Source organism: Pipistrellus hanaki (genome assembly GCF_964339955.1).
Source record: "Pipistrellus hanaki genome assembly, chromosome: 5".
Classification (NCBI taxonomy): domain Eukaryota; kingdom Metazoa; phylum Chordata; class Mammalia; order Chiroptera; family Vespertilionidae; genus Pipistrellus; species Pipistrellus hanaki.
In genome coordinates this window covers 41,384,382-41,456,470 of record NC_140507.1, presented here as the reverse complement: position 1 = coordinate 41,456,470, position 72,089 = coordinate 41,384,382, and positions in this window count along the sequence as shown.

The following is a 72,089-nucleotide window of genomic DNA, read 5'->3' as shown; positions in this document are numbered from 1 at the left end:
TCTTGAAGATGGTATCAGTTCTCTTGATCTGAAAACCGTGGGAGATGGTTTATGATTAAACGTCCTCCACATGTAAATACCGGTTAACATGAAGCCATACACATATGCTTCTTGCTTAACAAAAAGACCATAATGGAAACTGGAATAAGTGAGATTTACCAAACCCACTCTGGCCTTTTAAAGGCCACTATTAATAAAAATAATTCATAAAATTGAGAAACATTTAGTTAGTACTAAACTGCATGGCATGCCAGGATAACAGTGAACACAGAGACTGTGCCAAGAAGAGGAAGGCCATTGCATCTGTGGGGAAAGTGGTTTAGGTATCATGGTGCCCAGTGACTACTTTTCCCAACAGAATTTGAACAGCGAACACCAGAGCCTGTATTTGGACTCAGACATTTTGATGCCAAAGCTTAAGCTCCTCACCACTACATTCTAATGTGGTTTGAAGAAAGCTAATGTTAAACTAAGCAAATCACTGTGACTTTGTGAAGGAACTGGAAAAAAAAAATGGTAGCAAGGAATATCAAGACAGGAGGCTGAAGGAGAAGCAGATGCCTAGTAGTGGGTTATTTCTGTAAAGGAATGCCAGACATATCAACATATTTACTGTCCTTACTTTCAGGTTTAGAGACCATGTTTTTGAGCGTTTGTCCAATTCGTTTATCAGTCGTTTAATTAATTTAATTAAAACACTGAGTACTGGCTTCATGTCAAAGTTTTCTAGATGCAAGGGTAATCAATGAAGCAGACTTGGTCTCATAGAGTTGATGGCATAGAGAAGAAGATGAGTGTTGATTAGGCAATTGTCTCAGATGCTTTTGATAAATACCCCTCATTTGATAAAATACTAGTAAAACTTGTTTAAGCATTCATGAGAGAGACTTTAACATAGCAGGGAGCTGAAAGAAGAGCAGAGTCAGTAAGACAGAGATGTCAAGGAGGAAATCATCAGAAATGATACAGGATGTCTTTTGTATTCTAACCTCAGACAGTGAGCATTTACCAAAAAACTATTTGGGACATGACTTAATAGCTGAATTTTTTTTTAATCCTCACCTGAAGATATTTTTTTCCATAGAGAGAGTGGAGGCAAAGGTGGAGAAGGAGAGAAAACAAAAGAAAGAGAGAGAGAGAGAGAGAGAGAGAGAGAGAGAGAGAGAGAGAGAGAGAGAGAGAGAGAGATCAATGTGGAAGAGATACAGTGGTTGGTAGCCTCACACACTAGCCTAGACTGGGGTGGAAATGAGTCTGCAACTCAGGTATGTGCATATATTTAACTCAAGGGCTGATTCCATATCTAACTCAAGGGCTGCTAGATTGTTAATCTGTAATCCATGACAGTTTGCAACTTAAACGGAAGTATGAATGAATGTTATTATATAAAATGTATTAAGCCAAAAAGACAGTAGAAAAGCAAGAGTTAAAAGTAGTAGGAGGAAATAATTTAATAAGTCAATCAAAACTTGGGTTTAAAATAAGTTCCTTTTATACCTTTTGTTCCATCAAACAAAAGCGGCTGTTTAGGTCTCTAAAGTGAATTTGATCCATTTGCATTTATCTGCTTCTTAACATTCAAATTTATTATGCAAAGAATAAGCTTCTTCTTAAATCTGTAGATCACAGGTGTTCAAGAGATTTTGCCAGTTCCTCCACCTTCTTTGAATAAAGTTTCTCTAGCTTTAAAACATGAAAATGAAATCAGCAGCTTTGCCTAACTCCTAGACGTATAAGATAAATGGAACTACATAATTTTTGAAGGGAAGAATTCCTATGATTTAAATATAATACCTATCTTCTTGTTTTATATTTACTTCATAGCTAATGAAATGCCATAATTGTGAAAAATTGCCTGTTGGTCAGACAGCTGAGAACTGTGTTTATCATTATTACCCAACTACAGCACAGAAAAATGAGTTTTTGTGCATATTTGTTGTTCCCTTCCATTTTGAACCTAAATAAGTATTGCTTATGTAATTATCTAAGTATCTCTATAAATATATGACTTGTCCCCAAGTTGATTGCAAATTCTTATAGGACAAAGCACAAGTCCAAACACCCAGTAAATACACAATAACACCATTTTATTTTGAGGTTATATTTTATAAATAATTAACCAAAATAATTTATATAGGTAAATCCTATAATTGAGTAAAGCAATAAGTAAGTAGTGCTATGAATATTGCCTATATAATAGTTTTCAACCAATTTAGATAATAATCTAAATTCCCTTTATTCATTCTCATCAAAATGTTCATAAATATATAAATACAAGTGTATTTAGAAGTAAGTATAGATTGATTTCAGGGTAAACATGATTTTCTTTCTTATTTTGTGTCACCACTAAAATGATCAAGATGTTTACACTAAATTAGTGATCTAGTAAATGATAGTACTTACAACTGTTTTGTAATCAGAATTATATTTTGCAACCTTAGATTTCCTTGCTAATTAATGCACTATAAAATGAAACCTATATCATTAAAACCACATGGTGTACCTTTCTGTGTTAGACCTCAGTGTCAGTTATTGGTAATAAAATATGTATTTCTTTTACTTGATTTTTTTCTAATTTGAAAAGGCCATGCTTATTAAACCTAAGAGGAAAGAAGTAAAATGTTCAGTGATGTGCTTCTTGCTACAGGCTGTTAATCCTAATATATTTTTAATAGTTTCTATATGTAATTATGTTATAATTAATAGTAAACATATATTGAGTTATTAATACATACCAGACATTTGGCAGGTCAATTTACAGGCTTAATCTCATATATAATTTTGCTGACTCACTGAAGTTGATACAATTATTATTCCCATTTTACAGGTGTGGAAAATATGCATAGTGAGATTAAAAAAGTAAAAAAAGGATATTGAAAGGAAGAAGTGCAGAAATTGAGAGAAATGGAGATAGACACACAGAGAAAGAAAACCAGTAATTTTTAAACTTTTCTAGACAGACAACTTTCCCCCATGGCATCAGTACAAGTTCTGAAAATCCATTAAAGCAACTAAGATCAGTTTTTCCAATAAAGTGACAGCACAGCTTCTATTATCCGATCTGGTCACCAAAAACAAGCAAGGATTCTGGACTTTATTTTTAAAGAGTTACAATGCAATTTAAACTTTTCAACTAAAGCATGACCTGATTTTATTGGTGTTTTTAAAGTTCAGTAGAACAGTAGCACTGAAAATTATTATACAAGATTCCCATGTAAGTGGGAAATATTTGTATAATTTGTGAGAAATAAAATAATGTTTCTTTTGTGGCTCAGAAGTAATCCAGGATGAAACATATAGTGCTTACAGTAGCTATTTTTCTTTGTACACTGATGACTATTAATATTAAATATTTTCTTAATTTCTACATCATGGATTTGTATTGCAGTATAATCACTGAGTGTATTATTTATAAAAAATTAAGGAATCTTTTTTATATAACATATCTCATAAATATATTTATAAGATCTCATACCCTTTGTAAAAGTTAGTGTCCATGGTATGTTGACTTTATTCACAAATAAAGAAAACCTCAGAATCTCTAGACATCCACCCAGCTATTTCTAGATTCAGTTTTATTTACACTGACTTATGTAGCATGGCATATAATTAGTTCTTTGGGTTATCAAATAAAGCCTGACTGTATTTGATTATGATTAAAAAGACATTATTTATATTGTCATTATGAAGGTGGGTTAGGACCAAGGTGCATTTCAACTCCCTTGCACTGAGAAAACCTTAAAGAAAAATTGGTATGTAGCCTTCCCCAAGTCACTATAAATTATTTGCTCTGTTTGTTTAATGAAAACTTTGTGGTTTTAATTCTAAAATAAATTTGCTTAGAGGTTGTCCTAAGATACACACATCCATGTAATAATACATGCCCTAGGAGTTTTCACAGCAAACTCAAAGGCCATGCTTATGAACATTTTCCTCTTAAAATTTTATTAAAATAATTTGCATTTAAAATGCGTATGGTATATGTTGTATGGTTTCATCTACTTGTAACATTACACACAGTAAATATTTGTGGACGAGCAAAAGAAAGGGACATTGTGGGAGGTGTCCATGACAGATTTATTTTCCTCTAGGACCAAGGTTTTAATAAATGGCATCACTTTAGGCAGTATAATGTTTCACACAACCTCAGATGAAATGCTTGTTTATTGCTCTCTGCCACAGTGCTCTAGACCATTTGCCAAACCTTAAATTGCTCCTTTGGTTTTTATTTTTTTTTTTTCCTTTCAGTCTCTAACAAAATACTCCCAATTTCAAAGTAACTGAAGTTAGTTTTATTTTAGAAATGAGCTGAGGCACATGTGAAAATATGATTTGCACACACGTGTTTAGGGGAAAAAAAAATTCAACTACAGTTAGCCCAGAATTCTAATTTCAGTAGAATAGTCTATGCAAATTATAAAGATAAGACCAAAATTTGCCTTTTAATTTTCCACACAGTGTTTCACTAAGAAGTCACAAGATAGTGTAGGAGTCATAAAAGTATTTAATTTATATCTTAACATCTGCCTTTTTTTGGGCAATGAGGTCTACCTAGCACACATGCTAAGCATTACCCAATTGCTCATGCCAACTACATGGTGACAGAAGTACTGACATTAATCGCTTTAACCTAACTCAGCTATTCTAAAGGTCAGATGAAAACTAAATAAAGTATGTGAAGACTCTATGGAAGCAGTAAACTGCAAATGATTGTAATAAATTAGTTAAAATGTACCAGTAACTTAAAAAAAAAAAATGAGCTGTTAGAATTTTGAGGTATGGCTATTCTTGGGGGATGTCTGACTGACAGCTTAGGCCCGCTTTCTGTGGGGAGTGGGCCTAAGCCATCAGTTGGGTATCCTTAGCACTGCTGAGGAGGCGGAAGAGGCTCCTGACACCTCCACTGAGCTCGCAGCCATCAGCCCAGCCTGTGGCTGAGAAGAGCTCCCCTGGTGGAAGTGCACTGACTACCAGGGGGCAGCTACAGCATTGAGCGTCTCCCCGCTGGTTGTCCGTACGCATCATAGCGACCACTTATTCTGGTCATTCTGCCTTTAGGGTCAATTTTCATATTACTCTTTAATTATATAGGATGGGATATAATAATGAAAGTGACAAATGAACAAACAGTAAAAACAAACAAAAACAGACACAAACAACAGTATGGTGGTTACTAGAAGGAAGGGAGTTGGAGGAGGTAATAAAGGGTAAAGGGCGTCAGATATATGGTGACAGAGGATTCGACTTGGGTGGTGGGCACACAATGCAATATACAGATGATGTGTCATAGAATTGTACACTTCAAACCTTTGTGATTTTATTAATATTACCCAATACATTTAATAAACAAAGCATCTACAGTGAAGCTTGACAGACAATATGTAACAGTTAACATCACTAACAATAGACTGTCCAAAGTTATTGAAACTGTTGGGAAGATAGTAAGGACTAAAGACCTTGCAGGTGTTACACACAGAAGCAGGGAGCACTGCAGTCATCAGATCACTCTAGTTCCAACCACAGCAATCTCCCAAACAGCTGCAGGGCGCATAATGGTGACTGACTTTAAGGGGAAATGTTCTTAAATATATCCTTGAGTCACAAGCCTTCCCAAAGAAGGTTAGTAGGCAATTTTTGACCACATAGTTAAACCTTTATGGGTGATTCTACCTGAAATTGGGCTTCCGTCTAGCTGTATCTTGGAGCTCTTCAAACTTGTGTGCCTGAGATTTGCAAAAAGATGGCATTGCCATTTTCAGAAGAAGGAAAAAAATTATGCCAGCTGCTTTGGAATTGGTAAGGGATCTATTTGAAACAGAAACAAGGCCAGGAAATGACTGAGAGGGGAAAAAACATACAATGTACTTTAGGAGACATGCTTTTCATGCCACATAAATGGGCTTTTCTTTTCCCAGAGTTGTCTTTTTGAATTCCTTCTTGAAATAGCAGCGATACTGAATTCTGATGAAACAACACCTGTTTCAACCCCAGGGCAGGCTTTTGGGCAGTAATCCTTTTGGATACTGATTCATTCAAATCTGCTAAATAATTAGTGAGTTGATTTTCATTCCTGTGGGCAATGCTAACTGTTTCTGATTTGAATTGTATTAGATAATGCTAGAAATATAGTTTTTAACAAATGAGATCCACATTTAAAAATACAGTTTTCTTTTAAAGCAATTTTAAAGTAATACTTAATTTTATACTTTTTGTGTAATTAAACATTTAAAAATCCACATATAATGTATCAATTCCATTATATGATGCACAGTGTCAGCCTAACCATGGCAAAGATAAAAAATACAATCAAATTACCTTCTCAAATCTAGCAATGCATATTTTGTATCCTTTGAATCTTTCTCCACCCCTTCCCCTACCTCCCTCACTCTTCTTCTTCATCTCTTTCCTTCCTCCCTCCCCCTCCTCCCTTACTCACTGTACCTTCTGTCTCCTTCTGTCTCTCTCTCCCCTAAGATTGTGCTTGCTACATCTGTGTGTTCAGATACCCATATGTATCAAGTAATACTATTGATTTCCTCTTCTATTCTTGACAGAGCTACTGTATCCATACAACCTAATAGAAATTTGGTTAAGAAAAAAAAATATGTACACTATTAAAAGAGAAACATGCAAATTAATCACTCCACTACACCCATCATCCAATCAGGAGCAAGTATGCAAATTAACTCAGCAAAGAAGGCAGTGGCCACGGAGACAGAGTGAGTAGGAGGCCTAGGTTGCCCCCAGCAATGGAGGAAGCCAAGCTTCCTGCATACCCTGGTCGGCCCTGGCCTCTGGTCAAGGCTACAAAGTTTCAATCATAGAAGATAAATGAATCCCAGATAATTGCTTCCAGCCAACTCTGGCCTCCACTCAAGGAGGTGCTGAAAAAAAGAAAAAGAAAAAGAAAAAAAGCTCCTTACCCAGGCTGGCTACACCCCCATGGGGTGGGGATCCCTGCTGGGAGACTTGGTAAGCCTGCAAACCGCCATCAGCCCCCCACCCAGCTGGCCAGGCACTCCAGTGGGGTCCCCCACCCTGAAGGGGGTGTGGCCAGTCTGAAAATTGCCCTCAGTTCCTCACTGAGGCTGGCCAGGCACCCCATTGGGACCCCCCCATCCTGAAGGTGCTGTGGCCAGCCTGCAAACAGCCATCAGCTTCTCACACAGGCTGGCTACACCCCTGTGAGTTGAGAGTCACTACTGGGGGGCTTAAACAGCCTGAAAACAGCCCTCAGCCCATCACCCAGGCTGGCCATGCCCCCGAGTTGGGACCCTCACCTCATAGGCCATCAGTGGGGGTGATAAGGATGGGGGGGAGGAGGGGGGGTTTGTAATGAGCAGGCCTGCAGGGGTGTAGTTGGGGGTGAGCAGGCCAGTGGGGAGGGAAAGTGGGGGCAAGCAGGCCAGCAGGGGTGGCAGTTGGGGTTGAGCTGGCTGGCAGGGGAGTCAGTAGGGCGATGAGCACACTCATGCAGAGTCAGTTGGGAGTGATCAGGTTGGTGGGGGGGGAGGTATTTGGGGGTGAGCAGGCAGATGGCGGGGGGGGGGCAGTTTGGGGTGAGCAGGCCGGCAGGTAGAGTGGTTATGGGCAATCCGTCAGGCAGGCAGACAGGTAGGTGAGTGGTTAGGATTGCGAGAGAAATGTCCAACTGCTGGTTTAGGCCCAATCCCTGTAAACTGGCAATAGGACATCCTTTGAGGGGTCCCAGATTGGAGAGGGTGCAGGCCTGGCTGAGGGACAATCCCTGCCCCCATGCATGAATTTTGGGCACTGGGCCTCTAGTAAGACAATATTAGCACATTACAAGAGGTCATGGTATACAAATATAGGAACACAAGCAACGGATTCTATGCTACAATCAGCTAGAGAAGGTTCCAAATGGCCCAACAAAATCCTGAGCTACTAGTGAAGTTATCTTTAAAGACATTTTAGCTCAAAGTAAAATACCAAATGCTTTTGTTTTAAAGTCCAGTATTGCTTTTTCTCCTAATCTTTTAATCTTTCAAATATTTTTCTTTAAGTAGAGGACAGAAATATAATAATGAAACAAAGAAAATAGAAAAATATGGTCTATTTTTATATCATAGTTTATCTCAAAGAGACATCACGCACTTTTTGATTTATGATAGCTAAAAAATAAAATTACCCTAAATCTCAGGTTTTGTTTGATAGAAGAAAGCATAAATATATTGTTAAATCCACATCATTTTTTTTTCATTAAAATGTATTCCAAGCTTATGCCACAAATTTTTAAAATATAAAACAGAAACATTGTGTTTTTATAATAATAAAAAAGAAACAGAGATGTTTGATAGGGCACTTGAAAAGAAAGGTCGTTTTCTACTGGAAATAAAACTATAATAGTCTGTAGATAAAACATCTGGTAACAAGTTTGTCATAACAGTTTTTTCTATGACAACTGTTTGAAATTTATGAATCAAAACAATGCAGATTAATCTTTTATCTCATAACAATTTTTAATAAGCATTACTTTCACTGGTAGTTTAATAAAACTTAAATCAAAAGTAAAAATATTTCCCTGGAAACATCTCAGTCATTTTACTTAAAGTTATAATTTAATTAATCCAAAGGGATGGAGAAATAAATTCTGTCTGTTATAATTTTTAGAATTCTTAACCTTATTGATATAAGCATGCAAAAGAACTAAATGAATATATAAAAATGTTAAAGTCATTTACTGTTTTGTATTTGTGTGTGTTATGTTCCCAAATTGTTAATTAGAGTATAATCAGGGTTTATGGATGTTTAGAAATAGGCCAAGATGAGATGAACCAAATCCTAATAGGAATTATAAACATTAAGTAAGTGTTTACCTATGAGATGTACTTTAATAATTGTGGGCAAAGAATTTTGTTAAGTACAAGAAAAAAATAAACAATTTTCATAGATATCTAAAATTCAGTATAATATCTACAATACATAGTTAAATGATAGATACATAAAAAATTAAAGTAATTGTAATTTAATAATGGGTCCAACTTAAGATAAATTTTAGTAGTTACAAAACTATAAACCTTTATCTTTTATTTGTTCCTACTGTGGGATATTTTATAATATTCAATTTTAAATAATTCAAAACGAATACAAAATTATTGCATGGTTATGGGGTATAAATAATCTTATTCTGTTAGTTTGTTTTATTTAGAAAATCTATATAAACCAGGTGTGCAGTAACCACCTTGAATTTACATGTTTAAAAAATAAATATTCTCAATACATTGAATAGTTTAAAAGATTAAAAATAAGCGAATGTTTTCTAAGAGAGAAATAATCATAGTGCTATCTATGTTTTCATAAATCTATATAAATAGTAAGAATCAAATGTATTTAATTAATTGTTTGATTGGGATTATAAAATAAATTACTGAAATATTGTAAAAATTAATAACTTTTGATGGCTTTATTTTGACTGATATTATAGAGTATATTTACTAGCAACAATCAAATTTGCCATAAGCATTGTAGCTAATGACATTTTAATCTATTTTTACCATTGTTAAGTAAAGAATAGCAATCAATGGCCAGTGTGTTAGAAATTAATCCTCATTTTCTTGTTAAAGAAGAATATTAATCTAATTCATCAAATTATTATAATTTTCACTCATTTCCATATATAAATTTTAACTTATTTAACTTTCATTGGAAACTGTGACTTAATATGTGGAAATGCTTACAGTAAAAACAAATACAATTTCAAAATCTGAGTAAAAATAGTTGGCAGTTACATAAAATCTCTAACAACCACAGCACATGTGGATATGTACATATTTAATAATATAACGAATTCTATCTATATCTTGACCAATAGTTCCTACCATAGAAGCATCTTTTTAAAATGTATAGTCTATACTCAATAACCCAAAGGTGAGATATTTATTAAACTCTTCTATATTTTGTAAAAAGGAGAGAGTCAGAAACCCTATATTTTCTCCCTCTGGTGTCACTCATCAGTAAAAAACTTTAATGGTTTTTTTGTTTAGTCCTATTTAAGAATCTGGATTAAATCGTCAACTGATATGTACTCAGCCTTTTTTAAAAATATATTTTATTGATTTTTTACAGAGAGGAAGAGAGAGGGATAGATAGCTAGAAACATTGATGAGAGAGAATCATCGATCAGCTGCCTCTTGCACATCCCCTACTGGGGATGTGCCTGCAACCAAGGTACATGCCCTAGACCGGAATCGAACCCGGGACTCTTCAGTCCGCAAGCCAAAGCTCTATCCACTGAGCCAAACCGGTTTTGGCAAATTGCCAACTGATATGTAAAAAGATGCTCAACTTCTCTAGCTATTAGGGAAGTGCAAATCAAAACTGAAATGATGAGATACTACCCATATTAGAATGACCTATTCTAACAACTTCATACATACTTTGTGTTCATGTATATTCATATGATATATTATGAATAATATTCTGAGTACTATATATTATTTGTGCCATTGCATTTTCTCAACGTAATTGTTTGACATGTGTCCTTTATCTATATTAGCAGTGTATCTTACTTCTGAGCAGATTTAATGTTCTTTTTCTGAATATTAAATAAGAGCCGCAATTTAAAATATTTAGATATTATATTGTACTTCATAAGAACCAGTTCTACACTCTAGGAGTAAAAGTTGGCTATAATGAAATTCCTAAAACATTTTTATTTTAAAGTATTTAGGATAGGGAGGATTTATTAGTGCATACACCATATTCCCTCTCAAGTGCACTCTTGCAGTATATCAAGTTTCTAATTGTTAAGGGAGGCTAAAAAAGAAATAAGCCAACCGTTTTAAACGGGTATAAAATTCCATGTAGATATTGAGTTTAAATATGAATCTTTGATGTGTGTCTTCTTTTGATTTTTGTAATTAATTTTAGCTTTTGAGGTTATTTGACATTTAAGTCCGCAGAGTATAAAATTATGCATTAAGTTAAAGATAGACCCATATTTAGCACAAACAAGGTCAAAAGATCAGCAGGATTAGAGACAAATGTTAATTTCAATGTATAAACTCAACTTTATTGCCGCTATAAAACCAACCCTCACATTTGTTCCTAATCAAAGGCTTTAATCATCAGAAACTGTAAGATGTTTTGCAATTCTGCCTCTCATATGGGACAGCAAAACATTTCTTGTCATACAGTTTGAGCAAAAATCCCCAGAGGAATCTAAAATAGAAATATAGACAAACTATGGAGGTTTATTTTTGTTTTTTTTAATATTTTGTATTGATTTGAGAGAGAAAAAGGGAGGGGGAGAGAGAGAGAGAGACAGAGAGAGAGAGAGAGAGAGAGAGAGAGAGAGAGAGAGAGAGATCAAATATGAGGAAAAAACCATTGATTGGCTGCCTCTTGCACACCCCCACTGGTACCTAGTCCACAACCCAGGCATGTGCCCTTGACCAGAATTGAACCTGGAACCCTTCAGTCCACAGGCTTGGTGCTCTATCCACTGAGCCAAACTGGCCAGGGCCACTATGGAGTTTTGATGAAAACTTTACCTCCTTTTAAAGTGTTAGCATTAGGAACTGAGAAAAAGAAGTTAGAGCAATAGTTTTGAATCTATTCTTTTTTCTGCAGTAAGAGAAAAAAGAAGGTTCCAATGGGAAAGATCTTTTCCATTCATTCTGGGGTAATATGGTATCTTGATGTGTATTCAAAGTGAGCAACACAGTGCACAAATAGGTGTGGAATGAGACAACCTGAGGCCCTAGCCCCAGGCCCGTTTTCTATGGTGATCCTTCAGGTAACATTTTCTCATGAACTTTCATAGGCTGAGAAGTATTGAAAGACATTTATTCATTATCAATCCATTTGACTAGCTGCATTATTGAATTTTATTATCATACCTTTTATCTATCTAATTATCAGACAATTGGTTAAATTTGCAGTTTACTCTCACCATATTATTTAGGTCAAAGTATTTACATGTTCCAATATATGTCAAAATATTGGAGACTAAAAATGCAAGTCAGAAACTATATTACTTGGATTATCTTATTTAAACATCTAAATATCCATATAAAATGTGTTATATATATTTCTTATTTTTATTTTTGATATAAAAAAGGATATTTGCTCAAGGTAAGACAGCTTCAAAAAGTAGATAATTGGTGCTCTTGATTGTCAATGCCCTGAATTTTTGTAAGTGTGATCATTAATGCCCCATTGTACCCTTCCTGCACCCTTCATCTTCTGACTTCTCTGGCATCTCACTTCCTTTTTCTATAAATTTCATAAGCTTTCAAAAATACTTTCAGAAACACCATGAGTCAAGTAGTGTTACCCAGTGAGCCAATACTTTTATCATAAAAAAAAATCATTTCAAAATTAGCTTTTAGAAACAAAGATAACTATAATGGATTTCAATAAGGCCGGTATCTTGATTGAGATTGAGAAACTACAGAATGGCACACAAAGAAAGCCTCCAGGAACATGCTTCACTTAGCAGCTACATTTCCAATTTCCTTCTCAAGTATTTACATTCATGAATCTTGCAGAAAGTGATAACCCTGCTCAGGTTTTATTCATTAGTTACAATCAGTAAACAATGTTTTATGGTGTCATCAGCCACTTGAAATTTATCTAATAAAAGAGTAATATGCAGATTGATCATCACTACAACACATGATAGCTGCCCCCATGTGGTCAAAGATAGCTGCCCCCATGTGAACACAAGATGGCCATCACAAGATGGCTGGTAGAGGAGGGCAGTTGGGGGGGACCAAGGCCTGCAGGGGAGGGCAATTGGGGGTGACCAGATTGTCAGAGGAGGGCAGTTGGGGAGGACCAGCCTGTAGGGAAGGACAGTTAGGGGGGAACAAGACCAGTAAGGTTGGGCAGTTGGGGAGGCTAGCCCAGCAAGGGAGTGCAGTTGGGGGGGACCAGGCCTGCAGGAGAGGACATTTAGGGGTGACGAGAATGGCAGTGGAGGGCAGTTAGGGATGACCAGGCCAGCAGGGGAGTTCAAATAGGGGAGCAGTTAGGCGTTGATCAGGCTGGCAGTGGAGTGGTTAGGAAGTGATCAGGCTGGCAGGCAGAAGTGGTTAGGGGCAATCAGGCAGGAAGGTGAGATGTTGGGAGCCAGCAGTCCTGGATTGTGAGAGGGATGTCTGACTGACCATTTAAATGAGCACTTGGACATCCTTCAAGGGATCCCAGATTGGAGAGGGTGCAGGCTGGGTTGAGAAACACCCCCGCCCCCCTCCTGCATAAATTTTGTGCACTGGGCCTCTGGTTTTTTAATAAATGGAAAACTGTACAAATGGGCAAACAGATAAATATAAATATCACCAGATAAAGTAATATATTAAAGAATAATAATGGATAAATAATACAAGGAATGCTCAAGGCTGCCTAGCGAATTTAGCTGAATATGTTAGTAAATAGTGAACATATAATCACTTTTATGTGCTTAATAAGAAAAACACATTCTGTTAAGTAAGATTATGCTTTGACTTTTCTGCTGTTAGCTTTGTATAAAAATCATATTGGGGGGAAACTTTTCTTGTTTTTGGCACCAAAATGTGTATCTTCTTAATTTTAAAATTTGATTTGTTTAGAATTTTTATTTGTTATGTATGAAATTAGTTCTCTAATTAAAAGTTGCAGTGCTCCATAAGATTGTCTTTTTACTGAGACAATATTCTCTCTATATGATAGAGGGAGATTTATTGTTAAATTGTTTAGAATACACTTATTCATTATAAATTACAAATATTGACCAATATTTTTAACATTTTATTCAGAAATTAAATATTTACTACATTTAAATGTAGATCACCAAACTAGTTAAAAAAATGTATGTATCCATGACAAAACTGTAACTGCTAGAATTTAATTTTTAAAATTAAAAATCATTAACTTAAATCATATCTTCGTATCACTTATATAAGCAATAAAGCCTAGACCAGTGGTCAGCAAACTCATTAGTCAAAAATCAAGTATCAACAGTAGAACAATTGAAATTTATTTTGAGAGCCAAATTTTTTAAACTTAAACTTCTTCTAAAGCTACTTCTTCAAAGAGACTTGCCCAGGCCATGGTATTTTGTGGAAGAGCCATACTCAAGGGGCCAAAGAGCCGTATGTGGCTGGTGAGCCACAGTTTGCCAAACATGGGCCTAGACTATAAATTATAAACATGCAAAATGCAATACAAGTAATATTAAAAATATGCCACATTCAATACAAAATGAAATAGTAATAGTAATCTATCACTATCATTTTATGCATTATGTGATAAACATATTTTCTCATGCATATGAATAAATAATAGTTCCCCTCTCTGTTTCTTAGGGTTTAATTTTAAAAGGCCTAAAATATACATATTAGATTAAATACCATGCATTTTAGTACTTCTTCTATTTACTAAATGATATCACTTTACAATTTACTCTACTTGCCTTATTACATAAATCACAAAGCCCTACTTAAGTGCATTCCTCCCCAAAGCAGGAGAAATCCACTATTAAAATAAAATTATAATGTTTAGCATCTATTACTGAAGCATACAGCAATTGTGCTAAAGTGAAGCAATTTTATCTCAGTTTTGATATTATAAGGTTTTGTGTGTTTTCTCTCTCAATGTAATTTGTTGTTGATGCCTAGTCACCAAAGGCCACTGAGAACTAACTCACCTGTGGTCAAACGTTGTGAAGCTTCATTGAGCGTGGCTGTAGTCAAGGGGAATGCACGTCAGAGGAATAATGGAGGAGAATCTTGGGGAAAAGTAGAGATGATTCTGATACAATGTCTAAGGATGGTTTAAGGAAGCAGTGTCAGTTCTGGACTGGATGCTGCCAAAAAACAAACAATTTGGAAGTTGAGATCATGACATTTTGGGTTGGGGAAGGACAAAAGCTCACAACACATTTTTCACTGGTAAAGAAGCAGTTATGTCACCTTGGAAAAAGAATATGATTATTGTTGTGGTTGAAGAATGTCTTTCTCTTTGTTTCCTTCAGCCACAATCATAGAGTGGCCGGGCTGGTCATTTCTTATGGTCTCTGAAGACCATTTCTGTTCATTTGGGAATATCAAGGCCTCAGTTGCCAGATGCTAAGGCCATTGCTTCACCTTATTAGCACAGAATTACAAGAAAAATACTCCAAACCTGAGATTTTTTATTATAGACATGTTCTAAGTTGCTCTAATCAGCAGTTGAAACTGTCAAAACAATGCTCTTTTTTTGTGTGTGTATGAAAGTACAAAGAGTCCTCATTTTACATGGTAATTCAAATCTATAAAAATACTCATACAAGCTGCAACAGTACAAAGTGATCTTAATGATAAACGGGGAAATTAAAATTGTTCTGTGACTTTTAAAAATTAATTAAAATGTTAAAAACTCTTGCTGTCAGTTATACCTATATAGAGAAATGAAAAAAAAAAGTGAAACTAATATTAGTTTAGTGAACTCTAATTTAAAACATTAGAAACATTAAGAATTAAAATTTAAGTTATTAAGCCAGGACAGTATGCTCAGTGGTTGAGCATCAACCTATGAATCAGGGCACATGCCCAGGTTGAGGGCTTGATCCCCAGTGTGGGGTGTGCAGGAGGCAGCTGATCATTGATATTTCTCTCTCCCTTTCTCTTTCTCTTTGAAATAATTTTTTTAATTTAACTTATTAATTTCATTTTTTCTTAAAATTATAAAGAGTAGTTTCAAAAGTGCATTCATATTTATCTTCTCAGCATTAACATAGAGTGGGAATCTTTTCTATGTCATGGCAAATAGTCATACTTCTACGATTATATCCGTTTCCAACATTTTATCTTCTGTGTTTTCATGCTATGAAGTAACTCCAGGAGGTCATATTCATTATTTTCATCACAATTAGTTTCCTCAACAAGATTATGTTCACTAAGATCCTAAGGCTGCACATCCAGTGCATCAACTGCAGCAGAATCACATTCTCAGAGGTGGTGATTTATTCTATAATTCTGCTCACACTCCATTTATTTTGCCTCCAGTGCTACCAATTTTTGTTTCTTTACTGCGTGCTTATTTTTAGTGACCCATCATCCTCTCTTTGCATTTTCCATATCTATAAATGACACGTAGTTTAATCACTTGGAAGGCAAAAAGACAACCTGACTACATACATTTTACTATCTGTGTATGAACTAAAAGCTATGCGGTGACCAATCGCCAATAGACTGAAGTAACTGGCGTGATCATTCTCTGATGTCAGTGCATACCTGTCAGCAAATAGATCTATGTGGACTGAAGTTCCTATAGCAAAGTTTTTATTTTATGCAATTAGTGTTAGTTAATATAGCATGGCAACTAAATTTGAACCACGTAGTTGAGGTGTTTTGTTATAGTAACTGAAATGCAGGCATAAGAGCAACATGAAAAATGAAGACCATCTATATTAGATATTTCTAACCATCTAGAATTTGGTGCATTTTTCAATTATTTAAAAAATAATCTAACCAAAACCGGTTTTGCTCAGTGGTTAGAGCGTCAGTCTGTGGATTGAAAGGTCCCGGGTTCGATTCCTGTCAAGGGCATGTACCTTGGTTGTGGGCACATCCCCGGTAGGGGGTGTGCAGGAGGCAGCTGGTCGATGTTTCTCTCTCATCGACGTTTCTAGCTCTCTATCCCTCTCCCTTCTTCTCTGTGGAAAATCAATAAAATATAAAAAATAAATAAAAAAGCTATACTCAATGATTTCATATAATTATGATTATTTTATCAAAATGGGAAAACATTTAAAAATACCTTCTTGTGCACTACTATGAAAGATTGTATATGCTAAAAATTATATAACATAAAGTAAAATATCAAAAACTATGTTATTCCACATAATAAGACCTTATGATGTTTCTAGGGTCGATTATTTGAATGGCCTGATGTCAATATAAATAAATTCACATTTCTTCTACTTTTTCCATTTTACCATTATAGCTGCCATCTTTTTCCTTAGGTTCATACCTTTTGTATTACGTAGTTTCTTTAGGCTAAAGTAATAAATCATCAAAAATTGGGAAGTTCAAAACAACATAAACCTATTCTCTCACAGTTCCAGAGGCCAAAATCAAGGTGTCAGTTGGGCTGTTCTCCCTATGAGACTCTGGATAGAAACATCCATTGTTTGTTCCTAGCTTCTGGTGGTGACAGTTAATCCTCGAAGTCAGATCTCCCCCAGTCTTTGCCTCTGTCATCACATGTCATCCTCCCTGTGTCTCTGTCTCTTCTTTTCCTCCTATATGATATTTTTAAAAATATATTTTATTGATTTTTAACAGAGAGAAAGGGAGAGAGATAGAGAGCGAGAAACATTGACCAGCTGCCTCTTGCACACCCACTACCAGGGATGTGCCTGCAACCATGGTAAACGCCCTTAACTGGAATCAAACCTGGGACCTTTCAGTCCGCAGACCGATGCTCTATCCACTGAGCCAAACCAGCTTCGGCTCTTCCTATCTGATATTAATCATGCCTAGCCAGCATGGCTCAATGGTTGATCATTGTCCTATGAACCAGGAAATCGTGGTTTGATTCAGTCAGGGCACATGCCTGAGTTGAGGGCTCAATCTTGTGTAGGATTTGCAGGAAGCAGCCTATCAATGGTTTTCTCTCATCATTAATGTTTCTATCTCTCTCTTCCTCTCTCTTCCTCTCTGAAAGCAATAAAAATATATATTTTTTTAAATTTAAAGATAGTAATTATATTGGATTAACACCCACATTCAGTATAACCTCATTTTAACTTGTTTTATCAACAAAGACTCTGTGTCCAAATAAGATGATATTCATAGGCATGGGGCAATTGAGGCTTCAACATATTTTTTGGAGGGCACAGTTCAACCCATCACACTCCACATGATCACAAAGTACCTGGCAGCAATTTTGTTTATCCCATCCTCACACAACAGCTACCAGGAGAAGAGCCCAACACTTCCTGTGTGTCTTTCCTCTCAAATCAAAAAACATTTCCAGAAATCCCCCAAAATAATTTTTCCTTACCTCCTCTGCTAGAATGTCTTATATACTTTTGTCTGTTTGTGACTTTTAATGGAAATAAAACTTGATGGCTGAGTGTGTACCAGTCTCCTTTAAAACTATGGATATGCATACTAAAGAGCGTCAAACTCAAGGAGAGAAGGCCATGGGAACCTCTGATTTGTAGCCAAGTTGGAAAGAAGTTGTGGATAACATGTGGACCTACTGTGCACTTGCTATCAACATCTAAAGTGGGAAAAATCTTGTGGACTGAACCTTTCATCCGTGGTATCTGATACCCTACCACGTCCAGCCAGGTACATGGTGTCAGCTGGTGTCATAAAGATGGCTTGGTGTGGGGAAAACCTCCACATAGTTGGTGGGCAGAAGTATCAGAAACGTAGTTTTCTGTGTGAATAGTGAAGGAGAAACACAGGAAAGAAAGACATAATAAGAAGAACTGGGGTTTTCCAGCTAGAGGAGGTAGAATACTGAAATTTTTCCAAATACCCACATATTTTGTCAGTTTATGAAAGACTTCCTTCTTATCCCCATCCAAGCTAAATCTCTATAGGGTTATAGATAAGTTCAAGTTACGTTTCTGTAAAGAACACACTTCTCAGCATTTTCTTAAAGGCTCATCCCAAAAATTCCCTTCCTTCAACCTTCGGAGATTATTTTGGTCAGCATTGATCTCTCTTGGAGGACATTAGACTTACTATACATAGATAATGGCCTGTGATAAATGACATAACTTGTGTATAATTTTTTGTATGACTTTATGATTATGTACACCTCATCTTGAATGAGGAAATAAGGAATCTGTTTTGAACACAGGGTCTTATTTTGTTTTGTTTTGTTTTTTAAATATATTTTATTGATATTTTACAGAGAGGAGGAAGGGAGAGAGATAGAGAGCTAGAAATGTCAATGAGTGAGAAACATTGACCAGCTGCCTCTTGCACACCCCATATTGGGGATGTGCCCACAACCAAGGTACATGCCCTTGATCAGAATCGAACCTGGGACCTTTCAGTCCACAGACTGATGCTCTACCACTGAGCCAAACCGGTTTCGGCTGAACACAGGGTCTTAGAAGACACTTGGATTATAGCAGGTAGAAAGACTGCATAGGGAAAACTGCTGAAAAAGGAAACTTAGGTTGGGGAATTCCAAAGCACTGTTACCGGGTGCTCGATATGCACACTTTGGTTAAGACCCTTTAGAAGAGGAAACTATGAATCTGTTGTCAAATAACACACGCCTTTAGAATTTTTAGTTTCCAGTTTAGTAGCCTCGTTTTATTTATCTAGCCATTTCCCACCTCATCTTCAACCACCTTTTCAGCATTCTGTTTTCTTTTAAGTTATTAGTGATGTTTTATTTTTTCTCAAGCCATAGACTTCCTTTTAACAGGCACTGAAATGAAAGCTGACTAAATAGCTTGAAAGAGTTACTGCTGTTTGGAAAGTGTTCCGGAGACTTTTTTAGTATTTATATCCTCTGAGAATTAACATAATTTAACATCAGACTTTTGATATAAACAGAGAAAAATGAAATAGGAAGCTACAAAGACTAATACTATGAGTTCTAGAATATATTCTGACTTTGATTTACTATTAAATCCCATTCTTTCTACTGTTATTAACATTGCGTATATCCATTACATGTGTTTGATACAGAAACTCTCTATTCTTGAATTTCAAATTACAACTCATTGAAAACTCATAGAATTACAAAGGAAAGTGCTGTAAGCTCAGGTCTTTCTAACTGGTTCACAAATAGCACTGTCTTCTTTAATGTTCACTCCACAGAAGGTATGGAAATGTAATTATTCCCCGGAGTTCACTATAGTTCAGGCATCCAGATGATATGCTATAAAATGGGTCATATTGGCTCTTTGCTGCAAATCTTTCTTCCTATGATAGAGTTGGTCAAGAGTGCTTCCAGATTTATTATTTTTCAAATCCAGATATTATATAGAAAGTATGAATATAAAAGCATATATTATTACTTATCAGAATTTTAAAATATTTAAAAAGCTACCACTTTCTCATTACTATCATTAATATAGAAATTGGTAAAGTGCAAAATGTGCTTTAGGTAGCTAATGATTTATTCTACATTTAGCATTATCCAAAGAATTTGCATAGGATGCACAGAATGTTGTGGAAATTAAATCAATTTTATAGACCATATAATTATTATTAGCATGCTATAATAGAAAACATTTCAGGACTCCATTGATTCTGCTCATTTTCAATTCTCACAGATATTATAGCCCTTTATGAAAGAAACTAAATCATTCAAGAGGGCTCTAGTACAAACATGGAAAATATCGGCTGTCCAGTAACAACCATTCAGAAAAGGGTTGAGAGAGTTCTAAAGGAGAAAGCCCTAAAGGAGGTAGCATTTACCTTTAGCATTAAGTGAGGGGATTCCTGACAATGGCTGATGCCTTGGCCATCATGCTAAGTGTAACACAGAGTGACATCCCTAGGCAAAAGAAAGGCTGAATGGATATTGTTGGAGCAAATTCACCTAAAGGGAAACCTACCCCAAACTGTGATTATTATGTGGAATAATTTATGTTCAGGTATCTAGGTGCAACATTACACAAAGGAGGCTTCCAATTGAATACTTTTTATTAACCTAAAAAGAAGTTGAAATTGAATTAAATCACAGTGAAAAATACAGTATATAAAACTAGTTAAATTTATGCATATTGTACTCAGAAAACTAGCAGTGATATTCAGTGTAATTCTGACATTAGTACCCAAATTTCCATTGCCAATAGTCTAAACCAAAGTTTGTCAAGTATAATTTCATAACTGCATCCTTTCTGGTCCTTTAGAGTATTAGTCTTTCCTCATTCCTTCAATCCTTAATTATCTTCTGATTTTCTTTTTAAAATGATTAAATCAAGCAAGTAAAAATAATTAAAATATACTAACTAAAAAGATTTCTCTGCAAAAATAATTCATATTTATTTTTATAAAATTGGAAAATTCATAAGAGCCAAAAGAAATGCATTTATATGCTCTACTATTCAAAGATAAACATTATAAATAGGTGTTGAATATCATAAATTGTTTTAAAAGTTCCTTTGTATGTCATTTCTTTAACCCTCATTAGTCCACAAATTTTATTCATTGCATTTTCTGAGATATTTTGTCTCTCTGCATTTCTCTAGCTACTGTTTTTAGTAGATAATAAACAAATCTGGGCAATTAATTCTAAGACATAGGCAGCAGCTGTTCTTCAGGTACACTCTAAAAATGCCCACTGTAGTTGCTTTTTGCCTCAACATTCTCAATCTGTCTGCTAAATCCTTTATACTGGTTCTCTTCTCAGTTTAAGTGGCAGTTTAATGAGTTCATATTCAGCTTCACCTTTTGGCAGGAAAAGAATAAATTGAGGCTGAGGATAGCCTGTAAAAAACCTCTTAACCACACAGAAGTCATTGATTTTATGTTACTTCACATGTCACATAACACATTATCAAACATCCCTGCTGGCTGCAGCAGCCCATGACTCTGACATTCAACTATTTCATATCTGCTGTGTGAAAAATTCATGAAACCTTTGCAGTGAATTTGCATACCAATGCTTTTACCATTGCTATCTCCAAATATAATGCATCAATACAGAAAACTCTATGTAGGCCTATCATTTTTTTTGTGTGTCAGAAAAAGTGGTTTGTTTATTTGTTTCATATTTCAAATTCAATTATTTATGTCACATTTAACTAATTTAGCTGAGATTTTGGAGAGTATTAGAGTAAGTTAGACATTGGTGGTACTTAGGTAACTACTTTGTGGATAGAAAATCAGGAGTGTTAAACAGCTGAGTTTGGGAAGAGGAATCTATTTTTCTTACTTTTAGTGTGACATAATTTGAAAGGTTGAATAATAATTGAGTGATGCCATCTTTATATGATGATATGAATTCTATAGCATTATTTTTAATTTGAGACCATAACTGATGTCTTCAACTTTAAAAAATAGTACAGTAGGTTTATTAGTGCATAGGATACTGGGTCATTAGAGGGAACATGGAGAGCATATTAGGTGAATTAAAAGGAGAAGAATAATTCATACTCTGTGGAACTCTACTGATTAGTTTGTGTAAAGACCCAGTGTACTTGAAACAAATAAAAAAAATCTGCATGCTTAAAATCATATTGCAGAATTTAAATCCAAGATATCTAATGGAATAAATAAGATATTGTCTATTCCAACATCTAATGGAACTTCTAGATGACATAGAGGGGAAAAAATTAAAGCAGCCATTGAAAACAAAGGAAATTAATCCAGCAGATGAGAATGATAAAAATTCTTTAGCAGCTATGAAGCAGAGAGAATGAAGATAGAGCCCAAGGAAAGTGGGGAATTCAAATCTCAATACAAAGAAAGGGGAATAGCTCAAATATCGAAACCAATGGTGAGTGGGAGGAAACCAGCAATGGGAGACCATTCAGGCAATTAAATAATGGAGTGATGCCCTAACTGGTTTGGCTCAGTGGATAGAGCATCAGCCTGCGTACTGAAGGTTTCCAGGTTTGATTCTGATCAAGGGCATGCACCTTGGTTGTGGGCACATACCCAGTGGAGGGTATGCAGGAGGCAACTGATTGATGTTTCTTTCTCAATGATGTTTCTAACTCTCTATCCCTTTCCCTTCCTCTCTGTAAAAAATCAATAAAATATATTTAAAAAGTTAATGCAGTGTTGTTATTTGCCTAATGTATATACCCAAAGAAATGGAATAATGTCTTTACCTCTGAAGGATTTTTTATTTATTTAACATCTTACCCAATTGTATGATTGAATTAAAGGAACAAAATATGGCATTTTCAAACATAAAATTTATCATTAAGAAACCCTAATGTTACTTAACCTCTAAATCTATTTACTCAATAAAATTTTAGTAAAGATAAAATAGGAACTTGTATGTAGGACTTTCAATTTACCTGTGTTAAATGCTCATGTCATGGTGTGGGCGATTAGAATGATGACAAAGTTATTGGGTAAACATCTCATTAATCCAATTATTCAGTACCAAACTCGCATTATTCTCCCAAAACCCATCCCTCATGCTAACTTCAGTATTTCATTGCTATTCATTTACTATTTATGAAAATTGATTAAATGTTCATTTAATATTTATTAGCTGTCGAACTGGGTTCTGGATGCAGAAAACAGATATGGACTCTATCCTAAAGCGTGTTACAGTCGAGAGAGAGAGAGAGAGAGAGAGAGAGAGAGAGAGAGAGAGAGAGAGAGAGAGAGAGAGAATTAAAGTAAGCATTAATATAAAGTGTTGTAAATTAGGGTAAATATAATAATAAGTAAAAGGAGATATTTGGATATTAGAAATTTACATTGGGTGAACAGGAAAGCTATTTCTGAAACAGGAACATCTATGGTGACATGGAAATGATGACAAAGTGACTCTGTGAAGCTGGGATTGGGAGCTTTCCAGGCAGGAAGGCCAGCATTTTAGAAGTCCTGGAGAGATAAATATATGATTAAGTCAAGTCTAAGCTTATATTCCTGGACTTCATGTGAATGAGATGAGGTTGGAGATGAAGTATAAGAAGCCATGTAATACAGGGTTTTATTCTAAGTATAAAGAGAAATGAATGTATGAGTTCATGTTGGGCAGTATCATAAAACTACTAAAGTTGAAATAAAAAGAAAATAAGTCCAACTGTTATGTGAAGAACTGATTGACTATATATAATTGGTCGGCATGTAGAAAAATGTGCTATAATTGCAACAACATCTTATACTTGTCTATTTAAATAGTAGCAATAGTTACAAATCACCTGAGATATTCCTGGAATTACTGTAACTGTCATGGAAATTGCAATCAAAGCATATCACAGTATTATACCTGGTCTATTAAAAATGAAAGAAATAAGCCAACATCACCAGGATAGGTAGCCAACACCAGGCAGACTTGGAATGGACTTGAGTGATAGGACCTCTGGAAAAAAATAGTTTACAAGCTCATACTGTCATTTCATTAACCTAATACTGAAGCTATTATTTTATGAGAAAATTTTATTCCCACTTTTTATATTTGGGAAAAACTTGCTGCATTTCTACATTATGCATGAGTTGATGGAAGTTGTCTTGGGTCCCACAGAGTCAGAATATAGCTCCAGTTGTGTCCAACTTGAAAGTCAATTTTTTCGTGAAAAGCAATATTCTTTTTTTGCTATTGTTAAACAGGCACATAATACCTGTGCTTAACAAAATGTGAACTGAGTAAATGGCACTTAAGAAACATTGCATGTTCAAAATAATTTGACCCTAAAATTTAATTTAGAACCATAGATTCACAGAGAAAATAGTTTTCCAAGTTATCCTATAAATGTGCAAATCCTTTTCTCAAATCTCCCAGCTATTATTGTTGGGTTGGAGATGTTTCATAGAGTTTTATTTTATTTAGCGTGTTTTGGACCCCTTTGTGCTCCTGGGTCATCTCCTGTAAATATCCTTCTTCAATTGCAGTAAAGGGAATTAAAGAGAAGTTCATCAGCCACCTTGTTAGAAATAATTCAGTCTAAAGCAATTAGCTATTTTTTGCTGCTGAAGCAAAATACTGAATTATATCATCTTACTAATGATTAGACTAAATATAATTTGTCTGTATGTAGAAAAAATGAGCTATAATTGCAACATATCTTATACTTGTCTATTTAAATTATTTCATTTCTATTGAACATGTATCTATTATCTCAAAGTTACCTGATCTTGGTTTGTGTGCTGATTATTAATTCCAGGCAGAGCTAGGAAGCTGCAAATTGCATTTCTGAGGCTACTTTGCCAAATGGCTTTTATTTGAAAGGAAAACACTATTGAAAAGGAGCGAACTATTTACAGAAACAAACAAACAAAATAATGGATAATCTCAAAGCATTATGCTGAATGAAATATGTCAGACTCAGAGGTTGCATACAGCAAGATTTCATTTATGACATTCTGGAAAATGCAGAACAATGGGAATTGAGAACAGATTTGTGATTGCTGGGGTCTTGGATAGGGGCTGAAGTTGAATTTCAAAGGAGCAGCACCAAGGGTATTTTAGATGGGAGGGGACCATCCTCTAGGCCAGGGAGACTTTATTAATGAGTGTGGTTCCAGAGGAACATAATTTTAAAGATGAGTTCTCTGAATTGATTCTGGGGTGCTGAGAATTAGCTCTCTAATATGATTAGATTTAAATATGCCAATAAATCTATTTCACTGATATGGTAGTTCATAAGATGAACTATCCAAAGAGATACTCAAAATTAGATATTCTTAATATACCACTTAGAAGAGGCAAGAAGCTAAGTGACTCTGGATGTGACATAAATGCTTTTAGAAACTAAGAATATAATGAGTGGTCAGTTGCTTTTCATGTCACTGGACAAAGTGGCAAAAGAAAAGGATGAGCTCAGGGATTCAAATCTACACCTGCAGCACCTCCTAAATGACCTAAGAGTTTCCAGGCGTGCCCTAAAGGAGAGCCTTATCATCTGTACTCACAGGACAAAAATGGCTAAAAAAAATAAAATAAAATGTAGAACTTCATCTTGTGATTGGCTGAATTACAATGCATGTTGAATTCTCAGGTTCACAGGGCATTAACTGTTAAAGTAAGAGCATTGATCTGAAAAAAAAAAAAGGATCTTTAAATTGTGATGGAGATATTTGGAAAGATTCTGGTAAAGCCGAAGACATTGAACTTCTAAATTCTGATAAGTCTTACTTGCCAACAGAAAAGGCCACCCGACTGCCAGCACATCTCCTCAACCCCAAAGTTATCAATCTCTCTACCTTCAGTGGCATAATCCTTTCTACCTTCATTTAATGGAAATTAACTCTGCATTGACTGAGAAATCTCAGGTAATTGCCTCTCTTGAGGCAGCTTCCATGCAGGATAAATCTGATTCTTCTTGGGACCCATCCCCACCACCCTTTTTTTTTTTTTTTTTTTAATTGCAGACCTGTAACTAGACTCAAGTCCTAACAAGTCCCTAAAAGGAAGGTACAAACTTTGGTCCATAAGGTGGTGCACTACACTACTTGAGATTTAAAATTTATACAAACAGAAATTCAGAGAACATATGTGTAAATGTATATTAAAGGTCGGAGATATTGATGGGAGGAACATAAAGTTGGTCAAGTCCGAATGTATTGATGAATGGGCTCACTAAGCAGAGATTTTGCATTTAATGCTGCAACTTGGGGAGCTCAAAAAGGCTCCAACAGTTTGTTTATTTGTTTGTTTGTTTGTTTGTTTGTTTAAAACTTGGATTAAAAGATGGCCCACCCAGAGTAAACTAGAATACTTGATCTTCCTTGGATTAATGAGGAGAAAGGGTTCCAAAGACTTAGGGAGATTGGAATGTTGGAGTTGATTGATTAGTTGTTTAAGACACACTCACACACTAGAAGTGTCCAGAAGACACCTATCACCAGGTTTTTGAGCCATACGTTTGTGAGGGGAACTCCAGCAACCTTGAAGAGATCCTTGATTATTCTTCTCTATAGACCTAGCGTTACAGTTTGAATTGCTCAGTTGGAAAACCTAAATGCCATGGGGGTAATTGAATCCGAGGGTGGCATGAGCCAAGTTAAGATTGAGGCAAGGGTAGTTCAGGTGCTCTATTTTGACAGCATAGTCAAAGCAGCAATCGAAATAGTCTGATTTGTATAGACCCTATGGCATTGGGGAGTTAATTATGGTGTTCTTAGAGTGAAACAGATAATATGCCAAAGTTCTTACTTGATCATTATAAGCAGAAAAATTCTAGGTCAAGTGAATAAAAGATTTACTCAAAGCATACAAGCAGAGTCTTAGCATCCTAATCAATTCCCAGACTTGATTGAATTTATAAACCCAGTGCCTGCTGAAGTGCACTACAAAAAAAATGTAGACTATTAGTCTTTCCGCAACCTTTTCCAATAGGACCCATGGACTTTTCCTAGGGTAACTGTACATTGAAGAAAACAAAATAATTGAAAATTTCACGGACTCCTTGACACTGGCTATCAACTAGCATTAACTCCAGAAGACGCACAATGTCACTATGGTCCTTCAGAAACAGTAGGAAGCTCTTAATATCAGGTGATCAATGGAGTTTCAGCTCAGGTCCATCTCAAAGTGTGTACTTGTGTCCCTGAACCCATCCTTTGATTAGTCTCCAGAATAAATACCTGGAACAGAAATACTTAGCAGCTCTCAGAATCCCCATACTGCTACCCTGATCTGTGGAGAGAGGCTATTATTGTGAGAAAGGTCAAGTGGAAACCAATAGAACTGCCTCTACCTAGGACAATAGTCAACCAAGAGCAGTACTTCATTCCTGGAGGAACTGCAGAGATTAGTGTCACCATCAAGGATGTGAAAAATCCCACCATATAGCCTTTAATTCTCCTATTTGGCCTGTACAGAAGACAGATTTTATTATGCATAAAAATATTGCTGTGGGAAAAAAAAAATAGCCCAAACTCAGAATGCATGATTTAGCTTACATTACCATTTGATTTTCCTTCTAAATTGGCAAAAACAATTCCTCTGAAGCCTGACTGGCGTGACTTAGGGTCTGAGCGTAGACCCATCCACCAGGAGGCCCCTGGTTGGATTCTCAGTCAGGGTACAAGCTCAAGTTGCAGGCTCCATCCCCAACAAAGCCTGCAGGAGGCAGCTGATGGATTTTTATCTCTCAAAGATGTTTCTATCTTTCTCCCTCACCCTTCCTCCCTCTAAAAAAAACAAAAATAAATTTTTAGATCCCCCTTAATATTTAGAGATTGGCTTATTGTAAATGTGTATTTATATGTAAAGCTTTTTATCTTAAAGTGTACTGTTTGCATAATTAAGATAGAATAAAATGTCTAATCTTTTTGAGTATTCATAGTGAACTGAATCAAAATAAAAGATTTACAGAGAATGTTCATATATTGGGTTATAAATTGAGGAGGAGCAGGGAAACAAGGATGGGAATGCAAATAAATTACTTGGGTAGATAAGAAACAAATTCATAGAGAGATTTGGTAACACATTGTTAAGACATAGCTTGAGGCAAAATAGGTAAACATCACAAAGCAGAGGCATGATGCACAGAAAGGGAAGCAAAATTGCAGAGGAGTAGCAAAAGCAAAGACTTAATAGTTATTTGGAGTGGGACATGTTGACAGCATGCCAGAAGAATTAGGATCTAATCAGTCTAGAGGCCCAAACACTGTGTGGAAGGGGCAGAATCAGATAAATGGAGTCTATAAAAATAGTCAAAGGAACAAACCGATTTTGAAGGGAATATTATGTTCCTGCCAAAATCCCTTGACTCAAAAACGGAAAGACAGATGATCCCTCTCCTTACATGACAGTTGGGTCATAATCTCTGTTTTATGCGCAGATAAGAATGACACCATTTTTCAGTCTACCCACAGAAGAGCTAGGACACCATCTATCCATCAACAGAAAGGTTGACCCTTTACTAAAGAAAAAAATCTTGAAACCATAATTGTGGACAATTTCTTCAGAAATACATACGCTATATGAAAAGTAAATATATATACACACATTTGTTTTAAATAATATCAAATATAAATAAAATTAATGAAATAATCCTTCAGAACATAATTTATATATGTGAATTTAGAAACATTTCTAAGCATTTAAATTAATGATGTGACTTCTTAAATTTTCAAATACAGTAAAAGCCCTTAACTGACTTCCATTGAAATGATTCACCTGATGAACTAACTAACCCTTATTCACTCAAGACAGCTGACTGAGGTCTATGGCTCACCTATTCTCAAATAAATCAGTGCATTCTTGATCCTACCCATTCATTTGATGATAATCTTTCTAAGTTGTGTTTGTATGCCACAGTAGCACCTAACACTGTAATAGTACAGTATTGAATAATTGTATTATAATAAACTTCTATTATGCTGATGGTGAAGTAAGGAAAAGTGGTTTTATAACTAACTATACTAGTGAAAATCACGTGCACTAGGATTTGTGTAAACAGTATTATTATTATTATTATTATTATTATCAATATTAATGTAGAAAAGAACATAAAATTGTAAAGAAGTAATCTTTATCTCTATGAAACATATTTAGTTCTACCACTTGCTAAATTTTGTTATCTTGGGCAGGTTATTTGTGTCTGTGATTCTCTGTAAAATTTTAAAATTTTATCCAGAATACATTGAATTGTGTAGTAAGACAGCTAGACAAGATGTGTAAACAACCCTCTCAATAATGATTGAGTGTGAAGAGTGGTAAAGAATTTGTTTTGTTGTTTAATGGATTGATCTATATTTCTTTGTTAAAGGCTGGGAATCCCTAAAGCAGTGGTTCTTAACCTTTCTAATGCCTCGACCCTTTAATACAGTTCCTCATGTTGTAGTGACCCCAAACCATAAAGTTACTTTTGTTGCGACTTCATAACTGCAATTTTGCTACTGTTATGAATTGCAATGTAAATATCTGTATTTTCCGATGATCTTAGGCTCTACAGCAGCGGTTCTCAACCTCTGGGTCGTGAAATAATTTTATGGTTGGAGGTCACCACAACATGAGGAACTGTATTAAAGGGTCGCGGCATTAGAAAGGTTGAGAACCACTGCCCTAAAAGGACATAATTTATTATATATGAGAAAGTTTTGTCTGTGGTATACTAGAGATGGGGGGAAAAATGGATCCCCCAGAAATTACTCTGACATGTGAAGTAATACCTATTTTATTGTGACTGGACAAAGAATGAAAAGGGTAGATTGACATACATGTACTTCATTATTATAGTAACAGAAAATTGAATTAGGTTTCTTGTGATTACCTCATTTAATCAGGAAAACATTGTTTGTCAGTAATGATGAGGGGTGAGAATTTTCTGTTAATTTTAAACAGTTTAGAAGATTCTTACATGATCTTTATAATATCCGATACATTTTTTGGCTTAAGTTATGTCTTTCCTTATATATTTTCTAAGAGAATGTAGAATATTTTTTCTACCTCTTTATAATAGAGTTTAGAAACAATATACTCTCTTAAATAGCTCATGGTATAAGGAACACTAGACATATTATGAAAAAACAGTACATTAATTAAAGTCTTACAATAATAGGGAGACATAAATAATAAATCAATATTGCAAATAAATATGTAACAAATATTGGTTGCTTTAAAAATGTTGCTGTGTCTCCTAATGACTGTTAATGTTGTTTCGTTTCTCTAATTTAATCTGTCATGAAACCTACTAAAAATTTGTTATAATAATGTCTACGAGGATCTTTCTAAACCCAAAGAAGCACAGTTCATGGTAGTCTGAAAAATAATAAGTGAAGATAGGATCCAAAGGCTGCTGTTAGACAGTAAAGCTGTCAAAAATATGTGACAGACGCAAGAAAAAAACCCTCTAATTTGTCACCTGTGTCCTGTTATACTAGGAACATGCATTTAGATACTTCCAATGAGTTACCATGGGATCATATCCCAAAGTCATGTACTGTTTGGGAGTTCAAGCAGAGTGACCTGATGTACTAAGTATTCTAGTTTGGCTAATGAGCAAAAACCCCGGGAAGAAAATCTGTGCTGTCAGCTCCTTGATTTTGAGTAGTGTGACCCAAACTCACATGTGCCAAGGTCTCAGCAATGCCAGGAGGCAGTTTGGGGGGATTCAATGCCACATATACAGTTATAATTAATTTGATTTACTCTTACGTCCTCTAAGTGCTCTTTGCCATGTTTACCTATGTTATAATAAACTAGTTCAGATAACTAGTTTTGTGTGCATGTAGGTGGTAATATACAGACATGCAGTTTTATACATATATATATAAAATTTGTTTTATATTATCTATAATATATATATATTAACATTTTCAGTGTTAATCTCTACTCAAGTTATAAACTTACATAAATGAAGATAATTTTACAGCAAGAAATACAACATTAATTGTAAATTTGTATAATTTGGTTCATTTTAGAGATTTGATATTCAGTTTTCCAGTTTTCAAAAAGTCCTTAGCTACTTTACAGGTAATAAATAAATGATGCCTTAGTAGTCCTGCTGAGTACTACCTGCAGGCATTATAAATGTTGTTTATTTTTTATAAACAACATTTTATAGTATTTTATAGTATTAGTTATACTAATGTTCCAACTATTGTTTTTAAATGCCTGGTTTTAAAGCATATATATATATATATATATATATATATATATATATATATGGCCCAGTGCATGAAATTTATTCATGAGGAGGGAATGGTGTGTTCCTCAGCCCAACCTGTACCCTCTCTAATCTGGGACCCCTTGGGGGATGCTGGCAGTCAGACATCCCTTTTGCAACCTGGGACCCCTGGCTCCTAACCACTCACCTGCCTGCCTGCGTGCCTGATCACCCCTAACCACTTTGCCTCCCAGCCTGTTCGCACCCAACTGTACCCCATGCTGGCCTGCTAACCTCCAACTGCCCCCCTCTGCTGGCCTGGCCTGCTTGCCCCCAACTTTGCCCCCCCACCCCCCAGCCTGATCGCCCCTAACCACCTCTGCCTCAGTTCTACCAGCCTGTCATGCAACAACGCCAGCATCCCACACCCCAGCTGCTATGGGCGCCACCATCTTTGTGAAGGAGTGCCAGTTAATTTGTATAGTACCCCACAGACAGTTTCCAGCAACCAGCAGTCCCTGATCGCCCTATTAGGGCTGGGCTCTAGGCTGGGATGGGGAACTGGGGGTGGGTGGCAGCAAACAACTGCCCATGGCGCCCAGGCAGGAGGCTTTGACCTCTCACTGGTTACATGGGGCGAGGGGTGACAGGAAAGGAGGTGTAATGAGAATGTGGGGTATTTGTAGAGCTCGCTCTCACTCCCCCTCTACCCTCCTCCAGGATGCCAGAGCTCATGAGCCAGGGAAGCCCTCCTTTGCTGTGCTCAGGTGCCGGAAGCCCGCAAGGAGCCTGCTCCACACCCATGCAGACTCTTCTGGGTTTGCCAGACCACAGCCACCAGGACCGCAGGGTCAGGTCGGGCTCCCCGTGGTTTTGTGCAGGAGCTGGTCTGAGAGGCTGGCAGGGGGAGAACATCCTCCCTGCCTGGCTTCTGTGTGCTGTGGCGTCCAACTGAGCTCACCACATCTCAGCATGGCGACTCTGGCGCCCTGACTATGGCAGAGGGGAGTGCATGAGGGACTGGAAGCCCAGGTGCTGCCCAGAGCCCAGAGGTCAGCTGGGACCTGCCCTTTCATGCCAGATGCTTGTTCTTCGATTGCCGGCCAGGCCTAGGGACCACACACCTGCACAAATTCCATGCACTGGGCCTCTAATATTACAATAATTTTTATAGACACCCCCAACAAAGGTAGTGTGTATTTTACATGTTGCTATTTCAACTTAAGTATTCTTTTAGAAAACAATCACACATATGAGCCTTACATAATAAATACTGTACAAATTAATATTCAGAAAATGATTTGTTAACCAGATAAAACTGCATCTATTAATGCACAGAAAGAGTTTGAAAATCAATTATGGCATTATCCTCTCTCTCATTACCAGGATTTCATGCTTTCTACCTAAAAATAGAGATTAAATATAAAGTGTATCAAGTAACACAATAGGTAAAAGTGGAAGAAAAACAGAAACCCAAAAACTAAAGGGACTAATTAAAAGTTGTGGAAGAATAAAATGAAGCAGGAAAAAGAAATCGAGGGCTATATATAGCTTTACAATTGGCCACTTAACACCTCTGCAGCATGTATAATGATTAATTCTGATTGAAGAACAAAGACTACTGCTTTGATGTGCTTAACTAGCTGGATTCCTCTGAGGAAAATGAACTGAAGTCTAAAAAGAGAATGATGATCTTAATTTTGAGTAATTTGAACTACAACTAAATTTTATACTGGCAAAATTATAAAAAAATATATACATTTCCTTTTTGTTTTCTACTAACTTGGGAAAATATGGTATTTTATTGTTGTTAGCACTTTGTAGCTATGGTTTTTACTAATTTTTCAAATCTTATCACAGTAAGCTTAAATCCATTAATTGGTCTTGAGTATAGGCATGTTTCTTGTACATTCTAAAATACTAATACATATTCAGAAGTATACAAATTGTTGTGGGCTTTTTTGTTTGTTTTGTTTTTCTTCATGTTATAAAGATTTAGTCAAAATTATTTCTAGTCAACATTATTGTGACTGATCACCCCATGATTATTACTTTTTTTTCTTTTTTAAAATATATTTTATTGATTTCAGAGAGGAAGGGAGAGGGAGAGAGAAATAGAAATAATAATGATGAGAGAGAATCACTGATGGCCTGCCTCCTGCCTCCTACTGGGGATCAAGACTGCAACCCAGGAACGTGCTCTTGATAGCAATTGAACACTAGACCCTCTCAGTCCAAAGACTGATGCTCTATCCACTGTGCCAAATCGACTAGGGCCATGATTCTTTTTCTTTATTAGACTGAAATCTCTTGGTCCCAGAATCTTTGGAGATAAACTATTCTGTAATATTGTTCATTTATAATGTTCAATATGGATCAAGCCTCGCTTCTACTGACATTTCCCAGTAGAAATATAATGTGAGTCGCATGTGTAATTTAACATTTTCTAGTAGCCATATTAAAAACAGTAAAAAGAACTGGTTAAATTAATGTTAATAATATGTAGATGACTCTTGAGCAATGCACAGTTTAGGGGCAACCGCTCACACACAGTCGAAAAGCTACATAAAACATATGGCTCCCCAAAAACTTAGTTGTCCCTTAGTATTCTAGACCTAATCAGGTACCAAAATCCATGGATGCATAAGTCCCTATATAAATTGATATAGATCAATGCATACAACTGGCCCTCCACATCCATATAAATTTGCTTCTAAGTTGAACCACACAATTCAAACTTGTATTGTTTAAGTCAACAGTATTTGATGTAATTCAACATATCTAAAATGTTTTATTTCCACATATAATATAAATTTATTAATGAGATATTCTTTTATTTCATACAACTTAGAAATACGATACGTATTTTGCACTTATATTCAAATAAATTGCCTTTATTTTTCAACAGTTCAAGTGAAGTGTAATCCCACCAAAATGATAAAGCTGTGCTTAGCAACAAAAATGAATGCAATACTGTAACCGAAACCCAGGTTTGGCTGCCTCTTTCCAAGAAAGCCAAACTCTTGAGACAGGTGTTGATAAGAAAGGAAAGAAGCAGAATCTTGAAAAAGACAACCTTGAAGACAGGGGACTCTTGTCCAAAGCCCATCTCTACATATCTGAGCAGGCAGAGGCAAAACAAAGAGATCAAGGGGAAGGGCTTGAAAAATTATCTACATGCAGGACAGCACTGTCCATTTCAATAAGGATCTTGAAACTAGTCAAGCGTAGGTTTGGTGTGGATCATCCAGGTCTTCGTAATCCTGGTTCTACAATTGAGGGTCAGCAAAAACTCTTCAGAACTGGGATGACTGAAGATTGGAGTCTGCATTTTATGATGTTAGGATTCTTATACAAACATGCTTTTTATCTACAGACTACATATTAGTCAGAGTCAGCATTTATAAAAATGATGTCAAAAGCATGCTGAAGTGGGTTACAATTCAGCATTTAGATTTAAATTAAATTTATTACAATAAAATGCATTCCTTCAGTCCCACTAACCACATTTTAATAGTTATATACAGCTAGTGGCCACCCTAGAGTATCTGAGATGTACATCATAATGTGAGAATATAATTTGGAAAAAAAATCTCAAGAGAAAATATGTATCTATGTATTTACAGGTTTTTCTGATAATAAATTAACTTCCAACTATTTTTACAGATGAAAGTAAATGATGATATTAAGCTTTTGTGACTCTTTAGTAATCAGATAAAAATAATGTTCCTTTAGGAAAAAATACATATACACACATATTTCTAATAAATTATTCTGAAATAAAAGAGTATTAAAAAGACAAATGTCTTTACTCCCTCACCTTTCAAAAGATCAAGAACATAAAAAAGTATTTATTTATACCTCATATTTTTATTATCATTTAAGTAACTAATTAAGTTATAGCTTATTTTGAGGCCCAGTGCATTAAATTCGTGCCCTGGAGGGGGTGTCCCTCAGCCCAGCCTGCCCCCTTCCAATCTGGCACCCTTCAAGGGATATCTGACTGCTAGCTTAAGGATTGGGCCTAAACCAGCAGTTAGACGTCCCTCTCACAATCCAGGACTGCTGGCTCCTAACCGCTTGCCTGCCTGCCTGCCTGATTTCCCCTAAAGCCTTCTGCCTGCCAGCCTGATTAACACATAACTGCTCCCCTGCTGGCCTGATCACCCCCAACTGCCCTCCCCTGCCATCCTGGTTGCCCCCAACTGCCCTCCCCTGCTGGCTTGATCTCACTCCCAACTGTCCTCCCCTATTGGCATGATGGACCCCAACTGCCCTCCCCTGCAGCCCTGGTCCCCACAACTGCCCTCCCCTGCCAGCCTGATGGGTCCCAATTGTCGTCCCCTGCAGGCCTGATTTCGCCCCCAAATGCCCTCCTCTGCTGGCCAATTTGGTTCTGATTGGTAGGTTTCTATGCCAATCAGTGTCAAAAGCTCTGCCTCCTAGGCAGCCATTGACTCCTCACAGTTGACCCATATTTGGTTCTTATTGGTCGGTTTCTATGCCAGTCAGCATCTCTGGGCCTATCAGTGAGGCCAGATCAGAAAGGAGTGGCTGATCAGCAGCCCAGGTGGAGGTCTGGAGATAAATGGAGGCATGGCTCTGGATGTTGTGGATGTGAATGACCCAGGGTTTTATACATTAGGATGACCTTCTGACAGAGGCCTACAGCATTATGTTAATACTAGAGGCCTGATACATGAATTTGTGCAAGGGACTGGGTCCTTGCAGCCAAGGCAGCTTGCCTTGGCCCTCACAGCCCCACAGCCCAGGCTTCATCCAGAAGGTCATCCAGAAGAGATGTCTGGAAGGTTGTTAGGCTGTCTGGTCTAATTAGTATATTACACTTTTATTCTTATAGATATGCTAGACATACTGGAAATACTCTTCTCTTTGAGTTCAGAATGGAAACAACAAAGCTTTTAATGATAATTACCTCTATGGCCTTCCTGAATATTTATCTCTTCTAAACTTAGGCTAAAAAGTATGTCCAGTTCTCAGTACCTCAAATCATGGTGAATCATCTCTAGAACAGTTTGAGTTCTGTGATCCTTAAAATTTTTCATGTCTTTCATTCAGGTTAAAAGACCTTAGTTTATCTTCAGTTTTGTGATTATGAAGTATAAGTATTTGTGGATTTTAAACTTCATTATAATCTAATAGAAATGAACAAAGAAGGGTTTGGAGAGGCAACTGTCCTGAACCTTCAGCACTGCTTCACATTTTTGCTGACATAGCAAGAATGCAAGAGCCTGACTATTTTTACCCAGAGCACTTCTCACAGGTGTGTTACAGCAAGTAAACATGAGAGATGAGGTATGTACCCAATACTGAACACCAAATTAGACATACAGTAGGCTTGCTCTTGCTTACTATAAAACAAGCCCACCTTTCTTATTTAACATAACCAATTGCATCTAGAAACGTCCTTAATGGACCCCTTTGCATCACCTCTGTGGAACCTGGAGGAAAGGTAGAATAGGCACAAATCACTATGAAGCCCCAGCTATGGCTCTTGTGACTCAGGAAATCCTTTTTCTTTAGCTAAGGTATCCACAGTCTTCTCCCAGTTTTCATGAATAGTAACAAGCTAGCTTATTAGCTTACAAGTAGGATAATATCTTAGACCCTGCACAATTCCTGACACCTAGAAATTAAAGAAAATTTTTTCTCTCTGTTTCTGTCATTGAATTAGCAGATATATAAATAATTCGTGCCTTTGCAATTCTTGTGGAGCGTTCTTTTTCACTTCTTCACAAGTTATTTTAAAGAATTATGGAAACATGAAACAATACTAGCTTCTTGCAATACTAGATAATATGATCTTAGTACTCCTGGTACTTAAACTTTCTCTTCTGCTAACAACTGTAGAAAAAAAATAGCATTATGTGTCTTTCTAGGGAGAAGGAGAGGGAGAGGGGAAGGAGGAAGCAAGAGGGAGGGGAGGAGGAAGGGAGGAGAGAAAAAGAGAAAGAGAGAGAGAGAGAGAGAGAGAGAGAGAGAGAGAGAGAGAGGGAGAGAGAGAGAGAGAGAGGAGAAAATGAAACAAGAGATTGGTTTTAAATCCTCAGTTAAAATAATTTGGAATATTTAGAATGCCCATCTAATGGAAAATGTGTAATTTAATAAACAGTTTGGACAAGTTACGAATAAACATATAAGTAAATTTTTTGAAGTACAATGGCTTCTCCAATAAACTCAATAAGCAAAATGACATTTTATTTGCTTATAAATTAATACAAACATCTTCACAATTATTAGTCTCAGAGAAAAAAAAGCAAATATTTAATGGTACATCGCAGCATTTGATGTTTATGTACTAGTATATGTGAATTGTATAAATGTGTATAACTATACACAATTTGGGTACACATCACAGGAAATAGATGGTTACATTTTAAATTATTTTGATCTGTAAACATTGATTCTGCTGAACAAATAGGGTTTCACTTCATAAACATTATAATTATTCTTTTAACACACCACCTGATATTACCTAACATTATTAGTAAACTTCATATCTACTTGTATCTAGGTCTTAATTCTAATGGTCCAAATATATTTGGAAGGTTAATAACTATAGAATTGGAAAAAAAAACTTATATTAGAGTTATGTCATAAAAATTTATATTTTCCAACAGTGTATCAAATGCCATTTCAATATGGAAATCCCTTCAGACCAATTAACAATTGTTGTTGTTTTTTATTTTCAAAAAACTAATTTAAAATAATTTTAGACTAATTGATGATACAGTTTTACTAATCACACTACTTTAGATATTTTAGAGGTATTTAACACAGCATTAGATACCTTCTGATAAAAGGAAATATTATTTATGCTTGAAGTTCAGAGGTATGTTGATGATAGCAAAGAAGAAATAATTGACCATCTTGTTAGTACAGCTTCAAAATTGAGTTTAAGGTAGAAGTTCTGCAAAGTCATGGAAAGGGTATCTTTGCCTCCATGGAACATCCCTGTATTAAATGTTTTCTAACTACCACCAAAGTCTATAAAATATCATGATAAGAAATTATTATGCAGTAATTTGTGTTATGTTCTAAAATACGTCATTCAACATAGGGAAAAATGCAAAAATTATGTTACAAAAAATTCTGCACTTGTCAGGGAATGTGAGTTCTAATTTTAAATCCAAATAATTTGCTGTATGACTAGAAAATTTACTTCATTTATAGGCTTTGGATTTTCTTATCTGTAAAATAGATAATTTCTAATACCCTTGCCAACTAAAGTGCTTTCTGATCTATGTAGTATATATTGTGAATGTATTTAAGACATTAACACTTCAAAAATGAGCCAGATATGCCTTTGTAGAGTACTCTAATTAGCTTGAACACCCTTTGCAAAAGAACATACGACCAAACAAGAAAAAAGGTTATATTTAGATGGGACGAAAGGCATTGGCTGATGGAAACCCAAATAAAAATCTGGTGTCAAGAGTAGTGACTGTAGATGACAAGGCAGGATGAAAGTACAGGCTTCTATTGTTGATGGTAGTGTTGGTGGTGACAGTAATAATTGATTTTGGTCTTTAAACTATGGGGGATTTCTGCCGAAACCGGTTTGGCTCAGTGGTAGAGCGTTGGTCTGCTGACTGAGGGGTCCCAGGTTCAATCCCGGTCAGGGGCATGTATGTTGGCTGCGGGCACATCCCCGGTAGGGGGTGTGCAAAAGGCAGCTGGTTGATGTTTCTCTCTCATCAATGTTTCTAGATTTCTATCTCTCTCCCTTCCTCTCTGTAAAAAATAAATAAAATAAAAAAATATACAATAAACTATGGGGGATTTCATATTTTTATGGGTTAACAGAGCAGCTACAAAGGAATGTTATTAAAAATACTAGCCAGAAAAGTTAGTCATGGAAAGTCTCTTTAGTTGAGCAATGGAGGAAACCTATAACTATCTAGAGAAGGCAAATAAATCGGAGCAAATTAAAGAAGTATAGATGATTAGCACCATACATTGCATACAATTTTAATTTCTACTCATTATAACAATGTCTTGCTATAATGAGTAGGAATTATTAAACCTTTTTAAAATTACCCAGTTAGCTCTAAAATGATATATTTCTTGAATTCTTATCCTTTCTTTATATTGGCAACAATAAAGAAATATACACAGTTTATGAGAGAAGAAAATTATTGCAAATAACTCCTAAAGGTTTAAAATTATTTTTAGTATTAATGTAGTTTTAAGTTATTAAAATAATTCTGAGTTTCTTTTATGCTTACATATATTATTCTAAATAAAGAACTTTCCAAGCATTATTTAATGATATGATCAGTTACTTCAACAGATATTTAATTAATATTGTTGTTTATAAATTTAACTTTGTTAAACACATATATCCATGTCCTTTTTATAGTGTTATATATTTCTTCATCATTGCTATTATGCTGGATTTTTAGTTTATTCATTCCTCTACTGGGAAAAGAAAAATAAACAATTTTGTATAAAACAGTTTAACCCATACGGTTTCAACAAAAGACTTTTTAATCTACAAATTTCTACACTAGGTTCAGGTTTTAGTGTTGATAGGTGAGAAAAATGTGTTATCAATGGCTCATGAGAAGATATGGAACACCACAAAATTACATTGCTACCTATATTTTTGGACCAAATCAAGTTCAACAATATCCTAGCCTTAGTGCTATATTAGTTTTTCCTTTCAGACTTCTGTTACTTGCCTCAAAAAGTATTGACTTTGCAGGGCATGTGCAGCAAAAAGAGTTCTTTCTTCTAGCACACTGCTTATTCCTCAACCTTGTGTATATTTGTGATATATATATATATATATATATATATATATATATATATGCATACATAGGACAAATTGTTTTTAGATAATGTATTGCATAAAAGTGCACAGTAAGTGTTTTACAAACAAAATATTAGGCTATGTTTTCTCTTTTTTGAGTTGCTAAGCAGGATTCTATGGCATTGATTGATGCATCATTTTGAAAGCTGCAATGGTCTTTATCGTTTTAGCTATGAATATGTATGAAAAATCAGTTTAGTAACTGTGCTATTAGAGATGGTCTAGGACTATAATTCAATAGCAATTTCTTTAAAAGACAAAAGAATTTGAATTATAATGGAATAAGTATTGATAGCTGAATGTCTTATTGAAAAATAGCTTCCTGTATTCAGGGACATTTTCAAATAGTGACAAGAAGTAATAACTAAAGGGAAGCATACTTAGAGATATTTCAACCTTTAGTTAAATTAAATTACTGAAGAAGACATACTTGAGCATTATGTCCACCTATGTCACATTATTTATAGAAATTTTTAAATAATCATCACAGCACAGATATATTTCTGCTAAAGGAACATAGAGTTATATTTCTCATAATACATGCCCATCCTGATGGGACAGTGGCACATGTATTGGCATTTTTAAAAGTTAGTCTTAAAATATGGTGTTGCTTGAATTCTTTTTAAAAATATTTTTATTGCTTTTAGAGAGGAAGGAGAGGGAGAAAGAAAGAACCATCAATGATAAGAGAGAATCACTGACCGGCTGCTTCCTACACACCCCCTACTGGGGATCAGCCCTGCAACTCAGGAATGTGCCCTTGACTGAAATCGAATCCTGGACCCTTCAGTTCACAGGCCAATACTCGATCCACTGAGCAAAACCAGCTAGGACTTGCTTGAATTCTTAATCCTCTATTTCTGAATAACATAAAAACAACTATTATATATATATTGTCCTCAATTTGGCCTTTACTTAACACAGGTATGCCTTGTTTTAAAGATAATTCAATTAAACAAAGCTCAAATTAGAGAATACACATATAGGTATCCTAAGCTCAGTTGTCCAATGTGGTTATTATCATAGTTAAAATGAAAACTAACAAAACCAGTATTTGCTGCCACAATGTATTTTCTGTTGTGTTGCCTTGTTCATTTTTTTCACCACCTAAATGCTATTTGATACATACACAAACACACATAAATATACAGGCTTCCAGATCCAAATTTCTGATATAAACTCCTGTATAGCTGAAACCACTGTTATGCCCTATAACCATTTCTTTCCTTATACAACGTAGGGGGGAAATAGAATATCAGTTATATTTACAGAACAATTATTTCTTTTTTAGCTTTCTACTTTATATGCAATGATATTATATACTGGATTTAACATATAAGTGGCCCTATACATAGAATAATATATCCTGATCACATATTCAAATCTTGATAGAATAAGGGAAAAAAGAGATTCTAATTGTGGAAGTTCCAAGCTTCTTTTCAGGCACATGGTTAAATAAAAAATAAGGAGATAAATATTATTAAATATCTGGGTAGTTGCAGTGAAGAACATTGTTACAAAGGCACAAAAGAGACTAGGTAGGCCAGCTCAACTGCATCTATTATTTAGGAAACAACATAAAATGTTAGAGCTACATAATGGGAAACTGCAAATGAGTCAACCTTCTTGACACTCAGACTCTCAGGCACCAGGTTAATGTCACAGAGGCAAACTGGTCAGCATTCAGGGCAAGGAGCCAGCAATGGTATTTAACTACATTCTCTAAAAGAATGTAGCTCAGAGAGAAAATGGAGCAGTTTCAGGTGACTATGAGGTGGTAATTTATGGTAGAATTACAGAAGGCAGTTGGGGCCTATTCTGACTAGACAAGTCTATGGGACTATTTTAGAGATAATATGTAGTTTGGCATAATTATAGAAACTGATATAAGTAAAATTAAAGAATGTATCATCTGTAAGATAATAAAAATATTCCATATTTCTTTGTAAAAGTAATTTTGTTACCCAATATTGCTATTATATTTCTTAGCTATCTATACAACTTTTCATTCTATTTTTACATCCTAAAACCATACATTTTTTAAAAATTTAAATATAATACTTTATTCAACACTTGTGTCTTTGAAAGGATAATGATTTCATCTAGTTAGAGATCTCCTGGGCTACTTAGGTTATTTCAGGGAAGAAATTGGCTGCTCACCTGTGATAAGATAATTTGTCACCTTGAAAATTAAATTAACTATAGCTGTTTAGTGTGAGGAATTTTCCTATATCATACTTATATACTTGCTTTTTTATTACTTTATATCAGAATGTGCTCAATTCTACAAGAACATCTATCTATCTATCTATCTATCTATCTATCTATCTATCTATAAAAGTCTAATATGCAAATTGACCAGAGAGTGGAACGACCAGTCACTAGGATGTGCACTGATCATTGGGGCAGACATTTAATGCAGAAGCTTTCCCCAGCCTACAAGCCCCAATTGCCCTATGGAGAATGGGGAACCAGGGGTGGGTGATGGTGGACAACATGGGTGGCTCTAGGCCAAGTCAAGTGCAAGGACCATAGGGCAGCAGCAGTGGGGGGTGGGGCCAGCAACTGGCAGCTGGGAAAGATCAGCCCTGATTGCAGGCCAGGCCTAGGGACCCTACCCATGCACAAATTTTGTGTGCCAGGCTTCTAGTGTGTTGTATAATCAATGACTCTAAGGGAAACTTAAGCAGAATACAAGTCCTGCTCCTTAGTCTAAATTGAACTTTATAAATCTCTGGGGAGAATTTAATGCATTTCAAAAGAATTATCCATTTGATGATAGAATCTCCTATGAATTAACATGTTTCTAAGAGAAAAGAATAGTTCTACAATATATTGAATAATTCCTAGTTTAAAATGAATAACATTTCCAAAACATTAATTTTGTAACATTAGATAATAAATAGAACCATAGAAATTTTTCTACTGAGTGGGGACACTGAAGATCTACTTGCAAGTACCTTAGTACCTTAGTATATCCTTAGAAATAGAGAGTGTGGAGATGTTAAATAAGTTGGTAACTGGAAAATGTCCATTGGGTTTAACAGCATGGTGATTACTGATATAAATAAGAACAGTGTACATGGTACAGTCAGGATAAAGGGTAGAAAGGCAAAAATAAGTCATATTTTGAAAGTTTAACTATAACATAAAAAAGATTAATATAATTTTAACCGAAAAGGTATTTTCACCTACTTTTAATGACATCTTCTCTTAGGGGAGTGGAGTCAGTAGTTTCCTTGTTAACTGAGAATAACTATTCTTAGCCTCTTTGAAAGTATATATTATGTGAAAGCAATTCATAGTTTCCATCTGGATGGAAAAGTTATGGGAGAACTTCAATCTAGAAAAAAACGTGGTAACTTTTCCGTATCCTAATCCTCACTCCCATTATTAAACATGTTAAAAAAAAAAAAAAGAATCTCTGAAATGTTAAATACTGGCTTTTAACTCAGATTATTATATTTAATAGAATGCAATACTTTTCATAATTAAAACTGCAAATTTGCCTAAGTGGTTTCAGGCTTTTGCTAGGTTCAAGCTGAATGTTATAATATATATTATATATATTATAATGTTATAAGATATATATATATATATATATATATATATATATATATATCTTTATGACACTTTCTCAACACCAATTGTCAAGGTTTCTTTGGAAAGAGTAGGTAATCTGTTCCTGCCTGATGTTATTTTAAAAAGAAAAAGAAATCTTTGCAGATTAATCTTTTATAAAAATTAATATTATCTTAAAGATTATCTTTATTTTATTTTATCTTAATGTTTAGATCCTTTTGAACTGTTCAAGGCTTTACTCTTTACCTTGCTTTCCCTTTTATTCCATTGAGTTGCACTAACAGCATTTATTCTGTTTCCTCCAGACAAATAATGTCATTGTTTATAATAAATTTAATTTTTAACTTTACCAAAAATTTGCCAAAATATTATTAGTGAACATCCATATGTATTTTTAGAAGTAGTCGTAGTAACCATCCTCAGTGAAATTTAGTAGCCAAGACTCTCCCTGATATTCAATATCTGCACTCCTCTGAAGTTATTGGAATTTGTTCTAGAACATATGACACAAATAGTGTTATTCTTACTAAAACACCCTTATAAAAAAATTTTAAAACAAAGGTAGTTCCTTTTGTATCTACAAATTTATTTATAATATTTTACGCTTCTTACTTTGGAATGAAAAAAAAAACCCACAAAAAACAAAACTGGTCTCTGCTATTTATTTGGCTTGATTTTGTTTCCTAATTTAATTTATTAATTTGGAGCATGCTTTCCTAAACTTCTCTGACAATATCAATATCACAAAAGTTTTAAAATAAACCATTAACTAAAAAATTATATATTTTTCTCAGTTTGTTGGTTAAAATTTTCAATTAACGAACAAATTAAGAAATAGTTATTAACAGAATTATATACTTTTGCATATTTCACAGGAATTCTAAGTTGCCTTATTCATGAATATAGTAATAAAGAGTTCTATAGATTTTTACACTTCTGAATATCTTTGTGTCTGCTTATGTCTATAATCACACTGGGATACTCTATGATCAGAAGTTTTATGATAATTCTTTCTTTAAAGAATCTGGGTATGCTGTTTGTCTTAAAATTAATTATTTTCAGGTAAGTCCTTAGCAAATGTGAATATTCACCTCAGAACTTTATAGTTTTTATTTAACTATACTTTATTTAATTTATATAAAGATAATCCTAGTCAAAAAGCTTCTGAAAATATTGTAAACTAGAGGCCCGGTGCATGAAATTTGTGCACAGGATGGGGTGTGTGTGTGTCCCTTAGCCCAGCCTGCAACCTTTCCAATCTGAAATATCCCTTTCACAATCCAGGATTGCTGGCTCCCAACCACTCACCTGCCTGCATCCCTAATTGCTCCTAACTGCTTCTATCTGCCAGCCTGATTACCCCCTAACCACTCCCTTGACAGCCTGATTAATGCTTAACTGCTCCCCTGCCGGCCCAATTGCCCCTAGCTGCTCTCCCCTGCAAGCCTGGTTGCTGCTAACTGCTCTCCCCTGCTGGCCTGGTCACCCCTAACTTCCCTCCCCTGTATGCCTGATGACCCAAATTGCCCTCCTTTGCAGGCCTGGTCCCTCCAAACTACCCTCTCCAGCTGACCTAGTCACCCCCAACTGCCCTCCTCTGCAGGTCTGGACCCTCCCCTGCTGGCAATCTTGTGGCCATCTTGTGTCCACATGGGGATGGCCATCTTTGACCACATGGGGGCGACAATCTTATGTGTTGGAGTGATGGTCAATTTGCATATTACCTCTTCGTTTTATAGGATGGTATGCTACTTTTCGAAAATGAGCAAAAACCTGTTTTTGCTAGTCTGCCTTAAGTTTTGTTCTAAAAATAAACTTCACTTGAGATAATTGATTACAGAACTTTAGTACCTATATAAGTATTATTAAGTATATCATCTTAATTTTTAATGAAATATATTTCATATATTGCATTATGTGTTGTTTGAAAGAAGCTGAAGTGTCTAAGTTATATGTGTTTAAGTTAGGATTCCTTTTGATAATGGAGTTTTGTCATGTTCTATTAATGCTTTACCTTAATGTTATTTCAATAGGATTTTTTTTAAAGTTCTATCCCAAATCCCCAAAGAGCAACTTCTCCTAGAAAAAATATCAAAATCATAAAGTTACTGCTGTAAAGTAAAATGCCATAAGGCTACAATTATATTCTATTATCATGATCGACTCTTTTGTCTCTACTGATTAAATGCATGTTCTGAGTACTTAAAAAAAAAACAAAACAAAACTAGTTATTTTTTTCCTGGATTTATAAATACTAAACAAAGAAAATCCATAAATTATAGAATTTATAGTTAGAATAAATGCCCACATTTTCAGACTTTTTTTCAAACATTTCCACAATTCTTTTTGCTCATTTTAATAACCACACTTTCTTTTGTATATTAGCCAACTATCAGAAAGACATGATATAGATTCCATGTGGATTTTTATTTTACCTTAGTGCCAACTCATTAATATCTAATCACCTAAAGGCTGATATTCATCTAGAATTGTTTGTTTACAAAATTTTAGTTTCTGTATTAAAATATGTTTTAATACTATCAATACTACCAAAATTAGAAGTATAGCCACAGATAAAAACTTTCCTAAATACACTTTTGTAATTTAAACAAAGTCTCTCCAAAATACAGCCATTATAAGTCCTTCCTATAAGAGTTTACAGTTAGAGAGGAGATAGACCTTAGGCATGTGGATAAAAATTACATAAACAAAACTTTCTATAACTTCTACTAGTTTCCCCACTCTTTCTCATCAGTTTTCCAGCATTTGATTTCCCTTGACATCTTTTATTGCTGTTGTTATTGTTAATCTTCAACTGAGAATATCTTTTTCCATCAATTTTTAGACAAAGTTAAAGGAAGGGAGAGGGACTGAGAAAGAGAAACATAAATGTGAGAGACACACATCAGTTGGTTGCCTCCCAGGCCAGGGATGGAGCCTGCAACCAAGATACACGTTCTTTGCCTAAATCGAACCCAAACCCTTGAGTCCTTGAGTCAAATTTTTAAACACTGAGCCACACTGGCTAAGGTTCCCTTGACCTCTTTGACCCTCTTATTATTTAAATGAAATATAAACCCTTAACTATAGCTGATCAGAAAATCACCTCTTTGTGTGCTCACATGTATGTGTATGTGTATGTGTATGTGAATAAACTTTTGTTTTTTCTCATACTATTAGTCTTTTGAATTTTGACATTTAATTCACATTGATGGAGGTAAAGTTTTTTCTTTATGCCAACATGAAATATATGTAAACATTATGTAAACATTTCTTGTGTTTATTCTTCTAAATAAAATAGATTTCTTCTCATTTTACACAGAATAGCATATTTATAGAAAGAACAAAAGAATGTTTCTTCCACCTGAAAAATGTTCTCCCTATCAACTAGTAAATAAGTAAACAAACAAATAAATAAATGAATAATTTATGTAACTTTGAAAACTTTGTTTTCAAAAGGAGTAATATATTTTTTCTTCATGCTTGTAATCTACAGGAATGGATAGAAGCCTAACAATCTCACTAATTTCAGAAAGCTTTTTACTTAGCTTCTTAAATTCTTCCCTGCTTCACGTCTATCTTTCTGAACATTGCCTCCACTAGTGGTCTCATTCTGCACTTTCCATTCACTCTTCCAGGTGCTGTATACACCTACTGAAACACTAACCCTGCCACTGCCAAAATAACAAAAAACTTGCTCTTGTTTGCAAGTCCAATTAATCTTTTGAGTTAATGTTTTTATCTTTTATATTTTGAATTTAAAAAAAATGATAAACACATTCTCTAAGTATTTCAAATAAAAATAAACAATATAAAATATGAACAACTCATATCAACTCATCTTCTTATACTTTTACAACTATTTTGATCTCAAATGCTTCATCTTCCAAGTATTTTACTACTTCCCTTTGACTTGATTGATGGATATTTTAACACCGTGTTCTTGTGTGTTCAATTTCTTTTCTTGAAGAACTCTTTTCCTTTGATTTTTAATGTATTTTTTATTGATTTCAGAAAGGAAGGGAGAGGAAGAAAGAGATAGAAACATCAATGATGAGATTATTTGATCTGCTGCCTCTTGCATGCCCCCTCATGCAACCTGGGCATGTGTCCTGACTGGGAATCTAACCAGTGACCTGGGTCTATGCTTAACAGCTGAGCCACACTGGCCCACTGGCCTGGCTCCCTTTGATTCCGAGAAACATTTAGACAAGTGAATAAAGTTCATTAAAATAAAATTTATGTTGTTAAATTAGAGCAGTTTATAGAAAATAGTTACACATATGTTTATTAAACCTTTTGATTTTTTATCATAATCTTTGTGTAGTTTCAAAGAAGCTATGTTTTCTTACATCTCCAAGTGATTGCTCTAATTTTTTAATGTTCCACTATATACATTTTCAGGGGGACTCTCTAAGTTGAATATATATCTTTTTCACTTCATATGTATTTTCTATTCAGCTACACTTTTGCCAATAACTAGCATGTTTGTTTCATCAAAGCTCTATGATCTGCCCACTTGGATGCTGGTTATCTGTCTACTTCAGATCTACTGTTGGACAGCATTTTGATCTTCACACAAACATTTAGTCCTCAGTATTTGAAAGGTGTCCATATGAGTTGAGACCATGGAAAATTTTTCAGCTTCTATCTAAGCTTTCTTTTAAGCCAGTGATAGTAGTCACACCAACACAAATTTGTTGTGAGGAGTAAACGTGTTAATTTAATCAGCATTCATAGTACCTGACACCTGTTAAGCACATACTTGGTGAATGCAAACAATAAGAGAGTCTCTGCATTACAGAAGTGGATTTTCTTTTTCTCTAATTATCTGAACTGTGAAAAATGACCACCCCAAAATACTTCTGAAGGCCCTTGTTCCTTTTCTTTGTAATACTACATTTCCAAGAAATCAAGCACCAATTATGAGTTACCTCTTGTACTGTTTACTACTCAGAATCTTAAATACAGGAACATAAGTTATAAGTAACTGCACTTATTTAACTGATGAGCCTAATTCTTAGTTACCATTAGCCCTCCATAAATTAATCTGTGATTGAAGAGTTTAGTTTGCCTTTATGTCAATGATCATTTCCTTCTTCCTTCTAGTAGATGGAAATTCTCTTTGAATTCTGGCATACCATTAGTCCTACTTTGAGTCTTATTTACATCTTTATTTAGGGTACCTGGCTAAAAGTTTTTTTTTAAAAGTATGCCACAGGAAGGGCTTTAAGCCAAATGCCATTTTAACTTAGAAATTTAATTGACTTTGTTGTTCTGTGATAAAATATTATTGTTTATGTTTTTTTAAGCTTTACTATAATGAGTAGTAGCAATGTCACTTCAAAGTTATGAAGCTTATGACTGGGACATGTTTAAAATAATTTATTTTTAGTAGAGTTAAACTGCATTTTGTTTTTCATATTTTCACATCATTAGAAATCAAATATTTATAAAGAGCATCCTCACGCAACATCCTTCTATTTCTGGAAAATAGGTTATTTTTTTCTTAAAATCCCAAGATGAGATTTCACTCTCGTGCCATCTGGCAAGATAATAAGAGAACATCTAAAATCAATACTTTAATATGATCCTGGCTAAAAACTATCCTCAATAAGAATTAATGTCATATGGCTAAAGCTTAAGAAAATAAAAAAAGATTGGTACTTTCTGACAATCCAAAGAAAAGAACTTGGGGGTGGGTAAAGAAAGGAAAACAAAGTATAAACAGTTTGTGATTTTTTAACTGGTAATAGAAAAATTGCTGATTGCATAGGATGAAAATATTTTTAGAAAGACCTGCTCCAAATATATTTTATGCTTAGTTTGCAAAGTTGCAGTTTTTAAATGAAACAATAATGCACTATTTTAATCAATAATAATAAAATAAATGACAAAATAAAAACAAAGGGGCGGAAACAAAGACCATAGAAATTACAATAACAATTCTGTATTTTTTTTTCTGCTCCACTTGTTCATGTATTTTAAAATAAAATTAGAGATTGAGCAAAAAATAAATAAATTTATGGACAAGAGCAACAGTGTGGTGACTGCAGAAGTGGAGGTGGAGGGGTCATGGGGTACAATGGTGATGGACTGAGAATGTCAATGACTTGCTGTTTATTCAAAGATTGCTATAGCAGGTGGGTCAGCGATCACTCATTAATTTGGCAGAGATTGAAAGGCAGGCAGAGGATGGGAAAGCTTTACAGCGAGAAAAAGGGAAGACTTCAGGTGTGTCCTGATTGGACTCTGTTGGCATGGAGAAGCTGGAGGCAAGCTAAATAAAAACAGGACGTTCTGGGATTGATTAGGGGTGCAGCATTGGCTTTCTACAGATGGCCCTAAGTTAGAGGTGCTGTCAGTTATAAATCAAGGCCCAGTTGTTTGGGACCAAATCATAGAGGGGTTATTGTATAGCTTCTTGGATGGACAGGTTAATAGGTCTGTCCTCCTGATCTGGTAGAGAGTGGGTTGGCTTCTTGAGATAGGTACTGAAGATTATGAGTAGGAGATATAAATATAGATAAGATGTAGATATAGACATAGATATCTGATTATTGTCCTTTTATACATTAAACCTTTTAGTACTATTAAAGATTAAGTCTGAGTCAAAAGTGCCCTGATTTGTGTATCCCAAAACAATTCAATATACTAGTATCTCTATTTGATGTATCTTGCCCTGGTCACATCTGGCATTTTGGGATGGTGTTTATGGTATTCACTTGTTGTGATTACCTTCTCATTGCAAACAAACACTACCTCTTATATCTAACTTTACTAATCATAATATTGCAAAATATTTCTGATGGAGCACAAACACTAAATCTAAAAGGCTCAAATCCACGTTTTTGGGTCTATTTCCTATTCCTTTATGTGTAACCGGACCACTCATGCTATTTTCCTTTACACAAATGACTGGGAGAGAAAGGAACTGGGGTTCTGAATTCATAATTTTGATTTAAACACATTATACTTTGATATTTAATAAGCACTGAAATGAAGATGCATGGTGATTTTAACATTGGAAGAGCCTGGATATCTATTAAAACACATGGACCTGAACTGGATCACTTTAGGAAAGATTACACAGAGGACCAAGGTGCAAAATTAGTCAACATTTAGAAGTTTGGTTAATTGCCCTGGCCTGGTGACTTCGTTAGCTGGAGCATCCTCCATGCACCAAAAGTCGGAGGGTTCGATTCCCAGTCAGGGCACGTAACTAGGTGGTGGGTTATCCCCTGTTCCTGGCACCTATGGGAGGCAACTGTTCAATGTTTTTCTCTGTCATCAATCTTTCTGTCTTGCTCCTTCCTCTATTTCTAAAATCAATAATAATAATAATAATAATAATAATAATAATAATAGAATAATCCTCAGGTGAAGATTTAAAAAAAAAAGAAAAGTTTGGTTGAGGAATAGACTTCTTTAAAAAGAGAGGAGAGATTGGTGGAAAAGCATTGTGCCCCCTCTGTATTGCTTGAATTTACCTTAGAAGTAAAGGGATCCTTTGTTTGAATCAAACATTTCAATGGGTCTTCTCTGTTCAAAGTTAAAATCAAGGTCCTATTCAGGAATGTTCAATAGGGTCCTGACTGCTCTACATAATAATGTACGAAGATGTCTTTATTGTGCATGGTAATAGGTAACATCTTTCAAATGTGATTGCCCTTAGGAGCTTTTCCCCCTGGATATAGATTTGTACTTTGCTGCCTGTGTAAATTACTATTAGAAGCAATTGTATTCTCCGGGGGGATTAGGAGCAGATCCCTCGGAAATGGGGCTTATCTTGAACGCATATTATTGGGGCACATAGGAATTGACTAGACTGGTAATGTCAAATCTCTTTGGACTTTTTTGCTGTATTTCCTATATGACACTCCAGCTTGAGTAACGCAGGCTTTGCAAAATGCACTATTGTTCACATTCTCTTTTAGTGAGGTTCTTCCCCACTCCACCCTAAAAGGAATGACCATTGCACCTGATGAGACACAATTATAATTTGATTCTCTAAGGCTGTGATGGGAGATGCATTGGTAATGATGTAGTATATAAAAAGGAACTGCAAACAGATTTAGGGGTTTGGGGAAGGTTTCTCAGAGGAACTGACTTCCAGACTAAGTGTTTAATTTAACATAAGAAAAAGAAGTGGGTGAAGACATTACAGGCAGCATTCCTAACAGAGACAAAAGCACATACAAAATTACTCCAGCAAGTGTGATTTTAGGGCCATGCAAATGAGAAAAGGCAAGAACAGGGAATCCAGATCACAGAATTGGAAACGATACTACAAAATCGCAGCTGTTAAGCTGAGCAGAGCTAATATCAGAATCTCTGTAGGGGTGTGACATACCAAAGTTTAAGAATTCAAATTTCTCAGAAGTTTGCTTATTTTTGGTAATAATGTTTAAATTACCTTGATACATGAAATAACTTCAAAGACTATGATAATTTTGTTTGTTGATATGTGTATATGGTATCAAATAAAACAAACTGGAATATAAGTTAGGAAATACTTTATTGGAAATGATTGATTACTACAAGGGAGTAGAGGATGTGTGTGTGCATGTTGTGGAGGTTGGGTGGGGGATAATAATAAAACAGGGAGAATGCCCTCACCATGATATCTGCAAACATTTAAAAGGTAAGGCAAAAGGGTTGTTTTGTTTTGTTTTGTTTTGTTTTGTTTCAATAGGGAGAAGTGAACAGAGTTAGAAAGAAGAGTTGCAGGGAAGTGGGATGGAAGGATGTTGATCGGGAATGTTTTCCCCTGAGATTACTCTATTGGTGAGGCTGTTAAGTAGGGGTTGCATGTTGGCTCAGGGTTGGGGGCAGGGGAGTCAAAGTTCAGGAACCAGGAGGAAGGAGAGAGAAGCTTAAGGAAACTTTGGTCAAGTCAAGGTAGCAGGTGTTTTATCCAGATTGGTCAGCAGGTCCATACAATTCAACTAATCATTTACTGTAATGATATGGTAATTTGGAGGGTCTGTGTTTAGTCTAATTATTGGTAAACAAGGGAGTATTCTTGGACCTTGCCTAAGTCATATGTGGAAGAATGGTTCCTCCTGATTTTTATGAAACAAAGAGGTGAGAAGATTTTTTTTTTAAATTGTAATGTTTTCCAGGATCAGAGGACTGCGAGTAAAGTTAAACATTGTCATTATCATGCTGGAGAGAGCAGGGAGGAGACTAACAAAGGTGAACCATGAAAATAGGGTCTTATAAGGGCCAAAATTGGAAACTGCAATGTTTAGGTGACAGATCAAGGCAATGAATTTCAGAGAAATAATAGATAGAATAACTCACAGCATCATAGGACAAATTCACTGGTAGCATGGGATTCTATAATATCAAAAGCATAATTCTACAAAATGAAAATAACTGTTTGGAAATGTAACCCTCCTAAACAATAAAATAGTGTTTGGCAGGAGAACAAAGAAGAAGTTTAAGATTTCATAGGTAAAACAGATATACTTTATAAAAAGAAACAATGCAAATGGTTTTCTGAATAAAGACACCTGTGTTACATGGGTTATCTAATTAGAAAATGCATTTGTCATGTATGTCTGTCAGCGAAGGCTAGGCATAAACTGAGGAAGCACACCACCTCAGTATCTCAGTAACTTAAAATAATAAAGTCTTATTTCCTGTTTGTGTTGCATCTATTATTGCTTAGCAGGGAGGTTCTGTTCATATATCCACTCAGATACATTAACCAAATTTTGTGATTAGTGGGTAAGAGGAATATACCAGCTAAAAAGTGACAAAAATCACTTAATTGTATAAGCTGTGGATTTTCAAATGGTCCCACCACACTGAAGAGAACCAAACGAAAGGAAGATGGTAATATTTGGTGAACAGCCTGAATGTCTACTGGAATGCACCTAATTTTCAGCTTACTCGCCTTCCTGCAGTCAGAATATAAGCAGACACTTTCTAAATAAGAGAAGCCAGTTCTGTCTTAGGGCATCAAGCTCAAAGCCCAGGATCTCTTTATAACATGTGAGTATGACTATTTTAGGAGATGGTGTTCAGAGGTCTCTAACTTAAGTTAGAATGTAGCTTATTTTGATCCAAAGTCTTTGGCACCAAAATAACAACTATTCTGTCAGGATAAGTATTAAGTGCCAGGAAAGAATTCAGAACTCGTAATTTCATATATAACTGGTCAATATATAACATTATAAAAAATAATGTACTTTCTTATAAAGTTAAACATATACTTTGCATCCCATTCGTCTCATGCCTAGATATTTATCGGAGGGAAATTAAATCTATGTTCACACAGATACCTGCATGTATATGTATCCCTTCTGACAACCTAGGTATGAATTTATAATGAGAAAATCAGTTCAGCATTTTTTAGCTAAATTACATTGGTAAAAGTTAGGCATATTCTACCTAATTTACAGAAATATTATATATGTAATATGTATTTTTTTCAAAATAGAACACTTTCTAATTTCAGGCCAATTATTCTCCAATTCATGAATGCCTTTCAACAAAAAATTTGATGGATTTTATTCAAATCACCAACAACTAGAAACACCCCAGATGTCCCTCACTTGAGAAATGGATTAAAAAAATATGGGGGGGGAGGGGTGGGCATCCTTAATGAAATTCTATGGAGCAATAGAAAGAAACAAGCTATTGATACACAGAATACATGATCCATAGTCAGATATTGCAGGTGTTTTTCAAAAAAAGGTAAGAATGACCTTCAAATCTCATCATGGGATTCCAGGATATTTTTAAGACAATATCTGAAAATAGAGTTGTATAACTTCACTTAATATAAAAAGAATCACAATATACTCAACACTGTATAACTCTTTGTAAGGTAATGATTCTTTAAGTTCCTGATTTAACAAAAAAAATGGTCATAAAATATCCAGAATTCTTCAGAACAGAAAATGCTCTCCTCTTATAAAATGGACTGCAGTGGTCAAAAGGAGCTAATTAATTCATATGAATTTGGAAACCTTTATAAATCTAATGCAAGGATATTTCTCAATTAAAAGATTAATTAGCATTCCACTCTAAATCAGTCTCTTATTTATTTGGGTAGTGTAAGTGGGAATATACCTCAGATATATTCTCTCTATAACATTAAACATTGGTATAGCTAAAGGTGCAAACTAAGCACCCTTCCCATGTTACATTTTAGAAGTGACTGATACTCATGGTCAGTATCTCCAATTACCATCCAGAATATAAGCAACAGCCACAATGTATACTATTGCCCTAAAAGGCTCTTAAATATCCCTCTTATACATAGACTTACTCGTATCCTCATCAGTAGAATAGGAGACAGAAACATCCAGTGTCTTCCAGGTACTGGCACCAGAGGGCTTGATACAATCTAATGTAATCTATGACATCTCTAGCCAGCAAATTTACTTTCTATTAACATGTAGAAACTGAGGTTTATAGAGTTCATCTTATCCAAAGTCGCATAGCTAATAAATGTTAGAGCTTAAAATCTACATAGTATTTTTTTGGACATATCTCAGAGACAATCTCTCTTCAATGTGTAGATTCTGAAGAATATCTACACAATGTCTCAATCAATCATTTTTTTTTAATTTCATGTAGTCCAGTGGGGAAGGACAGCTCAGTGTGATGATAGTACCTTCTGCCAGACAAGCTAGGTATGAATTTATAATGAGAAAATCAGTTTAGCTAAATTTTAATTTTAGGTAAAATTTAGGCTAACCCTAACTAATCGACAAAAATATTATACAGGTGATACATGTATTTTTCAAAATGGAACACTTTCAAATACTTTCTAATTTTAAACTAACTATTCTTCAACTCATTGGATGCATTTCAAGAAAAAGTTAGAGTAATTAGGAGTAATTAACACTAAAACTACTTTGCTTAATTTTAGAGAGTATTCTGTTTTTTTAAATCTTGTCTCACCACATATTGCTGAGGTCTGTCTCTTTCATAATCAGAGACTGAAATGTCTGCCAAGACAAAAAAAAGGAGAGATTACAGAAAGGAAAAAAGAGTCTTTATAGTCTTATAAACAGTATTTATAAGCCTGAATTTAAACGTTACAATGGAGTAATTACCTTTTAGGAACGGAAAGGAGTAATAAAATATGTCAAGTGATAACTCTAAGCTATTAATTCTCCTTTTAAGAGTTTATATAGTCTGGCATAGCTAGTTGACTTTTTAAAATGTAACTGTTCGCAGTTGAATTCTGAATTAGCCTTTACTTGCAGACTCAAGGCCATTTAAGCAGGCCGTTTGGAAATGAGGTTTAGTCAGATACCTGCTGTCTCTAGGTCACCACATGGTTGGGATATTTTCATTTACCATGCTTATATTTACCTCTTTTTTTAAACTAACAAAAATGACAGGTGAGATTCCAGCATAGCTGGAATGATTCTCCTCCCATAGTGGTCACAACTTTTACATTGAAACAATATTTGGTGAGAATTATGTACCAAGAACTGTAACAGTTGTGCTAACTACATTCTTGATATGTTTATATAAAGTTTATAGATATGTGATTTTTTTAAAAAAAATAGGGATGTATTATTTTGACTTTATTTTTTTATTTTTAAAATATATCTTATTGATCTTTTGCAGAGAGGAAGAGAGAGGGATAGACAGAAACATCAATAAGAGGGAATCTTCGATCAGCTACCTCTTGCACACCCTCCACTGGGGACGTGCTCACAACCAAGGTACATGCCCTTGACCGGAATCGAACCTGGGACCCTTCAGTTCACAAGCTGACGCTCTATCCACTGAGCCAAACCAGTTTAGACTATTTTGACTTTAAACATTAAAAAAAAAAAATCAAGTTTTATAGCAGGCATTTGGAAGCTGTTATTCCCGGTTGTTATTGATATGAGTCAAATACTTTCTTATAACAAATTTCCCATGATCTCTCTGTGACCTATGCTATAGTCCCCGGGCTCCAAACATACAAGTGAAGGAATGCAAGTATGTGTATGTTTTAGTGAAATTGTTCCAGTATGTTGGGGAATGGGGTGGGGTGTTTAAGGTATTTCAGCACCTTTAGTACTCTCCAGAGAATTGTAAATAGACAATATTTGCTTTATGAGGTTTCTGTGGACTGTGTGCGCCTTGTCAGGAGAGGTACACAGTGTTTTGCTGTAATTCTTCTGAGCATGACTACACAGACTAGCTGATCTGAAATCTGGTCTGGATCATTCTCTTGATGTTCACTTATTTCTTCTTCTTCATGAAAGGCCATACCATTCACAGTCAAATTCTGAGTGCCATTTGGAGTAGCTAGGTGGCACCAAATATAGGATTTGAAAACTTGAATTGCATGTTGGGGGAAATACTTTATGTAAATGTATGTCCTCTTGGAACCTAAGTTAGGTCCCCAGCAATTTGTTATATATCGTATGCTATGTCATCTTTATCAAGACTTCTTCCAATGCAGCACTTCAACCAAAGGAACGTGTGATATGTGTGAGGCAGTTAATCGAGGAGGAGAAAAGTCCATTTGGAATGGCAGCTAAAATATTTTGAGAAAGCAAGGTGGCTCAGTTGGGTGAAGTGATGTGGGCTCCATTTCTGGTCAGGGCACATACCTAGGTTTCCCATTTGATCCGTGTTTGGGACATGTACAGGATGCAACCAATCCATGTTTCTCTCTCACATAGAGTTCTCTCTCTCCCTCCCTCTCTCTTTAAAAATCAATGAGAGTATATCCTCAGGTGAGTGAGGGAGGGAGAGAGAGTGAGAGAGAAAGAGACATAGAGAGAGAGAGAGAGAGAGAGAGAGAGAGAGAGAGAGAGAGAGAGAAAGAGAGAGAGAGGAGGGAGAGATGGAATACAGTTATCAGGTTGGTGATAATGCTGGACATGCCCACAACTTTATTTTTAAAAAAATATATATTTTATTGATTTTTTTACAGAGAGGAAGAGAGAGGGATATAGAGTTGGAAACATTGATGAGAGAGAATCATCGATCAGCTGCCTCTTGCACAGCCCCTACTGTGGATGTGCCCGAAACCAAGGTACATGCCCTTGACCGGAATCGCACCTGGGACCTTTCAGTCTGCAGGCTGACGTTCTATCCATTGAGCCAAACCGGTTTCAGCTGGACATGCTTACAACTTTAGGGTCTTCTATTTTAATTTCATTAATTATATTCAGTAATCTGGCAATGAGGTGTGCTAAATAATCAACTTGGAATATTTCATGGGGGAAGACAGATCCATGAAGAGAAGCTAACTGGTCAAGGCAGTGAAGAGAATCTTGTGTCATACACGAATCTTCTCTGATTTTTTCATGTACTGTAAGGAGAGATGTCTCCTACCAGGACCCTGTCAGTTTTAACTGCATATTTTGTGAGGATTCAAACACAGATATATATATATATATATATAATGTCTGCCCAAATTTGGAAGAAGTTCCAGCTAAATACCTAATTGGCAAGGACAAGGTAATGCTGAAATACCAAAGACATCTGAGCATTGAGGTTTTTGTCTCCTGAGGAACTCCTGCAGAACTTAAAAAGTTAACAGAAACATTTGATAAAGATCTTCTTCCTGGAATTCGCTTTTGCAATTACAATGGAACTCCACACTCAGGCCAATGTTGCTAGTTTCCCTTGAACTTGAGTGTTCACTCACTAGTGCAGTTAGCCGAGGCCACAATTTGCACAGACTTCCCACTGTGCACTCACCAAAGGGCTGACTTCAGGAAGAGCCCTCTGGCAGGCAACTAACTTATCTATCCAATGATCTTTGCTTTAAAGTTACTGCTACTGCTCATAGAACCTGCTCTTGGACATAATCTAGGAGGGTTGGCCTTTGTGAGACATAGGTTACGAGGCATGTTTGCAGTGATTCAATGCTACTTTTTGTAAGATAATCCCCCTTGGAAAACTGTTTCCCTTATGGCTATGCCAACTTGAAAGACAGCATTTAACCGTTATCCCAAAGCATGAAGTACCAACAAATAATTGCAAACTGCGAAGGGTGATTTATTTATTATTTATTTATTTATTTACTTCCTCAATGATAAGTATGTGGGCTGCGTTGTTCATTTTTGTCCACGGGTCCGTGGGAGCTGGGGCCCTCCAGCCCTGGGACACCCTCCCAGGGGAGGGATCACTTCCTGCCCCACAGCCGGGAGGGTCTCCAGGGACTTACTGCGCTTGCGCGCTGTGTGATGGAAGCGGCGTGCGTGCCTGCATGCGTGCGTGCCTGCATGCGTGCGTGCCTGCATGCGTGCGTGCCTGCATGCGTGCGTGCCTGCTTGCGTGCGTGCCTGCTTGCGTGCGTGGATGCGTGCGTAAGTCCCTGTTGCAGTCCGGGCTGTGTGGCTGCAGTCCCTCCTGGAAGCCGGGGAAGCTGGCCGCTAGGAAGGAGACAAGCCCCTGCCACTGGCCAAGATGGTGGCCGGTATGCACTCGTTTCGTTCTGTTTATTCCTCAGGAGGTTGACATTGGCAGGTGAAGTCACGTGCTTTGGGATGGAACGTGTTCGAATTCAAACCTGACGTGTGCTTGACTTCAGCACCTGCGCACCTTGACTGTTTTGTTTTCCAAAGACCCACACCCACATCATCCGTGGAAACTTTTTAGCATAAGAGTTTGAAAATTCCCCTCAAATGTCTTTCTTACATGGCACCACATTTCCCAGATGTGCAAGTCTCTAATTTCACAGATGTAAGATTAATATATATATATATATATATATAATTGAGTTTTTACAGAGTGGAAGAGAGAGGGATAGAGAGCTAGAAACACCCATGAGAGAGAAACATCAATCAACTGCCTCTTGCACCCCCTACACTGGGGATGTGCTTGCAACCAAGGTACATGCCCTTGACCGGAATCAAACCCGGGACCTTTCAGTCCACAGGCCCACACTCTATCCACTGAGCCAAACAGGTTTCGGCTAGACTTAATATTAAAAGCATGATCTATAAAATAATTGAGATAATTGTACATTATCAAAATTAAACATTTTCAGTGGAAAACCCTGTTAAGAGCATAAAAAGACAAGCTATATACTAGAGGAAAATATTTGCCAACCATTTATTCAACAAAGGGTAGTATCAAGAAAATATGAAAAATGAGTTGAGATTTTCCTTTTCACTCATGGTTAGAATCACTCCTAAGAGAGACTCAAAGTTGCTTATTTCTGAGTAATGCTGACTTACAGAATGGAAACATGTATATATTATATACCATGTTTGCACTATTTCATTCTTGGTTGTATGTTTGTTGGTAAGCCCTGATAGTTTGAGGTTGAAGCAGGGGAAAGCCTCTAACAGAAGGTGTGATAAGCTTATTCTTCTAACTCACTTGTAACTTCAAGCCCTCTTAGGGACTGTTTCATATATACTATTGCCACATAATGTTGAAGTTCTTCTTGTCTCCCAGACTTTTGGTTAGGCACATCAAAAAGCACTTGAGAGCATGATCCTTTGGTTACTTGATGTTCTAAGTGTACATATTCAATTGCTCTGAAAGGCAATTGTACTTTCCACTTAAAAAAATAGAATATTTATTGTTAAAGAGATATTCAAAATCCACGTCTCAGGAGTACCTGCTGATTCTCTTGTCAGTGTTTTCCGTGTGATATTGATCTGCCATCAACACTTGCAGCAGCATTAGATCTGTTAGATCATGAAAAGTGATAGAGCCGCTGGCTTTTCAGTCTTGAGTAGCTCAGTTGCTTTCTCTTTCTCTGAACTCCAGGATATGGCAAAAGATTTCCAAATAGAGTAAATGTTAAGAGTAGGATAATTTTTTTTTTTTTTTGTATGGAGGAGGGAAATTTCAGACTTGCTATGATTAACAGAATTCCCAAAAGTTGTGGGTGTGTCCTATGTAATATAATCCTTGATATTGTTGATGAAAATTGTGAGAATGACATCTTATTACTATGCTATAGTAAATGGGCAGGCCTGACCTAATGAGGAGGGCCATTTACAAGTGGAGACTTTTTCATAGCTGAATGCAGAGAAAGTTTGAGGCATGCTTGCTGGCTGGCCTGAAGGACAGCAAGAGGTTGTGACCTGCAGATGGAGGCCATGTGGCAAAGAGGTGTAGGTGTCTTCTATGATCTAATAACAGTAATTGACATCTAGCAAGAAAACAGGGGTATCCCTCATACAGCTGCAAGGAGATGACTTTTTTATAAAACCAGTGAGCTCGGAAGAAGATCCTGAGTCTCTGATGAGAATCATAGCACTGTTCTGGCACCTTCATTTCAGCCTGGTGAGATCTCACACAGAAGTTCCAGAAAAGCCTTTTAAGACTCCTGACCCTTGAAAACTGCCAGATATTAAATGTGTGTTGTTTTAAGCTTCTAAGTCTATAGTAATTTCTCATACAGCAAAGAAAACTAGTAAAAGTTCTTTGAACCACTGGGAGTATTTACATTTTCAAGAAAAATATTTTTCTTTTTCTCTCATGGGTGTTTTTATTATGGCATAAAAGTAATTTGCTAATCTTTCCTGCACAATTAGTTATTGACAGTGAATAAGTATGCAGTTCAGCATCAGACTGCCTGGAACTAAATCCTTCTCAGCTCCTTCTTAGCTGTGACTGGGGACAAGTTATTTAACAGCCCTATGACTCTTTCTCCTCTATTATGAAATGAAGAATATATTAGCAATATAATATCAATTCTTTCATAGGGTTCTGTGCTGAGAATTAACTGAGTATATTAACATATATAAATAATAAATATAAGTTGATGTTGCTGATATTGTCATTATAGCTTTGGATTCTATCAACATAATATCAATGATATATTGGACAAGTGTAGCATACTTCAGGATTATGAATTAGATAATCTTCCTGAAAACTGCATCATGGCACAGAACTAAAGAGATAAAATGTCATAGAAGCAGAATTTCTGAGAGGCAATGAAAGCAAGCCACTCTGTTTTAATTTGTGTTCCACTGAAATTCCTTGATCAATAAAAACATACTAATTGCCAAGGCATATGTTTGTGGGCTTTAATAAGCAGAGTTCATCTGGGTAATGGGTACAGTTGGACTTATTAAGATTACAGTAATTATTTTTCAGATATTCTTAGTTTTATTTGTAATAACAAAACACTGGAAGCAGTCCAGATGTCTTCAATAAGTTAAACTCCCAATACATCTATGCAATGGAATACTTTTATAGCAATAGAAAGGAATGAATTACTGATATACTATACAACAACCTGAATGAACTTCAAGTATAATATGCTTAGTGAAAAATGTCAATTGCAAAAGGTTACATCGAAAAACTATATGAGTCAATTTATATAACATCAAAATGACACAACTAGAAATGGAGTACATGTTAGCAGTTTCCAGGTGATATGGAGAAGGGTGAGATTGAGTGGAAGATGAATACAAAGAAGTAGCCACATTGACGTTTTGATTTGTATCTCTCGGATGATTAGTGACTTTGAGCATGCTTTGATATGTCTCTTAGCCTTCCTTCTGTCTTCTTTCAAAAAGTATATATTTAGGTCCCTTACCCATTTTTTTTATTGGGGTGTTTATCTTCCTTTTATTAAGTTGTATGAGTTCCCTGTAAAAGTTGGAGATTAAGCTCTTATCAATGATAACATTGGTAAATATGTTCTCCCATGCAGTGTGCTTTCCTGTTGTTTTGTTGATGGTTTCTTTTGTTGTGGAAAAGCTTTTTATTTTGATATAGTCACATTTGTTTGTTTTCTCTTTAGTTTCCATTGCCCTAGGAGCAGTATCAGTGAAGAAATTGCTTCGCATATGAGATTTTACTGCCTGTGAATTCCTCTACTATTTTTATGGTTTCCCATCTTATGTTTAAGTCCTTTATCCATTTTGAGTTTATTTTTGTGTATGGTATAAGTTGGTGGTCTAGTTTCATTTTTTTGCATGTATCTGTCCAACTTTCCAACACCATTTACTGAAGAGATTATCTTGACTCCATTGTATGTTCATGCCTCCTTTGTTAAATGTTAATTGGGTATAGTGGCTTGGGTCGATTTCTGGGTTTTCTATTCTATTGCATTGTTCTATATGTCTGTTCTTGTGCTAATATCAGGCTGTTTTGAGAACAATGGCTTTGTTATACAGCTTGATTTCTGGTATTGAGATCACACCTACTTTGTTCTTCTTTCTCAGGATAGCTGCAGCTATTCAGGGTCCTTTTTTATTCCAGGTAAATTTTTAGAAAGTTTGTTCTAAGTCTATAAAATATGCCATTGGTGTTTTATTAGGGAGTACATAGAATTGCTATACAACAATAATGAATTTACAGAAAGAGAGACTAAAAAAGCAATCCTATTTCCCAACGCATCAAAAAAAATTAAGATACCTAGGAATAAACTAGGTAAAAGACCTATACACAGCAAACTATAAGACACTGAAAAAAGAGAGAGGAAAACAAACAAATGGAAGAATGTACCGTGTTCATGGATTGGTAGAATTAACATGATCAAAATGTCCATACTAGGCTTTGATTATTAAAGATTTATTACGATTATAGTAATCAAAATAGTCAAGAAAATAGAGATGGACTATGAATTAAAGAGCTGGCATCTTTAAAGTTTTTGAAGTTTACACAAATTTTAAACTCCCTCAGGGATGGAAAATAGCAAAAAAATTTGATTTTACTATTATGAGTTTCAGGTGTCTATATTATTATAAATTGACTAGTTTCCAAAAATCTAGCAGGCACAGTTGGTGTGCTGTTATGTACCAAATGTCCTGTTCCATTTACACACTGAGAAATTGATAAAAATGTCACATTGGATACAGAAACTCACTGCAATTAAATGTGGGACAAATTTTGTTAAGAATTTAAATTACCACTAAAGATGAGAGGATGGGAAACATTTGCAATATTGTGAACAATAAATAAAAATATATATATTAGTGCCAGTCTTACAGAGTTCTAAGAATAACTTACCAAACTAAAAAAATGTAAAACTATGCCTGTGGCATATTAATTGCTCAATAAATATTAACTATTTTATCATAAAAAAAGATATGGGATGGCAAACTTTTCCAAATGGTCATTAATACTGACTTCAAAATTGTAGTGTAGATTATTTAACCACATACAAGAAGTGTCCTATAACTTGTATTATTTAAAAATGTTCATATATTGTATGGTGTCTATAAAAATAAAATATGAAAATATGAAAATATCCTAAGAGTGAAGCACATGCATAATGATGACAACTAGTCATTAAAGTAGAAATAATTTAGTTAATATCTTTAAAACATTTAAAGAGAACCACTTAAGGGATTAAAACCTATCTACATACAGTTTGTAAGTATCTACACTAATAAAAGAGAAACATGCAAATTGACTGTACCTCTGCTACACCCACAAGCCACAGCCACCAGCCAGTCAGGAGCAAGTATGTAAATTAACCCAACCAAGATGGCTGTGGCCATGGACCAAGCAGGAGGCTTGCGTTTCTCCGGCAATGGAGAAAGCCAAGCTTCCACACCCTGGCCTGCCCTGGCCTCTGCTCCAGGCTACAAAGTTTCAGTTATAGAAGATAAATAAATCCCAGTAAAAATGGCTGCAGCCATGGAGCTGGAGTTAGCAGGAGGCTTGAGTTGCCTCCGGCAATGGAGGAAGCCAAGCTTCTAGAGCCCTGGCTTCTCCTGGCCTCTGATCAAGGCTACAAAGTTTCAATTATAAAAAATAAATAAAGCCTAAATAACAGGGCCTACAGTTGGGTTGCTCGGGGGCGGCGTGGCTGGCCTGCAAACCACACAGGCCCCTCGCCAAGGCCACCCCAACCCCCAAGGGAACCCCTGATCCAGGACACCCTTCAGGACAAACCAGTCATCCCCCACCCATGCAGGAGGCCTCTATCCTATCAATCCTATATAATAAAAGAGTAATATGCAAATTGACTGTCACTCCAACACACAAGATGGCTGCCCCATGTGGACACAAGATGGCCGGCACAAGATGGCCAGCAGGGGAGGACAGTTGAGAGGAACCAGGCCTGCAAGGGAAGGCAGTTGTGTGCGATCAAGCCTGCAGGGGAGGGCTGTTAGTGCTGATCCGGCCAGCAGAGGAGGGAAGTTGGGGCGACCAGGCCTGCAGGGAAGGGCAGTTTGTGGTGACCAGGCCTGCAGGTGAGGGCAGTTAGAGGCAATCAGGCTGGCAGGGGAGTGGGTAGGGGATGATCAGGCTGGCAGGCAGAAGCAGTTAGGGACAATCAGGAAGGCAGGCAGGCGAGCAGTTGGGAGCCAGAAGTCTTGGATTGTGAAAGGTCTGACTTTCTGGATCAGGACTAAATGGGCAGACAGACATCCCTTGAGGGGTCCCATATTAGAGAGGGTGCAGTCTGGGCTGATAGACCCCCCCACACCCCCGTGCACCGGGCCTCTAGTATGGTATAAGTTAAGATTTGTATATGTACATTAAGAGAACTATCTGGGTTTAATTCTTGAATTGCATTTGCTACTACAAATTAGAGCTAAAATTATTTAACTTATTTTAAGGTTTACTACCAAATGTTTTATTTAAAAACAATCACAATTTTAGTTCTTTAAGGGTCACTGAACTAGATATCTAGTACTGAGAAGTAAATTATTACAAAATCTAACAGCTTAAAACAACAGCATTTATTATCTTGCACTGTGTGTGGACAACGAAACTGTGCTGTTTAGTTGGATACACCTAGATCAAGATCTGTCATGATGTTTTAGTCAAGCTGTTGGATACAGCTTAAAGCCATTGGAAAATTGACAACAGCTGAAGAATTTGCTTCCAAAGTCATTCACATGGTTGCTGGCATGTGTCTGTTCCTTGCAGGCTTTTGGAATAAGGACTCCAGTTCCTCTTTATGTTGCCTGGGTCATTCTAGTTGGAAATCTACTTACAAAATGACAGCTTATTTCCCATAGCATGAAAGATCCATGAGATTTAGAAAATCCCTAGCACAGCAGCCACAGTTTTCTTTAGCTCATTATTGTTCATGATATAACATTATATCTGCCGCTTCCTTTTTATTAGAAGAGTGTCAGTTCCTTCTGTGGACACTTGATGGTAGGAAACTTATGTCAGGGCATGAATACCAGAAGGCAAGAATCATTGGGACCTTCCTAGAGACTGCCTAGTATAGTGTCTCATTTGTCTCAATCTCTAGAATTGTAACCTTTTTTGGAAGGTTAGAAAAATTGTGTATTTATCTCTGACTCAAATATCTGAATGTATAACTTAGTGGTGTTTGAACAATATGATAAAGGTAGCTATAAAATTTTGGTTGATACCCACAGCCACAAGATGGCAGCAGCCAATGTTCTCAGCCCCACTGGGGCAGGCGAGCCTGTGGCACAGGCAAGCCCGAGCTCAGGTAACCAGGGCTGGCTGAGGCTTGCACTGCTGGCAATGGCAGCAGCAGAAGTGTGATGGGGGCGTCAACTTTTCCTAATTGCCGGGTCATCTCCTGCCTCGAGGGCTCCCGGAATATGAGAGGGGAAGCCCAGGCTGAGGAACCCCCCTTCCAGTGTATGAATTCTCATGCACTGGGCCTCTAATTTCTTTTATATATGTATATTTTCCCAGCTCTGAGAGAAGTGAGGATTTTCTTAGTTGTATATTTTCTGGAATTTGAAGAATATGTAGAAAATATTAATCTTATTTTATTCAAACTTCTTGATGCAAGTCTTTCTGCAATTTCAAGTATTTCTGTAACTTAGAAAATATTTTTTATTTTTATTTTTTTAATCTACACTTTATACATTCTCTTTTTCTGAAAACTTAAGTGTATGTTAGCTACAGGTTTTTTTTTTAATTCCTTTTATGTTTTTTTCTGTTGTATATTTTTCTCTTTGCTTAACTTTTTTGGAAAATATACATCATCTCATAGGCTATCTCCTATATTTTTATTATTATATATACTTTGTAAATTGTAAACTTTTTATGAAACTTATTATGACATTATTTAACTGATAGAGAAGAGTCAAAATGAATTCTTGAAATGGTATCTATTTTTAAATGTTTGATATTTCAGAAATAACTTACATGTTAACATTTTAATACCACACTACAAAGAAAACTTATATGTGACATTTGCCAATGACAAAAGGATCTTATGAACACAAGTTTTCCAGAAATGTTACATTATTATGTTTCCATTATAAATATTTAGGATTGATATAAAAATAAGAGATTTAAAAATATTCAGTAAGGAATCCATTTGTTATGAATAAAAGTTTAATAAAACTTATGTGATACTGCATCATTTTTCAATGTTTATTAATATTTCTGATATACTAGGTAGAAGAGTTTTAATAATGATCCCCCAGATAATAGTGGTAGAAAGTGAATACAAATTTAAAGTAAAAGTGTGTATATGTGATATTGTAAAAGGACATAATAACAAAGAAATACTCTGGAATTAAAGGATTTTTTTTTTTTTTTAATTTAAGGATTTTCTGTTGAGTGATTTTTTATTTTTTATTTCCTTTTCGGCAATGGAATGAAATTCAGAATAAACAATATGACTTTATTTGATAGAAAGATTGGATATTAATTTTGACTCACGGTGTCATTGAAGAGTTAATGGAAGAGAGACCTCAGGTTAGTGATTCTCAGAAAGACTTGCATAGGCTTGACTTATGAGAAAGTTGATTTTGTAAGTTAAAAAAAAAAAGTACACAAGTAATCAGCAAGTATAGTGTGCAGTATTTACTCTTCTTCATGAAATAGAGCTCTGTAATCATTCACTATCAATAGGCAGTAATCGGTTTAGAATCAAAGATATGATCAGGTTTAGTTGTGTTGTTTTGAGTAATGCAAACAAGTTACCTAATTGCCTCATAAATTCTTTAAATGAACATGCTACAGAGTAATCAGAGAAATGCACATTTGCATATTTGAAGACCACGTTTGCCCTCCAGAAAAAAAAAAGTCAGTATGTTAGATTGTACATTTTTACCGAATTTGTCTTGATGAGATTTGCATGTTAAGCAAGTGCTTGCACCTGTACATTTTCTGAGCTAAATGTAGACAGTTTAGAAAGCTGAAGGTGATGCAATTGCTTCTTACTATTACTACTAAATGTATATAGTTGTTAATGAATCTGGGATCATGTAATTGATATTAGCTCAACCATTCAAATGATATTTATTTTACATATATTGTGAAGAAAAGAACAAAATATTTATTTATTTATTTATTTATTTATGTTTATCTTTTGTTAGTCACATCTTAATAAACATCATTGGTGTACAGAAGAGAAAAGCATTATAGGATAGCACTATAACACTTGTGCCCTGAGTACCTACTTAATATAATGTTTTATTTTTTTCAAGTGACACTTCTCTTTCAGTTTAGAATTTTTCTTTTAATTTGGGACATGTACAATTGATGACATCTAACAGTTGCTCTTTGCTGTACAGCCATTATGAAATGGTTGACATTTCCTGTAAATATATGAAACTAATCATAATATGTTCAATTAATTTATATGCAATTTTTATAACAATTTTGGATTTAATGGTTTAACAGAAGGGTATGTATGAGAGCCCTTCCCTTGCTAGCTCTCTGTCCTTTTTTTTTTTTTTTTAAAAAAAAAATATATATATATATTTTATTGATTTTTTACAGAGAGGAAGAGAGAGGAATAGAGAGTTAGAAATTTCAATGAGAGAGAATCATGGATCAGCTGCCTCCTGCACACCCGCCACTGGGGATGTGCCCGCAACCAAGGTACATGCCCCTGACCGGAATCGAACCTGGGACCTTTCAGTCCACAGACCGATGTTCTATCCATGAGCCAAACCGGTTTTGGCCCCTTGCTATCTCTCACCACTGTCTCTGCCATCTCTCAGCACACAGGCATATCGGCTTTCAAACTTTCCCTACTCACCTCCTCTCACCCCCTTCCTGGGCCTCTGCTCTGGATAGGACCTTTGGAATCCAGGGCTCTGGGGTTTTACAACAGAGCTGGGGTGGGAAAGGGTAAACAGCACCAAAGATGGCTGATATGGCCACCCACCTCTGCCTCAGCCTGACCAACTAGTTCAGCTCAGAACGTGGCACTCAGAGGGATCCCTACTTCCCCAGCAACGGTTCTAGGGCCTCGGCCCCAGTGCCAACCTCCTCTCCCCCTTGGCCCTCCCCACAGCCGGTGCTTGCTGCAGCTCCACGTGCCTTACTTAACCACCCCTTCCTTTCCTGCTCCTACGAGGAGGCTGCATCTTTGAATGTTATATTCATACAAACTTTGTAAAGTTTTGGGGGAAAAACACACAAAACAAAACAACGACCAAGAGAATGCCGCAGTTAATATCCAGAGTCCGGCTCAGGAGAAAGGAGAGAAGGGAGAATTCCATAAGTTGGCTGATGTGAAGGTATTTCTGAGTGACTGCCTGGCGTGTGACAGCTGTGTGACTGCAGAGGAAGGAGTCCAAGTGTCTCAGCAGAACACCAAGGACTTCCGTGTTCTGAACCTTTGCTCTGGTTTCCAGAGTTCCCTGCTCCCCATCTGTTGGCCCCCTCCCTCTGAGGGGCACTGTCATTGTCACATGGGTGCAACTGGAGTATGGTGTCTTGAGAGGATTGTCCCAATGTACATGTCCTTCTATTCGACAATAAAAAAAATCCCAAAGAACACGAATGGAGACAGAATACTGTCCTTGAGGTTTAAAACAACCGGGAAGTGTCCTGCGGAGAGCTGAGACTTGGTTCTGTCCACACGCCTCAGAGAGAATGGATGAGGAAATGGCCCGGTCTGGCCCTGACTTTCCCCACTTATGTTACTCTTGAAGGTGTCTTTGCCACAATGTGAATAAACTGCCACCTTTTGGAATAGGGGCTCATTTGAAAGTCTGCATTCCCAACTTTTCTTGAAACAGATTATGTTCTGCAGCTGTGGCCACTGTCCTGAGACCAGGTCCTGTTGACCAGGTCCTGTCACTGGGAATCAGGGGGCACTGGAGTGCATCACCACCTAAGTTAAATCATCCTCTATCACTATATATTTGACACCCTCTTTGGCCTTTAGTCACTCCCTCTGCCTTCCATCTGGTAACCACCATACTATTGTCTGTGTCTATGAATTTTTATTTGTTTGTTTTTCTTATATGTCCATTTGTTGCTTTCATTCTTATATCCCCATATTAGTGAAATCATATAGTTCTTAACTTTTTTCTGTAGTCTTATTTCACTTAGTATGAAATTCTCAAGGTCCATCCATGTTGTCACAAGTGGCGATATTTTATCTTTTCTTATGGCTGAGTAGTATTCCATTATACCACAGAAATAAGTTTAAATTGTATTGTTTTATTTTTTTTAAAATGTCTAAGTTAAAGGGTCATGTTGTAATATCCTAAGGATGTTTCAGATTGGGTGATTTATAAAAGGCCCAGGGTTATCATAGGCACTTGGAAGTTTACTGATGGCCTCATAAACTGTGCTCATTCTGTTTTGCTACTGAACAGGGGCTAGAAAAATAGACTTCGTTCATCACCAGATGAGATCACAAAATATTCTATAAGCATATACCTTACTAATTGCTGATATGTGTAAAACTAGGAGTTTTTATTAGCACCACGCTCTAACCAACTGAGCTAACCGGCCAGTCAAAACTAGGAGTTTTTAAATCATCAACAAAGATTAATTTGTAGAGAGGTCAATAAAAGTCATTTGAGTTTGATACTGAGAAACCATCATTTTCATAAACCTAGGTTATGAAAGATTACTGTTAAAGGCCTCAGTGATTATTTTCAAATATATTTTCAGTATTTATTTAGAAAGTGAATATCAAATTTATATAATTACACTCTTCTTTTAATAAGATAAACCATTTCTTTAAATTTTGTTAAAAATAAAGCCATATATATATATATATATATATATATATATATATATATATATGGCTTTATTTTTATATAGATAGATAAAAATAATGTTTATACTATATTTATTCCTTATTTGTTACCTGAATAGCTACATCACCTATTGGCAATTAGTTAAGCAGAATAAATAATTCATTTCATTTTAAATAGTTATTTTTGACTAGTGGGCAGATACTTTGGATGCAGCATTGATCAAAACAGACCTGTTCTCTCTTAAAGCATTGCAAGGCCTCCATCTCATGGTGCAGCAGCTTCAGTTAACACTTTGAAGTTTTTTCAATCAATTATGTAGTCTAACCAAATGATAGATGTAGTCAGAATCTCAGGAAACTCAGAAATACAATAAAGATAGTGATGTTATTTAGAATTCTTATAAATAGTTTCTGTTTTCTGTGACTAGCTTCTACCTTATTTATTTTGGACATACATAGTAAAATGAGGAAAAGAGTAAGAAAAACAGTAAATAACCAATATATACTCTAAATTCATAATTCTCATAATTAATGTACAATATATTCTAAATTTTCTGAGCAAATGCTTTCAAGAATCCTACCAGGTATTTTGCAAATTATGAACCATTTTAGTGCACTGGAATTATATTTAAAATATTCAACCTGAAATACTTCAAAGTATTAGCTTGAAAATTAGACTTATTTTATAAGTACCAGATTTTGGTACTTAAAAAAAAAGTTAAGAAACCCATAAAGCTCCCAAGGTCAAGAATCGTAAATGTTTTGAGAATTCTTTTGTACATGTAGATAGCTAAAATTCATGAAGCATGCACATGTAGCTCAGATTTTTAGGAAAATCTACTCCAATTACACCTAGTTTTGCTTATTAAAGTAAACTAGAAATCATTTAACTTGTGTACCTAAAGACCACGGGATATAATTATGAAGGTAATATTCAATTTATTTCTATTAGAAAAGAATGTTGTAAAATAGATTAGAGATCTTTATCAAGTAAAGTATTACAAGAAAAATAGTGTGTGATTCATGACACAAAACCAAAATTATTAAATGTTAAGACTTAAACTGGAGTCAAAAATAAATAAAAGGACCAGAGACCATGGCTATCTCCCCAAATGAAAAGTAAGTGCCCCCAAATTTAACTGAGTACAGTAATTTCTTATTAGACTATTAGAAATATCTTTCCAGAGTGTTCATTTTATTTTATTTTGTGGCTACACTAAGACTTTTTCATTTATATGAAATGGATGATTACCTATTTTTTATGCTTTCCTTTCCCCCTTCTCCCATGTACAATGTACTTTAGAGAATGCATGTAGTAACTCAAAATGATTTATTTGATGAAACTGTAGTGGGCCATATTTTATGGGAAGGTGGTGGAAGGAGTAATGTAAGCAAGATATTCCTGCAGGGGAAGGAGAGTGACAGAAGGAAGGCACTGAGAACAATATTGATGAAACAGAGGAGTGCTTAAAAAGATGAGGTGGGAAATATAGGCTAGAGTCAGACTATTCAAGGCCTAAGAACTAACCTATGAACAATGAACAACATTTTATTTTATTTTTTATAAATATATTTTATTTTATTTTATTTTATTTTTTTAAGAGAGGAAGAGAGAGGGATAGAGAGTTAGAAACATTGATGAGAGAGAATCATCAAACAGCTGCCTCTTGCACACCCCCTACTGGGGATGAGCCCGCAACCAAGGTACATGCCCT